This window comes from Bos mutus, chromosome 3 (assembly GCF_027580195.1).
Source record: "Bos mutus isolate GX-2022 chromosome 3, NWIPB_WYAK_1.1, whole genome shotgun sequence".
Taxonomy (NCBI): domain Eukaryota; kingdom Metazoa; phylum Chordata; class Mammalia; order Artiodactyla; family Bovidae; genus Bos; species Bos mutus.
Genome location: NC_091619.1, coordinates 30,311,841 through 30,366,890, shown reverse-complemented (window position 1 = coordinate 30,366,890; position 55,050 = coordinate 30,311,841). Strand labels below are relative to the sequence as shown.

The 55,050-nt window shown below is 41.2% G+C and overlaps 3 protein-coding genes across 4 annotated transcripts; 2 read left to right on the top strand and 1 right to left on the bottom strand.

Annotated features, from left to right (window-relative positions):
* Positions 1-13,927: 13,927 nt before the first annotated feature.
* On the bottom strand, positions 13,928-23,552 carry WDR77 (WD repeat domain 77). Its single transcript, XM_005905668.3, has 10 exons — positions 23,281-23,552; positions 22,845-23,030; positions 20,650-20,791; positions 20,083-20,132; positions 17,808-17,878; positions 17,625-17,679; positions 17,096-17,167; positions 16,415-16,523; positions 15,803-15,871; positions 13,928-15,251 (listed from the first exon to the last, which is right to left on the bottom strand). Exons 1-10 carry the CDS (start codon positions 23,393-23,395, stop codon positions 15,092-15,094), a joined length of 1,029 nt encoding a protein of 342 aa, XP_005905730.1. The 5' UTR covers positions 23,396-23,552; the 3' UTR covers positions 13,928-15,091.
* Positions 23,553-23,658: 106 nt separating this feature from the next.
* On the top strand, positions 23,659-40,629 carry ATP5PB (ATP synthase peripheral stalk-membrane subunit b). Its single transcript, XM_070367510.1, has 7 exons — positions 23,659-23,786; positions 23,966-24,002; positions 30,566-30,711; positions 33,539-33,702; positions 34,047-34,172; positions 37,595-37,774; positions 40,207-40,629. Exons 1-7 carry the CDS (start codon positions 23,747-23,749, stop codon positions 40,282-40,284), a joined length of 771 nt encoding a protein of 256 aa, XP_070223611.1. The 5' UTR covers positions 23,659-23,746; the 3' UTR covers positions 40,285-40,629.
* A 146-nt stretch (positions 40,630-40,775) lies between these two features.
* Positions 40,776-53,869, top strand: C3H1orf162 (chromosome 3 C1orf162 homolog). 2 transcript variants are annotated; one of them, XM_014481420.2, is made up of 6 exons: positions 40,776-48,413; positions 50,504-50,551; positions 51,646-51,715; positions 52,170-52,264; positions 52,500-52,596; positions 52,792-53,869. In XM_014481420.2, the coding sequence occupies exons 2-6, from the start codon at positions 50,515-50,517 to the stop codon at positions 52,829-52,831; spliced, it is 339 nt and encodes a 112-aa protein (XP_014336906.1). In that variant the 5' UTR covers positions 40,776-48,413; positions 50,504-50,514; the 3' UTR covers positions 52,832-53,869. The 2 variants fall into 2 exon arrangements, with proteins under 2 accessions (XP_014336906.1, XP_014336905.1); XM_014481419.2 differs by having other exon boundaries at positions 45,869-48,413; positions 52,544-52,596.
* The last annotated feature ends 1,181 nt before the right edge of the window (positions 53,870-55,050 follow it).

Here is a 55,050-nt window from a genome sequence, read left to right as displayed (position 1 = left end):
CCAATGAATATTCAATCCTTTAGGATTGACTGGTTTGATCTGTCACTGCTTCCAGCTTCCCCCCTCTATTTGCCATGAAGTAATGGGGCCAGAAATACATCTATTTCTGCTTTATTGACTATGGCAAAGCCTTTGACTATGTGGATCACAATAAACTGTGGAAAATTCTTCAAGAGATGGGAATACCAGATCACTTGACCTGCCTCTTCAGAAATCTGTATGCAGGTCAGGAAGCAACAGTTAGATCTGGACATGGAACAACAAGCTAGTTCCAAATAGGAAAAGGAGTACATCAAGGCTGTATATTGTCACCCTGCTTATTTAACTTATATGCAGAGTACATCATGAGAAGCACTGGGCTGGAGGGAGCACAAGCTGGAATCAAGATTGCCCGGAATAACATCAATAACCTCAGATATGCAGATGACACCACCCTTATGGCAGAAAGTGAAGAAGAACTAAAGAGCCTCTTGATGAAAGTGAAACAGGAGAGTGAAAAAGTTGGCTTAAAATTCAACATTCAGAAAACTAAGATCACAGCATCCAGTCCCATCACTTCATGGCAAATAGATGGGGAAACAGTGGCTGATTTTATTTTGGGGGGCTCAAAAATCACTGCAGATGGTGATTGCAGCCATGAAATTAAAAGATGATTACTTCTTGGAAGGAAAGTTATGACCAACCTAGATAGCATATTAAAAAGCAAAGACATTACTTTTCTAACAAAGGTCCATCTAGCCAATGCTATGGTTTTTCCAGGAGTCATGTATGGATGTGAGAGTTGGACTATAAAGAAAGATGGGTGCTGAAGAATTGATGCTTTTGAACTGTGGTGTTGGAGAAGACTCTTGAGAGTCCCTTGGACTGCAAGGAGATCCAACCAGTCCATCCTAAAGGAGCTCAGTCCTGGGTGTTCATTGGAAGGACTGATATTGAAGCTGAAACTCCAATACTTTGGCCACCTCACGCGAAGAGCGGACTCATTTGAAAAGACCCTGCTGCTGGGAAAGATTGAAGGCAGGAGGAGAAGGGGATGTCAGAGGATGAGATGGTTGGATGGCATCACCGACTCAATGGACATGAGTTTGGGTAAACTCCGGGAGTTGGTGATGGACAGGGAGGCCTGGCGTACTGTGGTCCACGGGGTCACAAAGAGTCGGACACGACTGAGTGACTGAACTGAACTGAATAGGGCCAGATGTTATGATCTTAGTTTTTATTAATATTTAGTTTTAAGCTGGCTCTTTCACTCTCCTCCTTTACCCTCATCAAGAGGCTCTTCAGTTCCTCTTTGCTTTCTGCCATTAGAGTGGCATTATCCACACATTTGAGGTTATTGATGTTTGTCCCACCTATCTTGATTCCAGCTTGTAACTCATCCAGCCTGGCATTTCTCATGATGTGCTCAGTGTATAGATTAAACAAACACAGTGACAACAGACAGCTCTGTTGTGCTCCTTTCTCAATCTTGAACCAATCAGTTTTTCCGTACAGGGTTCTGACTGTTGCTTCTTGACCTGCATACAGGTTTCTCAGGAGACAGGTAAGATGGTCTGGTATTCCCATGTCTTTAAGAGCTTTCCACAGTTTATTATGATCCACACAAAGACTTTGGCTTTGAAACAGAGATAGATGTTTTTCTGGAATTTCCTAGCTTTCTCTGTGATCCAACAGATGTTGGCAATTTGATCTCTGGTTCCTCTTTCCTTTTCTAAATCCAGTTTGGACATCTAGAAGTTCTTGGTTCGCATAAGGCTAAAGCCTAGCATGAAGGATTTTAATCATGACCTTACTAGCATGGCAGATGAGTACAACTGTCCGATGGTTAGCACATTCTTTAGTATTACCTTTCCTGGGAACTGGGATGAGGCTTGACCTTTTTCAATCCTGTGGCCACAGCTAGGTCTTCCAGATTTGCTGACATATTGAATGCAACACCTTAATGACATCATCCTTTAGGACTGTGAATAGTTCTAGTGGAATTCCATCACATCCACCAGCTTTATTAACAGCAGCGCTTCCTAAGGCCCACTTGACTTTGTTGTCTCAAATATTTGGCTCTGGGTGGCTGACCACACCATCGTAGCAATCCAGTTCATTTGGATCTTTTTTGTACAGTTCTTTTGTGTATCGGTCCCATCTCTTCTTGATCTCTTCAGCATCCTAGGTCTCTACTGTTTATGTCCTTTATTGTACTCATCTTTGGACAAAATGTTCCCTTGATAGCTCCAATTTTCCTGAAGAGATCTCTAGTCTTTCCCCTTCTGTTGTTTTCTTCTAGTTTTATACACTGTTCACTGAAGAAGGCCTTCTTGTCTCTCTGTGCTGTTCTTTGGAAATCTGTGTTTAGCTGAATATACTTTTCCCTTTCTCCCTCACTTTTTGCTTCTCTTCTTTTTTAAGCTATTTGTAAGGCCTCCTAAGATAACCACTTTTCCTTCTTGCTTTTCTTTTTCTTTGTGATGGTTTTGTTTGCCACCTCCTTTGTATTGCCACAATATTATGGACTTCCATCCATAGTTCAGTGACTCTGTCTACCAGATATAATCCATTGAATCTATTTATTACCTCCACTGCATACTAATAGGGGATTTGATTTAAGTTGTATCTGGCTGGCCTAGCAGTTTTCCCTGTTTTCTTTAGTTTAAGCCTGAATTTTGCTATGAGAAGCTGATGATCTGAGCTACAGTCAGCTCCAGGTCTTGTTTTTGCTGACAATATACAGCTTATCCACCTTTGGTTAAAAAATATAATCAACTTGATTTCAATATTAATTGTTTGGTGATGTCCATGTGTAAAGGTTGCTTGGTATCATGGAATAAAAACAGTAAGTGGTGTAGAATGTTTAGGGTGAGGATATTTCACTGAAACTTGGGAAAGCCTGAGGGAATATTCCACCCAACAGAAGCTGTGTCTCCATTTTTTCATCCCTCTTTGCCTGCCTTTATGTATTCAATCAATATTTGTTGAGAAGAGGCCAGGTCCTGATAGACACCCTAGGTACATGCTGATCAAGACAGTTTCTGATCAAGAAGCTTCCAGTCTAGTAACTACATGGATCACCTCTCCCAGAGCCTGTGTTTTCTCTCTTGTATCTCTTGGAAAAGTGCAATGGGAGACATACAAGTTTTGCTTCAAAACAACCTTGCAATCAGGTTCCTGCTCACAGTATTGTTAGGTCCCCCCTGCATGTTCAATGCTGAACTCCAAACCTCGATCTCATATTAACCTGAATCAGGAGATAATTAAGCCTCCTGAATGCAATACTGGATCAGGTAGAGCAACAGCCTTCACGATTGGTTGGATTACCCCTGATGTAGCTCCTAACTCTAGTGACCAAGCTACTGTTTCCTAATTCCTAGCCCTTGTACCCTAAATCTTATTTCTAGGTCTCCCCTTGGGTTTTTCTTCCTGGTTTATAAACTGCAGGCACCACAGTTGGTTTCTAGGGCCTGGATCCTGACTCACTCTTGCCAGGCTCCTGGGGCCTTACTGCTGGCCTTTAAGACCTCCCTGATGTGAATGTTTGCCTCTTTCTGCTTCTGAGCCTCCTCTCAACCTACCTCCTGCCACCCAGATTCTACATCACTGAGATTTCCCATGAGGTTTGTGCTCTTCCACCCAGACTCCTGCCAGGGGGGCTGGCTGTTAATCCTGCCCACCATGAAGCCGAATCTGCCTGCCAGCTGAAGCTCCTTCATCTGTACCTGGGCCAGTATTCTGGGAGCCTGTTCTGCTGCAGTGGGCAAGACTGTATCCCAGACCTGCCTGTCCCATATCCTCAAAAGTGACTGATGATGCTGAGAAGAATGGCAAGATATAACAATGGACACCCAGGAGTGACCCTTGCTTCATTCAGGGGTGACTGTGCCAAAGAGTGGGCAGCTAAAGCTCTGTGTGTAGCAGATGATGAACAGTGAAATGCTGGGCTGTGTTGAAAACCAGTGTGCCATGTCGCTCCGGTCACTCCCGATCCTCCTCCTTGAGTTCTTGCTGTCAAAAGACAACCACTGCTTTGTATTTTTACACACCCACCCAGATACTTAGAAAACACTCCTTCCCAATGCTTAGCCTGTTCTCATGAAATGAGAAAAGACACGTACAAATGTCTTTTAGTTGACCTGCTGAAGAAATTCAACAGTAAACAGCCCCTCCCATATTCTTCAGCACTCTACTAGATGAGGGCAAGATCACAGATGCGAAGGGCTTTGGGTTTAACAAAGCATTTGGCAACATTTTTCATGATTCTCATGTGGAAGAATTAGAGAAATATGACTTAAACAAAAGCAACTGGTTGAATAATATAAGAACACAAAGAGTGTTGACTACAGGTCAGTGTAAACTTGAAAGAGCTTTACCACATCTCTAAAATGAAGGAGATGAACTAGAGCATTGTTTCCCAATAATTTATATAAAAGATTTTTGGTTGTGCATTGGGATTTTTTAGTTTAATATTTATGTATTTATTTTAATGTCTACTAGAAAATGTTTACTATCCCAAAGTCCCATGATTTCATAGATATTGTTTAAGTGTAAAAATTGAAGCAATTCAAAAAGGAATATTTTAATAAAGTAGTAAAGGTAAAACCTATTCAATCTCCTTAGAAGTCATTTTGAGAACACCATAATTCGAAACACATCCTATAGCCCAGCAACTTCATTTCTAGAAATTTGCCATATACATATATCTGCCCCCAAGTAGACAAAGAAAGTATGTTCACTGCAGGTTTATTAATAACAACAAAGAAAAAACAAAACAAAATGACCATTATTTGGAGCACATCCATGTTTCTACACATCCATGCAATAGCCTCTTTCTTTGCCTTTTAAGCCAGTGTTCTCAACTGGGCAATAATTTGGTCCCCATAGGACATATGGCAATGTCTGGAGACAATTTTTGGTTGTCACAGTGGAGGCAGGAGTACTACCAGGACCAGGTGGGTAAAGCCAGGGATGCAGCTAGTCATCCTACAATGCACAAGACAGACCCCCACAGCAAAGAATTATCCAATATTGATAATTAATAATCACAAGGATGAAACATCCTGGTTAAAGTACAATGCTTTCATTCCTGTTCCTGTTCTTATTCTTTTAATTCCATTACAAACCAGAGATTAGGTACCTACTAATCCCTTATTCAGAGAAGGCAATGGCACCCCACTCCAATACTCTTGCCTGGAAAATCCCATGGATGGAGGAGCCTGGTAGGCTGCAGTCCATGGGGCTGCGAAGCATCAGACACGACTGAGAGACTTCACTTTCACTTTTCACTTTCATGCATTGGAGAAGGAAATGGCAACTCACTCCAGTGTTCTTGCCTGGAGAATCCCAGGGACGGGGGAGCCTGGTGGGCTGCCGTCTATGGAGTCGCACAGAGTCAGACACGATTGAAGCGACTTAGCAGCAGCAGCAGCAGCATCCCTTATTACCTTATATTTAAACAACAGTTTCATCTGTTGCAAAGTGAGCTCTTTTAGTGAGGATACATGGTCAATTTAACTTTGTAGCCCCAGAACCAACAATGAAGTGGTCTGCCTTTGGAATGAATGAACTAAGAAAAGGCACAGCCAAGGAGCCAAGGAGCATACTCTGGCTTAGAAAGAGGTAACTGGCATTGTTACAGAAGCAGGGGTTGTAACAGGTATATTTTACATTACTTGTTTTTATCTCCCCATTTCCCTCCGGCTACTTTATCTGAGGACACTAATGACGGCTTTAGGTTTAAAGTGAAAGTATGGACAAATGAACACTGTCCCATGATGATAAATAGTTGAGGGAACTTCGGGCATCTCCTGTGTTGAGGACATGAAATTTTACCTGCATCTCAGACAAGAAAGGACACTAGGGGCAAACAGGGTGGAACGTAAGGTATTTCCCGATCATCCCTCTACCCCCCCATCCCTCTCCACCTTGCTCTCCGACCCTGGAAGTCAGTCTCTTTGGACTACATCCGATTAGCTCAGTAGGCTCTACTTGACTGGGGGGTAGAGTGAGGAGGAGAGTGAGGTCAGGGTGTTTACTCCCTGATCTTTCCCTGTAAAGTCCCATCAAGGTGACTATATCCCTCCATCGAGGGTCACTGCTCCTCTCGAGGAAGACCGCTCTATCTGACTCTCTCTTCTTCCAGCGTCAGATAACCTCTTCCTGGAACAGCTCCACTGTTCTAGCCCTGGCTTCCTACACTAGCTCTGTGGTTCCCCTATGTGTGTGCGTGCAAGTTCAGTCTTAGTCGTGACCGACTCTTTGCGACCCCATGGACTGTAGCCAGCCAGGCTCCTCTGTTCGTGTAATTTCCCAGATAAGAATATTGGAGTGGGTTGCCACGCCCTGCTCCAGGGGATCTTTTCAACTCAGGAATCGAACCCATGTCTCCTGCGTCCTCTACATTGGCAGGCAGGTTCTTTACCACTGTGCCACTTGGGAAGCCTGTGGCTCCCCTACACCACTCCCAAAACTCTGTAATTAGTCTCTTTGTAAATAAACCCTCCTCAAATTACCTTAATTTGAATGTACATCTGTTTTCCTTAGGATACCACCTGATATACCATATAACTTTGATCATGTTGCTTATTATTTATGAGCCTGTTTTTTCTATAACATTAAAATAATAACTATCTTTCAGAGTATTGAGATTATTAAAATTCTTACTTTAAATAGAGTGTTTAAAGGACACATACACAAAAATATGGAGCTTCCCCAGAGCTCAGTAGTAAAGAATCTGCCTGAAATGCAAGAGACACAGGAGACACGGGTTTGATCCTTAGGTCAGGAAGATCCTCTCGAGAAGGAAATGGCAACCCACTCCAGTATTCTTGCCTGGAAAATCCCATAGACAGAGAGGCCTGGTGGGCTACAGTCCACAGGGTCGTAAAGAGTCAGACACAAGTGAAGTGACTGAGCGTGCACACACATACTCAAAAATATAATGCAACATTCACTATTTACATTTGTTAGGTGCAACAAAAACTTTACTAGATGCATTCAAACAAAATGAAAACTTATTAACTCACGTTAACAGAAACCCAGAAGAGGTGGATTAATCAGCACTGCTTAATTCAGTTGTTCAGCAGCATCATCCAAGACCCAAATTCTTCTCTAATGTGTTTCTTCTCTATAGGACAGGGCCACCTGCGTCTGGACAAGATCAAAGTTCTGTTAGTAAAGATGGAAGGAGGGAAAATAGATGTTAGACAGCCAAATGCACCTGCTACACTATTAGTAAAGTCCACGGTAATAAGCAGCCTCTCTGACAGCACACAAGAATGGAAGGGGACCAGAACGACTCTTGGGGAAGGGGAGGTGGAATCAGCAGAGCACAATCAGAACGAGAAAAAAAATACCCTTCACAGAAACCAACAAAGAGAGGCTGTTATTCCTGATGACAGTGATGAGCTCGCAGAACAACTCCATAACTCTTGACAACAGCTACTTCACTTCCAACCTCACAGAAAATGCACAAGCTGTTCTTCATGTGGGCCAGTTGTTCCCCACTGACCAAGACAGTAGTTGTCACGGGGCGGTGGAGTTGCAAACAACAGACAGCAACTCTGGCTAAATCATTGCAAACAGGAATTCAGAGGGAAGCCTGTTGGAATCAATGGGCATGTTGTACAACCAGTCTTTTTTTTTTTTTTTTTTAAGATATAGCTGATTTATAATATTAGTTTCAGTGGTTCAGTATTTTTACAGGTTAAAGTCCATCTAAAGTTATTACAAAAGAATGGCTCTATGTCCCTGTGCTAATATGTCCCTGTTGATTATTGATTTTATACATAGTATTTTGTGTCTGTTAATCCCATACCCCTATCTTGCCCCTCCCTCTTCCTCCTCTCCATGTAGCCACCAGTTTGTTCTTTATATCTGCAAGTCTGTCTGTTTTGATATTCATGTTTTATTTTTTAGATTACACCTGTAAGTGATAACAAAAGAGTATTTGTTTTTATCCATCTAACATTTCACCAATCACTATTCTCTCTAGGTCCATCACATTGTTGTAAATGACAGAATTTCATTTTATGACTGAGTAAAATTCCATTGTATGTAAATATATCACAGTTTCTTTATCTATTCGGGTTTTTCTGATAGCTCAGACTATAAAGAATCTGCATGCATTGCAGGAGACAAGAGTTCAATCCCTGGATCAGGAAGATCCTGTGGAGAAGGAAACAGCAACTCACTCCAGTATTCTTGCCTGGGAAATTCCATGGACAGATTTACTTGTTGATGGACATTTAGATTGTTTCCATACTTTGGCTATTGTAAATAATGCTACTATGATCATTAAGGTGCAAGATTCTTTTCAAATTAGTGCTTTTGTTTTCTTTGGATACATACCCAGGAGTGGAATTCCTGGATCCTATTGTAGTTCTATTTTTAGTTTTTTGAGAAACTTGCATACTATCTTCCATAACAGCTACATCAATTCACAATCCCACCAACACTGTACCAAGATTTCCTTTCTTCCATATCCTCACCAACATTTGTTATTTGTAGACTTTTGGGGATAACCATTCTGACAGGAGTGAGGTGGCATCTCATTGTGGTTTTTATTTGCATTTCTCTGATAATTAGTGATGTTGAGCTGTTTTTCATGTGCCTGTTGGCCATCTAAATGTTAGGTAGGTAGAATAGGGAAAAGGAGTCCAAAATGGCGGTGGCTAAAAGACAAGGAAGGGAAAACCCCGCGAAAATAGAACAAAAGAAGGTCCGAGGACCGGAGTGAGGACCTCAGGTAAAACAAAAAACACTCCTGGCTGGCCCAATTTACATAGGACAGGCCCAGGGAGAGAGAAACATATAAATAGAAGAGCCAAAGCTAGCGCTCTCTCTCTATCTCCCGCGCGCTGGGGTGCTCTTCTCCTCGTGTCTTTGGATTGATGTACCCTCATGCCTCAAAGATGGATTTTCCTGCTATCTTCTAAATAAAATAGAGCTGTAACACTGATTTGTCTAAGAGCTATAACATGGTCCATTAGAGACCTGAGAGCTATAACACGGTCTATCCAAGACCTGAGAGTTGCGACACGCCGAGGGGGCTTTAATGTCCGTCACTCCAAATCTGTGTTGTGACGAGACAAAGAACCGAGGAACATACACTCGCGTGACATAAGTATCTTTATGTAAAAATGCCTTTTCAGGTCTTCTGCCCACTTTTAATTGGGGTCTTTGTTTGTAATAATGAAAATTATCAAAGTAAAGAAAAATTAAGGAGAAACAATTCCATTTACAATCACATCAAAAATAATTAAGTATTAATAACTAGGAATAAACTTAACCAGGGACGTGAAAGACATATATTCTGAAAACTATAAAACACTGATGAAGGAATCTGAAAACAACACAAAGAAATGGAAAGATACCCCATGTTCTTGGACTAGAAGAATTAATATATTAAGACGTCCATATTACCGAAGGGAATCTAAAGAAGTAATGCAATACCTATCAAAATACCAATGACATTTTTCACAGAACTAAGAACAAGTAACCACAAATGACCCAAGTTGCCAAAGCAATCTTGAGAAAAAATAACTAGGCTGGAGGTATCATACTCCATGACGTCAGACCATACTACAAAGCTACATTAATCAAAGTAGTATAGTTCTGGCACAAACATAGACACATAGATCAATGCAACAGGATAGACAGCCCAGAAATAAATGCACACACTTTGTCAATCTACAACAAAGGAGTCAAGAATATACAATGGAGAAAAGATAGTCACTTTAATAAATGGTGCTGAGAAAACTGGACAGCTACATGTAAAAGAATGAAATTAGAACTTTCTCAAACACAATATACAAACATAACTTCAAAGTGGATTAAAGACCTAAATGTGAGACCTGAGACCACAGAACTCCTAGAAGAGAAATAGACAGAATACTCTTTGACATAAATGGCAATATTTTTTTAGATCTGTCTCTTAAGGCAAAAGAAATAAAAGCAAAAATAAATAGGACCTAATCAAAAGCTTTTGCACAACAAAGGAAATCAACAAAATGAAACAAAAACCTACTGAAGGAGAGAAAATATTTGCAAATGAATATGGAGTTAATTTCCAAAATTTATAAAAAGTTCATACGGCTCAATATCAAGAATCCATCTTAAAACATAGTCAGGATCCAAGAAAGAATATTTATTAAAAACAACAACAACAATTTGGCAGAAAACAACAAAATTCTGTAAAGCAATTATCCTTCAACTTAAAAACACACACACACACACAAACATTGCCAGAGTCCTGCCATGGGAAGTCTGGTTAGGAATTCTACTGCTGGCTTTGATGCTGCTGCTACTGAGCTGTCCTCGTCATTGTCAGATAACCATTCTTTAAATCTTTGCAGCTCTGCCTCCAGATTTAAGTCCCAGATGGGAATAGCCAAATGGCCAAGTCTAGTTCAGCTGCCTACACCCTAGTGGCTGAGATCAGAGGAAAAAAATACATAAAAACCTCGTCACCTTTAAGGTTCCATAGTCTCCCCTCCACAAAGCACAGCAATGGAATCCATTTCAAAAGCACTTCCACCGTGTTACTGCTTTGAGATCCTCAGCATGGCTCACAGCACCCACCATCCAGTGGCAACTAGCCTCATCTTTTATCCTGCACCCTCCACCTCCATTTAACCCTAGTTGCAATACCTCCTTCTCTAGGGAACTCCAAGCTCCTTCCACAGCAAGACTCACATATCCGGAACTCTTCCCCAGCCCCAAGCAACAGCAACTCCACATTCAACCTTTAGGACTCAATCCAAATGTCACTTCATCTGGGAAGATTTACCACTTCTTCATGACTGGCTACAATCTCTGTTTTCCGGCAGTCTTTTTTTTTTTTCTTTTGGCTAACACTAAAACACTAATTCCATCATGTCTCTTTCTCTCTAGACTTAGCTGCTGGAGGCTGGGCTGACCATGTCTGTCTTGCTCACTATCACACATCACAATGCCCAAAAGCTTGACACACCAAACTGTTCTCTCATGTATCGCTGGTGACTTCCCTGCCTGGTTCCTGACCATCTAAAATTCTCAGTGGATCATAATCAAAGTTGGTCCTTCTCCAACTTTAACATGCAGGAGTCACTGGGGAAGTTGTGAAAATATAAATTCTGATTTCGGTGGTCTGAATGTTTGGTCCTTCTAACAAGTTTCTGATGATGCCAACAGAAACTTGATCCACGGACATTTTGAGGAGCAAGGCAACACCTTAGCAAATCAAATGATAAGACACATAGGAAAAACACTGTATAATTCCACTTATATGAAGTACCTAGAACAGTCAAATTCATGGACAGGAAAGTAGAAGCGTGGTTGCCAAGGTCTGGGAGAAGAGTTGTTTAATGGATACAAAGTTTTAATTTGGGATGAGGGATGGTGGTTGCACAACATAAATGAACTTAATGCCAATGAATTATATACTTAGTTTAAAAAACTGAGAGAAAACAAAAAGGCACACATTTATCTTGCCAAGTGGAGTCTGAAACAGGGGCCCAGGGTTGGCACTGGGCACAAGAGATTGGTCTCTAGATGCCAAAGTCAAGGGTGGCATTAATGCAAACTCTGCCAAGCAACTGACATTGGATAATGGTCAGGGGACTAAACATCAAGCAGTTTCTGACCTAATCAGAGGGCTTCTGAGAGACACAAGTTGCTTGTTAAAAATCTGCAGAGCTTAAAGCAGATTTAGCTTGTACACGTAAAGCACGTTTTCTGATTCTAACAAGCTTCACTCCTTTCACCTAAGATCCCAAATAAGGGTTACTATTGGAATGGAAAATTTTACCTTGAAACTGAAGCTCTTAATGCAGATAATGTGTGGTTCATCCCAAAGTGAAGCATACCAGCATCTGATACCCAACATTACAGTGATAATGATACGTCTACATTCACTGAAGGAACTCTCACCCAGCAGTGCCAGCTGAGCTCGCACCAGAAAGTTAAAAGGATGTTTGGAGGTGAAGCCCTTTATTACTGACCTTTCAAATTTTGATGATCTATTATATACTGAAGCAGCAGAACATCATTTACAAGACAAGCAGAGTTTTCAGAATACGTTGAGGACTACAGTAAACCTTACTCCAGATGATACAGATTTTAGGATCAGCAATTGTACCTTAAATGCCTCTGTAACTTAAAATGAGTTAACATTACCTGTCCTTATCTTTGCACCTCCTTCACTCTCTGGATAGTACAAGTCCTATAACCACATAATGAAGATGAAAAATTCCGCAGCTATGTGATAGAGAACTCAGTAAGGAAACGTTGGGCTTCAAAACTGGTCTGCTTACTCTTCGAAAATCAAACTATATAGACTGCTGATGCTCGTCAGAAACTTTACTCACCTCAAAAATCAGATTAGAGCTTCCTTACCCTTTTGGGGAACAAAATCAGTTCCCTGCACAAGTGGTTCTAAAGTTCAGTGTGACCCAGATGTATAAACAGCAATTTGATGTGAATTCTTTCAGCTTTTCACACTATGTTGGCTCTCCTTAGATGCCCTAAAACTTCCCTAGACTGAGTACAAATATTTGGTGTATATCTTACTGAAAGAAATGCTTACATAAGAGTTTGGAATGAGCTTTTCTTTTTCTTTTCCTATTCTTTTAGTTTGTAGATGCAAGTCAAGCAACCACAGAAATACTGTTTATGCTGTCCAAATGCCACAAATCTGCCTTTTAAAAACTCAGAACCCATTTTTAGGCCTAGATGTGGCAAGGAAGTTTTGAAGCCCTCTGTAACTGAGTGAGTGGAAAATAACTATATACACCTTCCCACTCTCACTCTCCCAATCTTGTGCCCTACCACACTGTCCAGAGGACATATGACTGGAAGCCCAGTCAGAGCCTGGGTGATTCTGCTGCCTCAGTGAGACTGTGAACCAGCAGGTAATGCCTACAGAGCTAATAATTAAAGACAAGCCTCCCACTGTCTTGTGGGGCAGGACAGATCCTGGAGAATGAACCTGATGTCTGGAGCTACCTGAAACAGTACTTGAACTAACCTGTGTCTGTTGTTCTGAGCACTAGAAATCAGCAGTGGTATACGGTCAGCCAGGTTAGTGGACTTGAGTGAGGACAATGAAAACGGAGACAGATTTACTGCAGGTGTTCAGACATGTGAACCAGTGAAATTAAACACAAAATAGATGCTTGTATGGTTTTACACAAAACAAAATGAGCCTATTTCCACCTGTTATCAGCAAACCTGTGCTCCTGCTACTGAAACTATTCTCAAGTAAAAGACTAGTGAATAACCCCACATGTGATAGTACATTTCTGATTATTCTGAGGTCACCTTCTATCTTGAACAATCTTTTTTCTCACCATAGTAGACACAGTCAACCAAAACTGTGATGATCATTTCTAACATGACTTTGATTACATTTGCAAATGTCTTGGTGATGATCGTGGATGGAATTATTCTCATCAGCACAGGTTTATCTGAATCCTAATATTTTTTACATGAAGTAAAGTGGTTCTTCAAACTCTAGGTTTTCTCCTTTGGTGTCATTTTAACCATCTTGACACAATACATTCATTTCCCTGGATTATCTCTTTCACTGAGTTTTCTCTCCACTATTTGAAGTCCATGAGGAACAGGCCTATGCAAATTTAATTCCTACCTACCTCATTCTCTCTAAGAGATAACAAATTTTAAGCTTTTATCTCCAGGAAGAACTTAAAGAGTTTCTATCAACACACCCTATTACCTCTCTAAAGTCACACGGAAGAACAGTGAAGGCTTCATTCTCACCTCTCCCCAAACCCAATAGGTAGACCATCTAATAACAAAGTCCCATGTTTTTACTTGAGGGTAATTGTGAGACCAGAGCTCACGCTTAGCAAGGGTGAAACACAGCAGCTTTACTTACAAATACTTCGCCCATGAAACTACCCCAGTTTCATGAGATTTTAGCTAAACAAAACTTGCAAAGCACAAAAGTACATAATTGATTTAATTTAGTTTCAATACAATCAGTAATTGATCCATAACTTTTAAGTGGCAGCAGCCATCAATCCAGTAAACAAATATTTACCTTAAGTTTCAACTAGCTACTCTGGGGGGCTGGGGAAGCACACGAAAAAGTAACAGGCTCTAAGATAGATACCTTGATGACTCACGTAAGTGACATGTCTAACTGCACATAACACACATGCTTCAAAAGACAAGCCAACGATGAATCAACTTTTTATTTCACTGACCGGTACTTCTCTCTCTGATGCTGTATTTAAACTCTTCAGAGTCCCCCAAAATAGCATCAGGTTTCCTATGTCCAGAGATAGGGACCCAGAGGCAAAAGAGGTCAGGGCCCAGGCTGTTTTCAGGTGGGAAGGCGGCAAACATTCCTATGTAGGTCTATGTCAGTTTTTAACTGAAATGTTTTTAAGCTCTCCATCCTGAACCTCTTCTATGGCATCTATGACAGAAATACATCCATCCTCATCAACACAACTCCACAGGGGTGGCGGTAGTGAGGGGCCATTACATAGGTACCAGCCAAACTTCTCATTCAGCCAGAAACTGGACTTCTGGCTCGGTTTAATAACAAGGAGATGCATAAAACTGCAGTGAGTGTCCTGGCTCTTCCTTAAAGTGGGCTGGACTGGATGTAAATGGAAGTACTGCTCATGATAAAGCTGAATTAAGCTCTATAAAAAAATAAAGTTGCTCCTATCTCTATGAGCAGTTTCCAAGAATCCAGGAATGCCCACATCCCGTACCTCAGACATGGCCAATTCCTAATGCACAGCTACAGTGGGAAGCATAAAAATTCCTTGCTAATTTTTAGGGCATGGGGAGGATTGGGCTCTGGGAAAGACACAGGATGGATATTTTTCTCCCTCCCCCCACCTACAAAGACTACGTATCTACACACACACTCAGACACACACACACATCCATGTTCAAGGGAATTTTTCTTCCCTGACTACAGGACCCCAGGATCCAGCCTCCCCCAGGCTGAGACACAGCGCCTTTTAACTGCACAGATGTCGTGTACCAACATACTGCATAAGGCTCCTCTGTTGTCTCATAAATTGAGAGGGCAGGGGCAAAGGGCGTGGATACTCATAGGGGATTCACTTCTTGTCTGAAATCCAATCTACTCGGCAGCACTCTTAGGTCCAGGCTCTGGGAGAGGTTCTGTGGGCAGGATATGGTGGATGACCTGATGGTCCCAGCCCACTGTGGTAAGAAGGGAGTGATTGAGTGGAGACCAAGTAGCATCTCTCACAAAGTCTCTGTGGGCTCGGCTTCTAAACCTACAAGAGAACAAAGAAAAGTGGGGGCTTGGTAAGAGACAGAAGAAAAAAAAACGGAAAGACACTCCACTTCACCATATATGACCTAGTCATCAGGCTAGCAGTGTAGCCACACAAAGAAGACTCCATCATCCAATCCAATCCTATTTTCATAGAAGAAATGACAGCTAGAGCAAGGGTATGATGTGAGTCAGGGTCAGACAGCATCTTGTGGCAAAGAAGGCAGTACCCTCAGATCTTGGGTCTGGGGTCATTTATCCTATAGCAGGCTGCATTCCTACACGTGGTACTTTGTGCAAAAAGCACACAGTGTTCCTTTCTGAGAGATCACTGGAATGCCAGGCTCAGGAATCCCACCTAACACCACATTCCTCTACCAGGCACAGAGCTTGGGAGTCAGTCCCTGGAACAGGGAGACAGTCAACAGCTAGCCTGCTTCCATCACCAAGTCTCCCTGAAAAGAGACAACGTGCTTTTCCAAAGGGTAAAAAGACCCAGCCATCTGCTGGTCCCTCCATGACTCCTGATCATAGGGTCCGTGTCACACTTACACCTCGGAAAGGCCTGAGTCCAGCACAGCAAGTGAGCAGTCCTCACTGACAGAGGCCAGGAAGGGAGCACTAGGAGAGAAGGAGAAGGTTGCGAAAGATCAGTCCATAAGTATCAGGACAAAATTTGACTGGGCAGTCCCCAAACCCCTCTCTAAAGTGACCAGAGAAGGTAGCTTGATCCCCACTTTGGTTTAAAGCCTGACTACCACTCAAGTCTACAGTACAAGTTCCAAGGGAAGATGAGGAAAATGGAGCAAAGCTAGGGCAGAGAGCCATCCCTGCAACTAACCATCCCATCTGGTCCCTCCCTGTAGCTTCAGCAATAACCCAGAAACACAGGCTTTCCAACCACACAGCCCAAGAAGCCCATAGTATAAGTCATTTGGGGTGTTGAGCAGGAACAAGACCATGTTTTAGCCATTTGCAGTCAGAGATCATACAACCCAAAAAACGGACTACAGTCTTAAGAGATCTTTTACTAATTAAGGTCTTTAGCTAAAACAGTGTCTGTTTTAAGGAACCACCCAATCAGCTAATGCTATGCCAACACAAGTATTCTCCCGCACTCTTCCCTTTCCTATCTCCCAGGCCCTTGATGAAAAAGAGCAGTACCTGTGTGGGGAGAACACCAGCCCAGTGACACACTGGGAGTGCACAACAGAGCTGAGGGCACAGCCTGCACTCTTGGTGTCCACAAGGGAGACAGTCCCATTCTCATCACCTGAAGGAAGAAGAGGGAGTATGTCAAGGGGGTTAAGAGAATGGGCTTTGGACTCAGCCAGATCTATATTTGAATGCTGGTTCTTCAATCTTGAAAAAGTTCACTGTTCTGAGCATTCATTTCCTCCTTGGTAAAGTAGGAATAATTAGTCATTTGAGGGTTGTGGAAATTAAAACTATTGGATGAGATAACTGTTGTGTTAACCACAAACTACATCACAGTATACACAGCCAGATCACCAAGTTAGCACAACTATTGCCTACTATGCAATAGGATTCCCTATGTAACAATCTTCCTGCTTTGTGGCCCACTGACTTCTAGCCATGAATATAAGAGCCACACCAAACAATCAGGAATCAAATCTTCTAGAATAAAAATTATCGTGTTCTTTAAAGCTAAACTAAAACTAGTTTTGGATCATCCTACCTTCGCACACCCCCATTAGCATAATTCACTGAGTGCTCAAGTGTGCTGACAGACTGAGCAGCCAGAGCCTCGTGTACTATGGAGTGAGCTTTCTTGCTTATTCTCCCCTTCCCAGAGTCAACACACAGTTGGACATGCTGCCTTACCAAAGACAAAGACTTCACTCTGCTGAGGATGCCAAGTCAGGGAGGTAGGAAGGTAGCCAGAGGCACTGCAGCCTGTGAAGGAGAGAAGAAGGGTCTGGAACAAAACTCTGACCTCAGCTTTGAGAAGAAGCTTCGGTGGCGAAGTCACTCTAAATCCCAGGAGCACCTTTATTCAGTTTCCCAAGTTCTGCTAAGGCAGTCCCATCCTCACTCTTGATCCTCACAACCTATCAGCCTCCTGATCTTTCCAGACCTGAGTCACAGGCAAGTTTCAACATAAAGCATGAAGTTGAAAACTCTGGCCCCTTTATTTGCCCATCCAGGAAATATCAATTACCCCCACCCTCAGGAATTAGCCCCTCCTCTTGGGACCCACTGCACAACATGAACCTCAGTGGGAAAGAAAGCAATTAGATCATTCATGTCAGTGACTGGACATCTGGTAGCTTTGCCTTTGACTCTGGCCAAGGAAAGTCTCTTCCAGATGGGTTCCTAGTACCATCATCCCACCACCAGCTCTCAGACTCACCCATCTGTGATGCTGGCTTTGGACAGCGGGTATCCCACAGTAAAATTCTATTGTCCTAGAAGAAGGAATAGAAAAAGGGCTTCACAATCCAAAAACAGCTGCTGGCCAGAAGCCGTCCGTGCTAGACTTAGGACTAAAGGGTTTGGGTGTGGTCAAGGGTGGGGAAAAGCAGCTATATCTTACCTCACCGCATGAAAGAAACACAGAATCCTTGTGGGGAGAGGCAGCAACACAGGTGACCTGCCCAGAGTGAGCTGTAGAGGAGAGGGAACAAGAAGTATGACAGAGGAAATGAAAGCAATCTTATCACGAAGCCCAGATACTATGAAGGGGTAGGAGGGAGGCTGTAAGAACTAGTCCTAGCTAGTCTTATGACACAAATGAACAAATTCCGTGAGAGTCTGGATGAGACAAAACCTAAGAGGAAATGTTGATAGCATTATAAAACCTCAGTAGACTTGCAGGAAAATGAACGGCTACAGACACGAGTTTGAGTAAGCTCCAGGAGTTCATGATAGACAGGGGAGCCTGACTATCATGGGGTCATAGCGTCGGACATGACTGAGCGACTGAATGGAACGGAACTGAAAGACATGAATGATAAAGGCTGAGTCTGATCGGTGGAGGGATTTACAATAAAGACAGCCTAAACAGCACAAGCACACATGCCTCCAGGTAGCATACAAAGACTTCCAAGGGAGTCCTGGACACTCGGGAGTTTTAAGGGCATTTCTCCAGTGTTTTCTCTCCACACCAAACTAAGAAGCTGCCTGTGGTCTGCCAGCACTGCAGACCTCTACTCTCACAGTCATCCTTCTCCCATGTGTAGAAGAAACACACACCTCTCCTCCACCCCAAACTTTACCATGGTGTGATGTTCAGAGCATAAAAACCTACATAAAACAAAAGAGGGTTTTTGTAAGAGCCAAAGAACAAAAGAAAGAGCATCTGGGTAAAATTCTGTGAAGGAGGCTGACCTTTCTTGGCCACACCACGAACACAAGTATTTAGGTACTAATTTAAAAACATGTGAAAGGGTACAGTTTTTCACAATTCTTTTAGGGCTGCACGCTAAAAATGTTAAAGGTCACTCTAAATGTTAATTACAGGCTGTGGAAACCACCTTCTCCAAAGTGATTCAACCATACTCTAAGATAGATGTGGCTCTGCCTTGAGATAGAAAGGTGGGTTCAAGCCACCTTCCATAGAATCCACGGAAAGCCAACATTATGAACAAGAACATACTGCTCACTTGAAAGAAAGCTTTGGGGCAGCACCATGGTGGAGGATGAAAGATGAAAAACTACGTGAGGCCTCTGCCTTTAGGGAATTTGAAATCAGTGGGGGGAATACGAATAAACACAAAGAACTGTCACAACACTGTAAACCAACTATACTTCAATTTTTTTTAATTTAAATTAAAAAAAAAAAAAAAAAGAACTAATGAAAAAGGCTGAAAGGGGCAAGTGTTTATTTAGCATTAGCCAGAAAAACATATCATATGTCTAGGAAACAAAAGGCTAATATAGTAGACTTTGAACACTGGCATTTTAACATTATTGTCTAACTATCTGAAACTCCAGGAGACGTGTGAGTCTGTGGTTTTGCTTTGCACATATCTGAATCATACACTTTGCAGTTAGAATTGGCAGAGATAGGCAGTGAGGGAACCAGTTATCACCTATATCTACGTCTTTCAGTCACACATACATTAATGCCCTATACGTTATCTTCATTAAGATCTGGTATCTTCATGAAGAATGGCTCCCCAAACAAAGTTAACTGCTAGTGCTGTTAATGAAAGTGAGCAAAAAGGGGAAAGTTAATAGAAAATGATGGCTCTCATCTTCTAAAAATGAGATTTTTATGGAGGGGAATAATCAAAAAGTTCAAGATTCATGAGTATCAGAGTTTATACTTGAAGAATGCCTGAGATGTACTGTTTAGATAGCACGATATGCTTGAAGGAGGAATGACAGTAAAAAGGCTTGAATGCCATGACGTGAACCTGAGGTATTAACCTGCAAGCCACAAGAAACCAATGAAAGACCAAAGATGATGGGTCAAGAGATGAAATGAGTGCCACGGTCTAGGTGAGCTAAAGACTGAATGTAAATGGGAGCATAAGAAATGAAAAGGAAGGTCACTGACCAAACGGAAAAAAATCCAAAGAACTTGGGGACCAACTGATAGATGGAAAAAGGAGGAGTGGAAGAGGACTGGGAGTTTGAGCCTCAGGTGATCAAGAAGGTGATGAGCCTGTCAATTAAAAAGATATAGGGAGATTAAGAGCTAGAGTCAACACTGGGACTTGACCATAGTTTTGGAAGAAAACTACCAGGCAGGAGAGCAAAGAATTGGTGTCACTGACATCCAAGGAAAGCTCAAAGAGCACAAAGGAGAGAATAAAAACAAAATAGCTACAACAGGAACTAAAAAGGAAAGAAGATGCACTCACCTCGGTATGAATTCAGAACCATCTGCTGAGCAAGGTCCCAAACCTTGATGCTAAGAAGCAAAGGAAACAGAGACTTAATTTGACCTACACTATATATATAAAAACATGTATTCAAATGTATATTCCTACATCTTTGTCATCTACTGGACTTCTGGTACAGTCTACTTTTACAATGGACTGCAAAATCTCTAAGAAAACCTTATAAGAAACCTTATGAAAGTGAAAGTGAAGTTGCTCAGTCATGTCCGACTCTTTGAGACCCCATGGACTGTAGCCCACCACACTCCTCCGTCCATGGGATTTTCCAGGCAAGAGTACTGGAGTGGGGTGTCATTTCCTTCTCCAGAGGATCTTCCTGACCCAGGGATTGAACCCAGGTCTCCCGCATTGTAAACAAGATGCTTTACCATCTGAGCCACCAGGGAAGTCCAAGAAACCTTATCGGTATGCCGTAATTAGTCACTGGGTTCTTATAATGAGCCCAAAACATTACTTAATGAGGCTAATGTGACATCTAAGACACCCAAAGAAGGCCCAGAAACAGGAGCAATGAGAGCGGGGACCCACCAGAAGTCTTTGCTACCACTGACAGCATGTGTGCCAGAGCTCAGGACACTGACTGTAGACACGATGTCATCATGCTCATACTTGCAGAACTTGCTGACGATAAGCGTCTCATTCTCATCCAGCTCCCACAATTCAACAGCACCTATTGAGGGTGGGGAAGACGGTGAAGGAAACAAGCTGGGGTTACATCAAGACAGCATTTCACTTCTAGGATGCTAAGTTCTCGAAAGACAAGGATGACATCTCCATAATGATATGGATAGCAGACAGTTTAGTATGATTAAATAGTCCCAGTTATTTGGACATTAATTGTCCCACCTTTATCCTTCCATGCAATACCTGCCAACACCTCTATTCTTTTTTTTTAAAACATGAAACCCTCCACTGGTTTGTCCACTAAGTCTGACATTCAAAACAAAGAAAGCAGAATAAAGACATGTAAGAAACTGGGAAGAGATGGAAAGAGCATAGATTGGTTTCAGCATCATCTTTAAGATCAACATCATTCTTGATCTTGGGTGGATACAGAGAAAAACAGTTTCATTCATGTCTTAATTTTGTTATGAATTTTGCTAAAATTTCCACCAATTTAGAATCTTGGGACAGGTATATCCTACCCACACAGTTATTCTCCTTTGGGACCAAAACCTTCAAGCTCCCCCAAGCACAAAGTATGTTGTTGCTACCGTTCAGTCTCTAAGTCACATCGAACTCTCTGTGACCCCAAGGGCTACAGCATACCAGGCTTCCCTGTCCTTCACTAACTCCTTGAGTTTGTTCAAACTCATGTCCATTGATGAGTAAGTGATGCCATCCAACCATCTAATCTTCTGTTGTCCCCTTTTCCTCCTGCCTTCAGTTTTTCCCAGCATCTGGGTCTTTTCCAATGAGTTGGCTCTTTGCATCAGTTGGCCAATGTACTGGAGCTTCAGCTTCAGCATTAGCACTTCCAAAGAATATTCAGGGTTGATTTCCTTTTGCATTAACTGGTTTGATCTCTCAAAAGTCTTCTCCAGCACTGCAGTTACTAAAGATTAATTCTTTGGTGCTCAGCCTGCTTTACGGTTCAACCCTCACATCCATACATGACTAGAAAAAAACGTCGTTTTGACTATATTGGACCTTTGTGGGCAAAGTGATATCTCTGCTTTTTAATACTCTGTCTAGGTTTATTGTAGCTTTTCTTCCAAGGAGCAAGCGTCTTTTAATTTCATGGCTGCAGGCACCATCCACAGTGATTTTGGAGCCCAAGAAAATAAAGTCTGCCACTGTTTTCACTGTTTCCCCATCTATTTGCCATGAAGTGATGGGACCGGATGCCATGATCTTCGTTTTCTGAATGTTGAATTTTAAGCCAGCTTTTTTACTCTCCTCTTTCACCTTCATCAAGAGGCTCTTTAGTTACTCTTCACTTTCTGCCATAAGAGTGGTGTCATCTGTGTATCTGAGGTTATTGATATCTCTCCTGGCAATCCTGATTCCAGTTTGTGCTTCATCCAGCCTGGTATTTCCCATGATGTACTCTGCATATAAGTTAAATAAGCAGGGTAACAATAAACAGCCTTGACATACTCCTTTCCCAATTTGGAACCTGTCCAGTTCTAATTTTCCACATCCAGTTCTAACTGTCGCTTCTTGATCTGTATACAGGTTTATTAGGTAAAATGGTCTGGTATTCCCATCTCTTTAGAATTTTCCAGTTTACTGTGATCCACATAGTCAAAGGCATTAGCATAGTCAATGAAGCAGTAGATGTTCTTCTGAAATTCTCTAGCTTTTTCTATGATCCAGCAGATGTTGACAATTTGATCTCTGGTTCCTCTGTCTTTTCTAGATCCAGCTTGAACGTCTGGAAGTTCTCAGTTCACATACTGTTGAAGCCTAGCTTGAAGGATTTTGAGCATTACCTTGCCAGCATGTGAAATGAGTGCAATCGTGTGAATCTGAACATTCTTTGGCATTGCCCTTCTTTGGGACTGGAATGAAAATTGACCTTTTCAGTCCTGTGGCCACTGCTGAGTTTTCCAAATTTGCCAGCATATTGAGTGCAGCACTTCAACTACATCATCTTTTAGGATCTGAAGCAGCTCATCTGGAATTCCTCCACCGAGTATGGGACATTAAAAGTTGAGCCCAGCCCGACCTATACCCCAAGCCTCCATTCCACCTGTACAGCTGAGGAGCAAGTGACTCACCTGAATCAGAAGCCACTAGGATACCTCGGTCCCCTACCCAAGTGAGGTCAGCCACTCCGGCCTCCGTCTGGACTCCAGCAGAGCAGAAACCTTCGTTGGGGGCGGCACAAGGGTCCTTGAAAAGCCAGAGAGAGCCAGCCCAGCAGCGGCCACTCAGGCTAGAAGCCCCGAGCAGGAGCGCCCCATCTAAAGGAGATACCAGATGTCAGCATGAGGAGTGGAGAGGCTCGTTTCCCTGGTAACAGCCCAGCAGCCCGCTAACTGGATCTGGACCCGAGCCCGGGAACGCGGGGCACGGTTGGGGTGAGCTCAGCGAAGTGAAGCAGGGGTCAGGTTGGCAAGCGGGGAATCGAGATGCGGGCTGGAAGGTTTATTCCCGGGAAGGGGCACTTCGGGGCGGGGTAAGGAAACTCCCCGGCCTAGGACCCAGGCTCACCAGACCGGTACCGCGCAGCCTCCAATTGCCGCTCCATACAGGCGGGAGCATTAGGGGGAAGGTTCCACTCCCGGGCTGCCGGGGGCACTAGGGGAGGCGGTGTTTCCTTCCGCATCTCCACGGTCCCAACTTCAATCTAGACCCAAATTGGATGCCCGCCTGAGATTCAGCTCCAGGAGTCCCCACGTGGTTCCTCTCGGGCCTCCGCCCCTCTAGACAAGCTACAGCCTCCCTACATCTCGCGAGATCTGCTTCTAAGAGCCCAGCCGGCTTTCCCGCCAGCACCCTCCCGCAACCGGCTCTCTGCTTCTTATCGCGAGGGGTAGAAAAGACCGGAAGTTGACGGAAAGGGCACGAAGTTCTCTTCTCGCGAGACTTCTGAGCGTCCATCTTGCTTCTGTCCCTGACAGATTCTTCTGTCGGGGTCACTGGGGCGGGAAGATTGCTGTGTGAACGCTACCTGACAATGCTGTCCCGGGTGGTACTTTCTGCCGCCGCCGCAGCAGGTGAGAGGTACACACCCTGGTCCTGGATAGCAGAGTGACCGTAAAACGAGGCGTCTGTGGTTGCTTGGAGCGGGTGGGAGGAAAGGGCGTGAAGAAAAGCGCAGTGAGACTTGGGGCCGAGGAAGAGACAAACCAAATTTCATCGTGACCTTGCTAACCTACGCTTTGTAATTTTGTAGCCCCTTCTCTGAAGAACGCAGCCCTCCTCGGTCCAGGGTAAGTGTGAGGGATGTAATATCTCCTTTGGTCCTTGCTTTATCACCTCATTTCACTTCTGGGTTAATCTGCCTTTAGCTTTAGGCCAGTAATTACCTTTGTTTTGGTTATATTGGAACGCTTAACGTCTCGTTTACGTGTGATCCTGTAACTGCCTGAAACACCATTGTATCATCTAATAGTAGAGGTTAAGAGAAAAAGTAATGTGTTCTAACTAAACTGTTTAGAAACTGCTTTTGGTGTCTCCTAAGCCCCGCCCCTCTCCCTTGTGACCTTCAGCTAGACAGAGCTGCCGCAGCCTGTATCGGGGTTACTAGATTGCATACCCAAGGGCAAGTTTTGTTAAATAAAAAAATGAAACGTGTAGTTTTTAATCTGTCTCCCAGATTCCAAATTTTACTGTCATATCAGAGAAATTATTCAGTGTTTCAGCAAATATTTATCTTGCACCTCCATAACCAAAGATAAATAAATGAGTATGGATAAGTACCTACCTTCACATAGCAGAGGAGATAGCTATGGAGTAGTTTACAATGAGGACTCCGAAGCTGAGAGTAAACTTGGCTCCTCTACTTAACAAGCTGTGGGACCTTAATTTCTCCATAGGCAAAATAGATATAATAGTACGTTATGGATTATGAGAATTAAGGGACGTTCCTGGGAACTCTAAAAACAGTGCTTGGTACATAATATGTGCTTATTATGTGCTTAATGTTAGAACCTGTTACTAATATTATGTCATAAAACGTGTCAGTTTTCTTTGTAATTTCTTTTTACTTCCGGACTTCATCCTAAATCTTGCAAAATTTGATAACAGTCCTGTGTCTTGAAAAGGTGGTTTAGGTTTATCTGTAGTTAAATAAAGTAAGACTCATTGGTTGCTTCCAACATTTCAAAGAAGAAAGATTCCATACAGACAAACAACTCTTTGTAGCATAGGTAATAAATACATGTATAAGATGTGAGGAACATCCTTTTTTTCTCATTCACATTTCTCTAATGCATTCATAAGGCACTTCTTTCTTCTTATATCCAGACTCTGACCATTCTTTCACTACCACTACTACTGGAGTATGAACCACCATTACATTTCACCTAAGCTATTTCAGTTGTCTCCTATCTAGTCTCCTTGAATTTATATTCTTTTCCCATTGCAGGCCATTCTCACAGGAGTCACAGGGATTATGTCCTTTCCCCACCCTTCCCTTGCAAGACCCTCCAGAGCTGCCTGTCCCACTTGAAATAAAATCCAAACTTAAAATAACCCAGAAGGTTCAACATGAGTTGACCCCATCCTACCTCTTGATTTGTCTTCTTACCTTCTGTTTTTAGCTCATTCTCAGCCATACTGATGTTCTTGCCATTCTTCCAAAAACTGCCAAGCTTATTGTTGCCTCAGGATCTTTATCCTTGCTGATCTCTCTTTTCCCGGTCATTAGCTCAGATGTCACCTAATCTCTCCCAAAAAAGCCTCTCTCCCCACGACCCATTGCTCCTTAGCCCTTTCCCTTCCTAATTTACATGCAATTTACAGTTGTCTGAAATTGTGTGTGTGTGTGTATATACATTCTCACACTCCAAACCCCCACTAGAATGTCTAAGGCTGAGACTTTGCTTATTGTTATACTGTTGGTGCCTAACATAAGTAGAGAGTCTGTAAGTGTTTTGTTGAATGAATAAATGTTGGCCCACAGTTGGAGAAGCCTTTGTAAAGGATATATTTGAGATATTCTAAAGGCTGGTGGGTCTTGGCAATCCTTAAGGGAAAGGCATACCAAGTAGAAGCAGCATCAGGCAGTCTTTTTTATTTTGAAAACTGTGCACGTTAAGTCTCTTCAGTCGTGTCTGACTCTGCAACCCCATGGACTGTAGCACACCAGGCTCTGTCCGTGGGATTGTCCAGGCAAGAATACTGGAGTCGGTTGCTGTTCCCTCCTTCAGGGGACCTTCCTGACCCAGGGATCACACCTAGGTCTCCTGCACTGCAGGCAGATTCATTACCATCTGAGCCACCAAAGAAAGCTGTCAGTTCAGTTCAGTTGCTCAGTCATGTCCGACTCTTTGCCATGGACTGCAGCACGCCAGGACTCCCTGTCCATCACCAACTCCCAGAGTTTACTCAAACTCATGTCTCGAGTCAGTGGTGCCATCCAACCATCTTGTTCTCTGTCATTCCCTTCTGCCCTCAATCTTTCCCAGCATCATGGTCTTTAAATGAGTCAGTTCTTTGCATCAGGTGGCCAAAGTATAGGAGTTTCAGCTTCAACATCAATCCTTCCATTGAATATTCAGGACTGATTTCCTTTAGGATGGAGTGGTTGGATCTCCATGCAGTCCAAGGGACTCTCAAGAGTCTTCTCCAACACCACAGTTTAAAAGCATCAATTCTTTGGCGCTCAGCTTTCTTTATAGTACAACTCTCACATCCCTACATGACCACTGGAAAAACCATAACCTTGACTAGATGGACCTTTGTTGGCAAAGTAATGTCTCTGCTTTTTAATATGCTGTCTAGGTTGATCATAACTTTTCTTCCAAGGAGCAAGCATCTTTTAATTTCATGGCTACAATCACCATCTGCGTGATTTTGGAGCCCAGAAAATAAAGTCAGCCAATGTTTCCCCATCTATTTGCAGTGAAGTGATGGGACCAGATGTCATGATCTCAGCCTTCTGAATGTTGAGCTTTAAGCCAACTTTTTCACTCTCCTCTTTCACTTTCATCAAGAGGCTCTTTAGTTCTTCTTCACTTTCTGCCATAAATGTGGTGTCATCTGCATATCTGAGGTTATTGATATTTCTCCTGGCAATCTTGAGTCCAGCTTGTGCTTTATCCAGCCCAGTGTTTCAAATAATGTACTCTGCATAGAAGTTAAATAAGCAGGGTGACAATATACAGCCTTGACTTACTCCTTTTCCTATTTGGAACCAGTCTGTTGTTCCATGTCCAGTTCTAACTGTTGCTTCCTGACCTGCATACAAATTTCTCAAGAGGCAGATCAGATGATTTGGTATTCCCATCTCCTTCAAAATTTTCCACAGTTTGTGGTGATCCACACAGTCAAAGGCTTTGGCATAGTCAATAAAACAGAAATAGATGTTTTTCTGGAACTCTCTTGCTTTTTCAACGATCCAGCAGATGTTGGCAGTTTGATCTTTGTTCCTTTTCTAAAACCAGGTTGAACATGTGGGAAAGCTGTAAGTAGTTGCATATGGCTGGAAAGTAGGAGAATGAAGGAAGAGGAGGCTATAAAACTTAACAGGTGCTGAATCATGTATACTGTATTAAGTACTTTGTTTACTATGGCCAGAAGAGAGCCTGTTGGAGAGTTTTAAAGTCACATTTGTATTTTAAAAACTTTAAAAGCAACAGTGAGGGACTGGGTTGAAGGGGTATTTGAAGAGAAGCCAAGAGACCAGGTTTTGATTGTTAGCTTTCTTAGGCAAGAGTAGCTGAGGGCTTGAACTAAGGCAGCCAGTTAGGGAGAGGATTTGTGTCCAACTATTGTGAAGTCAAGTGGGCCTTAGGAAGCATCACTATGAACAAAGCTACTGGAGATGATGGAATTCCAGTTGAGCTATTTCCAATCCTGAAAGATGACGCTGTGAAAGTGCTGCACTCAATATGCCAGCAAATTTGGAATACTCAGCAGTGGCCACAGGACTGGAAAAGGTCAGTTTTCATTCCAGTCCCAAAGAAAGGCAATGCCAAAGACACTCAAACTACCACACAATTGCACTCATCTCACATGCTAGTAAAGTAATGCTCAAAATTCTCCAAGCCAGGCTTTAACAATACATGAACCATGAACTTCCAGATGTTCAAGCTGGATTTAGAAAAGGCAGAGGAACCAGAGATCAAATTGCCAACATTGGTGGATCATCAAAAAAGCAAGAGAGTTCCAGAAAAACATCTGTTTCTGCTTTATTGACTAAAGCCTTTGACTGTGTGGATCACAATAAACTGTGGAAAATTCTGAAAGAGATGGGCATACCAGACCACCTGACCTGCCTCTTGAGAAACCTGTATGCAGGTCAGGAAGCAACAGTTAGAACTGGACATGGAACAACAGATTGGTTCCAAATAGGAAAAGGAGTACGTCAAGGTGGTATATTGTCACCCTGCTTATTTAACTTCTATGCAGAGTACATCATGAGAAACGCTGGGCTGGAAGAAGCACAAGCTGGAATCAAGATTGCCAGGAGAAATATCAATAACCTCAGATACGCAGATGACACCACCCTTATGGCAGAAAGTGAAGAAGAACTAAAGAGCCTCTTGATGAAAGTGAAAGAGGACAGTGAAAAACTTGGCTTAAAGCTCAACATTCAGAAAACGAAGATCATGGCATCTGGTCCCATCACTTCATGGGAGATAGATGGGGAAACTGTGGAAACAGTGTCAGACTTTATTTTTGGGGGCTCCAAAATCACTGCAGATGGTGATTGCAGCCATGAAATTAAAAGACGCTTACTCCTTGGAAGAAAAGTTATAACTAACCTAGACAGCATATTAAAAAGCAGAGACATTACTTTGCCAACAAAGGTCCGTCTAGTCAAGGCTATGGTTTTTCCAGTGGTCATGTATGGATGTGAGAGTTGAACTATAAAGAAAGCTGAGCACCGAAGAATTGATGCTTTTGAACTGTGGTGATGGAGAAGACTCTTGAGAGTCCCTTGGACTGCAAGGAGATCCAACCAGTCCATCCTAAAAGAGATCAGTCCTGGGTGTTCAATGGAAGGACTAATGTTGAAGTTGAAGCTCCGGTACTTTGGCCATCTGATGCAAAGAGCTGACTCATTTGAAAAGACCCTGATGCTGGGAATGATTGAGAGCAGGAGGAGAAGGGGACGACAGAGGATGAGATGTTTGGATGGTATCACCGACTCGATGGACATGGGTTTGGATAGACTCCAGGAGCTGGTGATGGACAGGGAGACCTGATGTTTTGTGGTTCATGGGGTCGCAAAGAGTCGGACATGACTGAGCAACTGAACTGAACTGAATTGAAAGCAAGTTCTTTTTTAAAAAAATTATTTATTTTTAAATGAAACAAAAGATGAATATTTTAATGATAAAAGGTAAAATTCACAATAAAGCAAGTTCTTTAGTGCTGTGATTTAAATCTGTACTCAGCCGGGGGCAGTTTTGTTCTCCAGGGGACTTGTGACAGTGTCTAGGGATGTGTTTGGTTGTCAGCACTGGGTAGGAGGAAGGATGCTACTGGCACCTGGCATATAAAGGATGCTGCTAATTACAGTGCACAGAACAGCTCTCCACGCAAAGAATTGTCAGTTGTCCAAATGTTGATAATGCTGAGGTTGAGAAACCCTGATTTTCCTAAGAATCTCGAGCATGACTCTAGGATTCCAAAAGTCAGTATGGTAGCTCATAGTACATTAGGAAGCAGCAATAATATTTGGAAGACAAGCGATGAACCATAGTCAGTGAAATAATATAAACTCTTACATTGCAAGGAGTCAAGAGATAGAATGGGGAGGTGAGGAACAAAATCATACTGATAATCTGAAAGAGACTAAACTTGACAGCAGATATGAAAAGACTGGAGGATATTATTTCATCAGAATCTTAATAAGACACCAGTATGCTATAACTGTTAATCTTAAGTTACTTTAAGACCGGAATAGTTGGCAAATTCATGATAACAGTACAGTAGTTAAAACCCAATAATAGCAATAGCAAGTTCTCAGTATGTGTTTGTAGAATGAATGGATTGGTCAAGCTGTACTTAGAGTATCATGTTCAGTTCTGTATACTTCATTTTTTTAAACAAAATCAGATTGCTGCTTGTAATGGACAATCAGGTTTGTGAAGGAACTGAGATGTTTATTTAACCCAGATACATGGGTGTTATCTTACAAAATAAATGAATAAAATTAGAACTAATCAATAGAAGTTTTAAGGATGTACGTAGCAGTTCAAAGGATGAACATAGAGATATCCAACACTGCAAAAGCCTGTTTCACTTAGTGGTTGTTTAGCACCCCGTCACAGAATATTCAGAATGGTCAAAGTTCTTGCCATCAGGGAGCTCACAACACGGTAGCTATGTAATAACTATCCATTTACATAAAACTTAACATATGCTGAGCACCATTCAATATACTTTACTTTTTTAACTCAGTTAATCCTCGCAACAACCTTCTAAGGTCATATTCTTTGTTTTACTTTACTTAGAGAAATCACAGATTACAAAAGTGTAAATTAGAATTTGAACCCAAATAGCCTGGCTGCAGAGTCTGTGTTCTTACATATTTTAGTGCTGGTAATAGATGTGTAAGGTGCTAGACAGATTATCTATGAGATTTAACAGAGGAATTCTAATATTAGGTAGAAGATTACATAAAGCTTTAAGTAAGTTGTTTCCCCTTGTCACAGCTAATTATTGGACCCTGGCCTTCCTGTTCTTGGTTTGTTCTCTCTCCATCAGGACAGTGGGAAACTACCTTAATCCTCATCCCTATCCATTCTTTCTACAATTGTTCATATGTTGTGTTCTCTTTAAAGAATAAGCTTTAAACTTGTATAATTCCTACCTATAGGGTATTGCAGGCAACGAGGATCTTTCACACAGGGCAGCCAAGTCTTGCCCCTGTACCACCTCTTCCTGAACATGGAGGAAAAGTTCGTTTTGGGCTGATCCCTGAGGAATTCTTCCAGTTCCTTTATCCTAAAACTGGTGTAACAGGTGAGCATTTGCCCAGTGTTTGATAGTATGTTTGGATGCTCTGGTTTATGTTAATCTAGAATTTTAGTGGCTTCTTACCTTTTCCACATACACCAGAAAAATCAAGTCAGCTGTTTTCAAAAGTAGAGTGTGGGAGTGATTCAGTGTAACAATTGATTTGATTGCTTTAACTTGTCTTTGGAGTAATTTTGTTGGGGATTTTAACTTGATTTTATAGCATTGTCTCTATTTGTTGATACACCAAATTTATTGAATGCCTGCCCTATCCTAGGCACTGTTCTAGGCATACAGTGGTGAACTAAAGTGCCTGCCATAATGGAACATTCTTTTGTAGGATAGACAATAAAGAAATGAGAGTAACTGGGGAATTTTTGGCAATCCGGTGGTTAGAACTCGTGCTTTCACAGCAGGGGCCCAGTTTCAATCCCTGATTGGACAACTAAGATCCCTCAAGCCATGTGGAGTGCCCCCCCCCAAAAAAAAGAATAACCATAAAATATACATTTCAGATGGAAAGAACTATGGATAAAAATAAAGCCAGGTAAGGCAATAGAGACTATGTACTGTATGTATAATTGTGTGTGTGATTATGAAAAAAGAACTGGACCGGACTTACCAGTTTTTTCCTTTTAAAAAGGTCTAAACTGTCCTGAAATCTTTCATTTTTGTAACGCCATATGCTTTCACTTTATTTAATCCGTAAAACAGTTCTATGAAGACATTTTTATTACCCAGAAGAACTAGAAGACAACTTGCTGAGGTTTATTCTCTCTTTAGTGACTGAGTAGTACTTAAACATGGGTCCTCCAGTTAAGTTTAGTGTACTTTTATTATACACGCTGCTTCTCTTGCTGTATCCAAATATAGCTATGACTGTGAAACACTGGATATCAAAGATTTTTTTTTTAATCTCTCCAAGGAATGACCTAAAATAGCTTTTCCATAATTAAAATTGTGAGAAACATCAGATCTCCATAGGTGATAAAAATGCTACATGTGATAGGCCTTTTTTTTTTTTTTTAATAAATTCACATTTAAAATGTATACACTGAAGGCAGGTGTTTTTTTTTTAAGTGAACTGTGTAAACTTTGTGTGGGAAACTGGGTAAAACACATTTGAGAATGTAACCCTTTTATTCTTATAGTATGTCCTAACATCCTTTGGTACTTGTATTGCATAGAAACACTGTAAACTGCTTCCCCTAAAGACCTGTCTTAAATCCTGCATAGCATCTTGTGAGTTGCAGAGGAAAATCCTAAAAGGTACATGATGGTTTGTATCCTTTCATAATTCATGACCTGGTTAAAGAAAAAGATGGCCATAATAGAAGCCTTATAATAAGGTACTACAGGAAGTGAAAGTCCTGTTACTTAGGTCTTTTACTTATATGTTGCTTTATAATTGTGTCTCTTTTGTTTTAATTGTTTATTACCAGTGTCAGATTCACATTGAGTAAATCGGCAAGAGTGGATAAATTTTATTCTGACCAGTGTCCCCCACTTAATAAATAGTGTATTTTGCTACACAAATTATTCTCAAAGTAACTTGACATTTTTATAAACTACTTCCCGTTTGTTAAGCAGTTGTACTAGACACTGTATACATTGTTTTTCAGTTACATCAATTCTGTGAAGAAGGTACTATTCCCACTTGACAGTTCAGGAAACTAAGCTCAGAGATCTTCTGTATTGTCCAGCGTTGCTAAATTGCAAAGTCAGATTTCCCTAAGTCCAGATTATCGTCCTTTCAGTTGTACCTTACTGGTTCTCATATAGGCTTTGATCTTTGAATCTGATTATTTAAAATCATTATTAACTTTGCTTAACTGGATACATGTATATATATGGCCTATTCCCTTCTCTGTTCACTTGAAACTATTACACTGTTGTAAATTGACAATCAGTTCAGTTCAGTCTCTCAGTCGTGTCCAACTCTTTGCGACCCCATGAATCGCAGCACGCAAGGCCTCCCTGTCCATCACCAGCTCCTGGAGTTCACTCAAACTCATGTCCATTGAGTCAGTGATGCCATCCAGCCATCTCATCCTCTGTCGTCCCCTTCTCCTCCTGCCCCCAATCCCTCCCAGCATCAGAGTCTTTTCCAGTGAGTCAACTCTTCGCATGAGGTGGCCAAAGTACTGGAGTTTCAGCTTTAGCATCAGGCCTTCCAATGAACACCCAGGACTGATCTCCTTTAGAATGGACTGGTTGGATCTCCTTGCAGTCCAAGGGACTCTCAAGAGTCTTCTCCAGCACCACAGTTCAAAAGCATCAATTCTTCGGCACTCAGTTTTCTTCACAGTCCAACTCTCATCCATACATGACCACTGGAAAAACCATAGCCTTGACTAGATGGACCTTTGTTGGCAAAGTAATATCTCTGCTTTTCAATATGCTATCTAGGTTGGTCATAACTTTTCTTCCAAGGAGTAAGCGTCTTTTAATTTCATGGCTTCAGTCACCATCTGCAGTGATTTTGGAGCCCAAAAAAATAAAGTCTGACACTGTTTCCACTGTTTCCCCATCCATTTCCCATGAAGTGATGGGACCAGATGCCATGATCTTAGTTTTCTGAATGTTGAGCTAAGTTTAAGCCAACTTTTTCACTTTCCTTTCACTTTCATCAAGAGGCTTTTTAGTTCCTCTTCACTTTCTGCCATAAGGATGGTGTTATCTGCATATCTGAGGGTATTGATATTTCTCCCAGCAATCTTGATTCCAGCTTGTTCTTCTTCCTATACCCCAATACAAAATAAAAAGTTTTAAAAAAGAATAGGAAAAAAAATTACAGCATATCTATCATAAAATAACTTTTTCTTCCTTTTAGGACCCTATGTGCTTGGAACTGGGCTTATCTTATATTTACTCTCCAAAGAAATATACGTGATAACTCCAGAGACCTTCTCTGCCATATCAACAATAGGGTTCCTTGTCTATATAGTTAAAAAATATGGTGCTTCTGTTGGGGAATTTGCTGATAAACTCAATGAGGTAAGACCCATAAATCTTATTTCCTGTTTTAGACAGTACTAGAAACATCAAAGATATCAAGTGATAGGAACAAAGGATATAAAAATGAATCTAATTATAATGATTTCAATATAAATGTTAATTACTAATTTGAGATAAATTTTTTAAAACTACCAGACTTTCTCCAGCTTTTCCGTTGTTTTGTTCTTTCAGCAAGATACTGCATAGCTACTGTGAGCAACTCTTGTTAAGTATTTGTGCAGTTCTTGTGTGTGGGTATTTTCACATGTGAAGAAGTATAAAGTGAATCTTTTTATTACCCTAGATACCTTCACTGATCTTTGTTGTAAATATCATAATTGCAGCAAAAAATTGCCCAACTGGAAGAGGTGAAACAGGCGTCCATCAAACAAATCCAGGATGCTATTGATATGGAGAAGTCACAGCAGGCACTGGTTCAAAAGCGCCATTACCTTTTTGATGTTCAAAGGGTAGGTTTCAGAACTTTCTCAGAGGAGTGAAATTACTCATTTGTGTATATTTAAAACAAAAATTTACAATCATATGAAGGTTGTATAGTTTGAGCATATTTTACTTGGAAAAAGGAGTATTTGGGTGGGGATTGACTGTTAAAGCTATTTAGATATCTACGACTCCTCAAGTGGATAAATAATTAGAATTATTACTCTAAAACTAGAGAGAATAAAAAGTATAAAAGAACATATTTTTAAATCCACACAGAAAGCCAGTTTAAAAATGACATTCACTGTAAAATACAGTAGGTAAAATACATGCTATGCATTTCAAACATGCATGTTATAAGAAAGTCTTAAAATAGGATCCCTAAAGATACTTGGCACATTATGTTTGAAATCCTCAGAAATCTCTTCATGCATAGGTTACAGCCGGAGAATTCTTCCTGCATCATAACTAATATGTCACACAAAACCTGGCTTTTGAAGATGTAGCTTTTTGTAAGAATCAAATGATAGTGATTAAAATTTTTATTTATTCATGAAATACTTAATAGATACATTTTAAGTGTGGACACTGGTCAAGGCAGGGTGCTAGGATTACAGCAGAGAACAAAACCAAGTCTGCTTTCTTGGTGCCTATTTAGCCAAGGGTTGAGAGAAGGAAAAGAAAAAAATAATAATAAGCAGATATGAATGTCAACTTGTGTGAAGTACCTGTAGAATAATGAACTTATGTTAAAGGAAAAGAAATTTTAGAAGGAGGGAGTTAACTGTTTTGTTCAGCAGTTTAGAAAAGCTTCTGATGTGATATTTGAACCTGATGTCTGAGGAAATAGTATTGCAGACAGAGGGAAGAACAATCACAAGGGCCCTAACCCTGGAAGCTTACTTGATATAGACAAAGGAAAGTAAGAAGGCCAACGTAGCTGAAGTAGAATGGGTGAGGATGAAGGTAAGAGGAAGCAAGGCAGAGAGTGGCCAAGGGCTGGATCATATGAAGTCTCATAGGCTTCTGTGAGAACTTTGACTTGTACTTAGGATGAGAGAAAGTCATTGAATCTTTTAGGCAGAGGAGTGATATGATCTCACTGATGTTTTAAAGAGTCACTCTGATGGCCTTGTTGTAAATAGCCTTCAGTCTTGCGTGTGTTGGTTTGAAATGCCTGTGAATTAGCCAAATAAGAGTTATTAGATACAAGAGTCTGGAATCACCGGGGAGAACTTGGAAATCATGAGCTTACAAGTGGCACTTAACAGCTGTAAGACCAGAACAAGAAGGAAAATAACTGGTGGAAACAAGGATTAATTTGTAGTTGCCCTGCTTAATGGTCAAGTAATAAAGGGCCTAAGAATTTGGCATCGGATTTAGCAGTATGAAGGTTGGAGACCTTGGTTAAGGGCTGTTTTAGTGAAGTGGTTGGAATAAATTAAAGGAAAAAAATGGAAGAGGAGAATAGGAGTCTGGGTGTAAATCACTGTCAGAATTGTGAAGGAGTTAGAATATTGTTGGGCAAAGAAATTAGTAGCTCGGAGGAGAGGATTTAGTAACCAAAAGATTTTTTAAACGATAGAAAGTATAATTACATGTTAGGACCTGATAGAAATTAGTAGAGAGAAACTTTGATGCAAGAAAGGGGTATGCATAGGGAGGAATTTGCTAGAGCAGTGTCCTTTGGTAGGGCTAGAGGGCTTGGCGTACGCAGGTGGAAGGGTTGGCTTCAGGAGCATCAGCAGTTCCATAGTTAAAGGAAGGCAAAGTATGTATGGGTTGAGGTAGATTAGCTGATAGAGTGGTACAAGCTTGTGAAGTTCTTTGTTTCCTTTTTCTCAGTGAAATAGGAAGTTAGGTCATTTGCTGAACAGGAAAGTAGTCAAGGCAGTATTTGAGATTTGAGGAGAAAGAAGATAGGGCCTACTTGAGCTTAATATCTCAAACCTTTATACTTAACAGGGAGATGTATAAAGATTCTCATTACAGGCTAGAAAATGACAATATCCCTGTCGCTTTATTGATTATTATTCTGGATACAGTAGCTAATATTAGAGAAGAAAAAGAAATAAGAGGTATAAAAACTAGAAATGAAACCTTAAGAAAAAGACAACATGAAAAACAATACAATACCTTTGGAAAGACAAGATGTTTCCAATAAGACAACAAAATCCAGAAACTTGGGTAGTGATGGATGTTAACTAAACTCATTCTGGTGATCCTTTCACAATATATACAAATACCAAATCATTGTGTTTGTGTACCTGAAATTAATATAATATTGTATATCAATTATACCTCAGTTTTCAAAAACCCAGGAAACTATAGGAGGAAAAATTGTTAAGTTAATCTCATTTTTAAAAATTTAAACTCTGCATGTAGAAATTACCATAAACCAAAGTTAGAGATAAAAGGACACTTGCATTCCATGTGATACAAAAGGGTAGTTACCTTAGGATAGACCAACATTCCAGTAGAAAACTAGGCATAGGACATGAACAATTTATAAAGATATAAGTAAATGTAAATGACTTCTAAGTATGTAAATTTTCTCCTTATATAACAACAATTAAAATTGATCATTTTTTTCTGCCTATCAGAATAGCAGAAAGTAAAGGTTTTATAAACACTGTTGATCAGGCTGTTTGTGTTGCTGATGAAAGAATGGAGCAGTACAACTTTTCTGTAGAATTTGACAATGTTAATCACAATTTAAAATGAATCTTTAAGAGCATGGGTTTTGTAGCCTGACCCCTCATATTCAGGCCTTGGCTTCATAATTCAATGACCCTGTAACGTTAGACAGATTCCTTGGTTTCTGCCTCAGTTTTCCTCACTGTAAAATGAATATAGTAACTATCCTATGGTGTGATTTTAAGATTTAATTGAATTGACACAGTGTTTAGAAGATAGTAGATACTCAACAGATGTTAGCTATTATTTAACCCAGCAGATATTCAGACATAAATGCAAAGATGTAAACTGCAATATGTAGTTGAAAGAATTACAAGCAACCTAATCTGTTAATAGAGCTTAGTTAAATAAATTATGTGTTGTGAGACACAAAAATAGTAGAATCCAATATAAGTTTTAAAACTGAGATGGGTCTATATGCCATAACCAGTAAAAGTGATGTTTATGTGTGTACATATATGTATGTTTGTTTATTAAGTATTTCTGGGAGAAAATACAAGAAATATAGGAAGATGATAGCCTATGAGGGGGCTGGAGAGGGCTTAATTTTTTACTGTATATACTTTTAAATATATTTTTACTATATGCTGTTAGATTTTCTTTTAACCCAATAGATGTATTACCTGTTCATATTAAACAAATGAACTTTGCATAAAATACAGTTAAGTGGTAGCTGTTCTAAGAGGCAGAATCCTCAGAATGGAAGTAATCCTTTGTGCAAGCAATTTTTCATCACTTCTTAATTTTGCTTCAGAATAACATTGCTATGGCCTTGGAGGTTACTTACCGGGAACGGCTGCATAGAGTATACAGGGAGGTAAAGAATCGCCTGGACTATCACATCTCTGTGCAGAATATGATGCGTCAGAAGGAACAAGAGCACATGATAAACTGGGTGGAGAAGCGTGTGGTGCAGAGCATCTCTGCACAGCAGGTACATGATGTTTCAAAGCTTCTGGAGTTGTATTGATAACTCTGATAGTATAGGGATAGCTGGCAGGGAGTCTTTAGCCTAGCAATAATGGGATAGCCCTGGTTCGTTTTTCTGGTTAGTGGTAACCTAGAAAGTGCTGCACAACTGCCATGGTAGGTTTCCTCCTTCCTCAGAGTTTGGTTACCAAAGAATTCTCACTCATAGTGGAAAGATCATTGAGAACACTTGTTATGGCCCACTTATGTTCAGGTTCCATCATCTGGGAAACATTAACCAACATCAGTTCAGTTCAATCGCTCAGTCATGTCCGACTCTTTGCGACCCCATGAATCACAGCACGCCAGGCCTCCCTGTCCGTCACCAACTCCCGGAGTTCACTCAGACTCACATCCATCGAGTCGGTGATACCATCCAGCCATCTCATCCTCTGTCGTCCCTTTCTCCTCCTGCCCCCAATCCCTCCCAGCATCAGTCTTTTCCAGTGAGATGGCCAAAGTACTGGAGTTTCAGCTTTAGCATCATTCCTTCCAAAGAAATCCCAGGGCTGATCTCCTTCAGAATGGACTGGTTGGATCTCCTTGCAGTCCACAGGATTCTTCAAGAGTCTTCTCCAACACCACAGTTCAAAAGCATCAATTCTTCGGCGCTCAGCTTTCTTCACAGTCCAACTCTCACATCCATACATGACCACTGGAAAAACCATAGCCTTGACTAGATGGACCTTTGTTGGCAAAGTAATATCTCAGCTTTTCAATATGCTATCTAGGTTGGTCTTAACTTTTCTTCCAAGGAGCAAGCATCTTTTAATTTCATGGCTTCAGTCACCATCTGCAGTGATTTTGGAGCCCAAAAAAATAAAGTCAGCCAATGTTTCCACTGTCTCCCCATCCATTTCCCATGAAGTGATGGGACCAAATGCCATGGTCTTAGTTTTCTGAATGTTGAGCTTTAAGCCAACTTTTTCATTCTCCTCTTTGACTTTCATCAAGAGGCTTTTTAGTTCTTCTTCACTTTCTGCCATAAGGGTGGTGTCATCTGCATATCTGACCAACATACTTCTCTGTGAAACAAAAACTGGGCAAGTCTATTTCTGAGCCTCTTCCATTTTCTAATTCTGTGATGTCCATTCCATTTCCTCTCCTCAGCTGCTAAATTCATTGAACTTTAACAGAATGTTTTCTATTTTCATCTATTTATTTATTTTTATTTACTTGTTTATCACTTGATTTCTTCTTTCCCAAATAAAGAGTATACTTAGGCATTTCTGGTCACTTTCAGCATAACCATGCAGGGCTGGAGAAAAACAGGGTCTATCAATATTTAATGAATTGGTTTTTTAAATTACATGTTTTTATATAGAAGTGATATACTTGTTTAAGAAATTTGGAAAGTACAAAAGAGACAAGAATTATTTTTATTCTTAACATTGTTTATTACTAATGTTTGTTAGGTTGGTCCTTTTCAAGCAACTATTAGCTGTAAAATATAACATCAGTGGCACATGATTACAGGATTATCTAGCTTCAACCTCTAGACAGGTTTCACTCATAAAAGCTATGAGCCAGGGCACTTTAACTACTCCCTGGTTTTGCTTTATTAAATAATTGATTATCCCCTTTGTAAAGCTGGAATCAAGATTGCTGGGCGAAATATCAGTAACTTCAGATATACAGATGACACCACCCTTATGGCAGAAAACAAGGAACTAAAGAGCCTCTTGATGAAAGTGAAAGAGGAGAGTGAAAAAGTTGGCTTAAAACTCAACATTCATAAAACGAAGATCATGGCATCCGGTCCCATCACTTCATGGCAAATAGACAGGGAAGCAATGAAAACAGTGACAGACTTTATTTTCCTGGGCTCCAAAATCACCTCAGATGGTGACTATAGCCATGAAATTAAAAGACGTTTGCTCCTTGAAAGAAAAGCAATGACAAACCTAGACAGCATATTAAAAAACAAAGACATTACTTTGCCAACAAAGGTCCGTATAGTCAAAGCTATTGTTTTTCCAGTAGTTATGTATGGATGTGAGAGTTGGACTATAAAAGAAGCTGAGCGCCGAAGAATTGATGATTTTGAACTGTGATGTTGGAGAATCCAACTCTCGAGAGTCCCTTGGACTGCAGAGAGACCAAACCAGTCAATCCTAAAGGAAATCTGTCCTGATTATTCCTTGTAAGGACTGAAGCTGAAGCCCCAGTATTTTGGCCACCTGATGCAAAGACCTGATTCATTAGAAAAGACCCTGATGTTGGGAAAGATTGAAGGCAGGAGGTGAAGGGGACGACAGAGGATGATCTTTAAGCCAGTAATTCATCTTGAGATTCTTTAGTAACCTTAGTATCTTATAGGAGGTATCTTTTAGAATGACTGTTATTAGACAAGGTGATTAGACAAGGTCTAACCAGCTTTCTCTTTCCTTATCACAGGAGAAGGAAACAATCGCCAAGTGCATTGCAGATCTAAAGCTGCTCGCAAAGAAGGCTCAAGCTCAGCCAGTTATGTAAACACATCTATCCCTATTAAGACAGCTAGAAACAGTTGACTGACTAAATGGAAACCGGTCAATGTGATAAAATCTTTCTGTATTGCTATCTACTGAAGTTACAGTTTACCTTTCCTATAAATGAAAAGTTTTGAGTCTGATACAATGAAAGAATTGAAACAATCTGTTGGCCAGTAAGATCTTTCTCTAATTCATCTTGCTGTACATTTTGAGTTGTCCTGTGACCACTTTTAAATAAGCATTTTCTTTGAATAAAATTTGGTACCTGGCTAAAAATTGTCAAAGTTATAGTTTAAATTTGTAATTAATTCAGCCATCTTAACAATAAAGTGACAATTGAAACAAAGTTTTTCAAGATGCATAATTTTCTGAAATACTATTTCAACATTTATTGGTAAAAATTAAAGATGTCACTGAACTGATAATCTTATTTATATAATTATTAATGGTAAGCTATTTCTTGCTGCTAGGTTATGGGGAATCTAAAGCTTTTCAATATTCTTAAAATGGCTAAAGGAAATCATATATCATTGACTTTATTTTTGCTTTAGTAGTATTTCTGTAGAAAATACTATGGGCTCAAATGTGTCATAAAATTACTCTCAAGAATCCAACAGATAGAAAATTCTGCCTTTCCATAGCTTTGTCTGCATTTAATTCTCATACTTTTATAAGGATTTACTTGTGAACAAATGGATAAAACAATCATTTAGGTCAGTATTGATGACTAATATATTCATCTTCTATAGAAATCAGATTGACATCATTATTAAGATGTTGCATAAAGGAGAGTTTACTAGGGTCAGTAGGTATTCCAAATTATTCATTAAACGAAAAATTGCTAAGCACTATCCTACAATGGTCACACAGAGATAAAAAGTTCCTACTACAAGGTATTAATCTGCTGGACAGGCAGAATATATGATACGGTACAGATTTTAGTATAAGATGTTTTGAGCGTCCCATTTCAGGTAGTCTAAATAGCCTCATCGCTTCACTTGTGTATAACTATCAGTCAGAAGCACAGCTACTAGGACATGTGTTTATATTTAAGAGATTTGACTTTATGCTCTCGTGGGAGCTGGTTAAGCAGTCTCTGTAAGCTCTTAATCTTTGTTTCTAATGAAGGAGCTTGACATGCATGGAGCGGGCATTTAAGAAGGGAAGATAGATGTGAAGTGGGAGAGGGTAGGAACAAGTGGAAACTACAAGCACAGACTGAAACCCTTGTCCATTTTTATTACCTCTGATCTTCATGGTATGATGGTCCTGCAAAACCCGAGGCCCTTCCTAATCCTGGTTCAAAGGTTAGAGAAGCTTAAGGATGACCCAAGGAGAGAAGTTGGGAAGTTAGAGCCCTGCCTGCTAATACTGCTGGATCAACAGGTCAGCAGCAACGTGGATAAGCCACAAAGTAGTTCCTGCTTGGCACCTGCAAAGGCAGCCAGGCATGTGGCAGTCAGCCCTCAAGCCAGTCACTTCAGACAAAAGAGCTTCACCTGGGACTCCTTAGAAGGCCACTGGATTCGAGTAGAGACTGACAGTGTGCCCCATAGTTTCCAGAACCAGGCAGTGACATCCTGTATTCACACAGCACTGCAACATGCTGTGGGTAAGCAACACGATGTTCTGCCACCTGGACATTATTATAGTGGCCAGCTGTAGAGCACATGCTGCTCCTTTTGGACAAGAATGTGCTAGAAGAGTTTGTTTATCTATGTGCAAGGACTGGGGTGTCACAACCCAAAGTGAAGCCAGTCAGGAGTGAGATGGAGGTAATAAGCTGAGCAGGGATTTTAGAGGCAAAACTCCAAAGTATAGTACCAAATCTCTACCTTCTGAATATCAGTTTATATATACACTGTGCATAGCTCAGTCAGTAAAGAATCTGCCTGCAATGCAGGAGACCCAAGTTCGATTCCTGGGTCGGGAAGATCCCCTGGAGAAGGAAATGGCAACCCACTCCAGTACTCTTGCCTAGAGAATCCCATGGCCGGAGGAGCCTGGCAGGCTACAGTCCCATGGGGTCGCAAGAGTCAAACACAACTTAGCGACTACACCACCACCACCATGTGTATAATGGGAAGTTGCTGTATAACAGGGAGCTCAGGCCAGTGCTCAGTGACAACATAGAAGGGGGGTGGGGAGGGGTCAGGAGGGTAGTTCCAGAGACGGGGGTATATGTATACTTACAGCTGATTCATGTTGTACGGCAGAAACCAACACAATATTGTAAAGCACTTATCCTCCAGTTAATTTTTTTTTTATTTCTTTGTGATGGTTGTGGTTTAGTACATACAAATTGGTTGTGTGGTAATTGGTTGTGTAACCTCAAATTAAACATTGGAAAACCAATTATTTTTTAAATATTTGATATGAAAAGGTCAAATTGATTTGAAGTATGTTTGTGTTAGCAAAAGATTGCATGTCAGTGAAAAAAGGGAAATGTTAGATTCTTTTGTTGTAAGTTTTATAATGACCATAAGAATAATTTATAATCAATGATAATACAAATCAAGATCTTTCTAATCAAGTGGCCAGTGACCTAGTTCACTGGTTATTCTTAGTATCACTCTGGTGGGATAACCAGATAAGTTTCCTGATTTGCTGAAATATGAAGTAGACAATATCACTTGTGGTATAATCTATCCAGAAATATTTCACCCGAGTCTATCAAGACTTAAGATGTAAATTCTAGTTTCCAGGAAATGCAGGAGGTAGAGGAACAAGATGAACAAGAGTCCCTTGGACTGCAAGGAGATCAAACCAATCAATCCTAAAGAAAATCAATCCTGAATGTTCACTGGAAGGGCTGATGCTAAAACTGAAGCTCCAATATTTTGGCCACCCGATGCAAAAATCCAGCTCATTGGAAAAGACCCTGATGCTGGAAAAGATTGAAGGCAGGAGAAGAAGGGGACAACAGAGGATAAGATGGTTGGATGGCATCACTGACTCAATGGACATGAGTTTGAGCAAACTCCGGGAGATGGTGAAGGACAGGGAAGCCTGGTGTGCTGCAATCCATCTGGTCACAAAGAGTCAGACATGACTGAGCGACTGAACCACAGCAGCCTCTAACCCACAGAAACTGAAGGAAGAAATGTGTATTGTTTTAAGCTTCTATATTTGTGATATTTGTTATACTGCAATAGAAAACTGATAGATTAAGGATCCCTACCACTTCAATCTGGTTTGCTTTTTTCTGATTCACTCACTGTGAGTTCCCTTTCAGGGGGCCTGATCCAATTTCCTACCTTGATGCAGGCTTTAGGTTTCCTGACCTCATACAAGGCCTGTAGACCCAATCTTCAGGTCACCAAAAGTTGGCTCTTCCTATAAACAGCAGCTCCAGGTCTCAACTCTCTGATTTTTGAGGATTTCCAACATCTAGTTCAGCCATGCATTTAAAAATATATATATATATTTTTAATTGGAGGATAACTGCTTTATAATATTGTACTGGTTTCTGCCATATGTCAACATGAATCAGCCACATGTATACATAAGTTCCTTCCTTCTTGAACCTCACTACCATGTTCCACCCCTTCCCACCCCTCTAGATTGTCACAGAGCACTGGATTGAGCTCCCTGTGTCACACAGTAAATTCCCACTGGCTATCTATTTTACTTATCAGTCATGCATTTTTAAATTGTGTGCTTTAAGTCACTTCAATATTGTGCAACCTTCTGGACTGTAGCCTGCCAGCTTCCTATGTCTATGAGATTCTCCAGGCAAGAATACTTGGGTGGGTTGTCATGCCCTCCTCCAGAGCATCTTCCCAACCCAGAGATTGAACCCATGTCTCTTATGTCTCCTGTATTGGCAGGTGGGTTCTTTACCAGCTGAGCTACCAGGGAGCCCTTTTTATCACTAGCACCACCTTAAACTATGGTGTTTCAAATGTTTTATCCAGCCTTTGTTGGTGTTCTTTAACAAGAGGATCTCTTTAAAGATCTAATCTGCTGTACTTCTAGGGATTTCCATTTACTCTTTAACTCACTGAAGTCTTACTCTCCACCACTGTCATACCCCAAGCTGCTTTAGCAAAGAGATCAGGATCTCTTCATTTCTAAATCCGATCAACTCTTTCCAGTCCTCATCTTAATCAACCTCTCTCTCTGCAGCATCTGGCACTCTTCAGTTGAGTTCAGTCTCATTCGTGTCCGACTCTTTGCAACCCCATGGACTGTAGCACGCCAGGCCTCCCTGTCCATCACCAACTCCAGGAGCTTACTGAAACTCATATCAATAGAGTCGGTGATGCCATACAACCATCTCATCCTCTGTCGTTCCCTTCTGCCTTCAGTCATTCCCAGCATCAAGGTCTTTTTAAATGAGTCAGTTCTTAGCATTAGGTGGCCAAAGTATTGGAGTTTCAGCGTCAGTCCTTCCAGTGAATATTCAGTACTGATATCCTTTAGATGGACTGGTTGGATCTCCTTGCAGTCCAAGGGACTCTCAAGGGTCTCCTCCAACACCACAGTTCAAAAGCATCAATTCTTCGGTGCTCACAGCTTTTCCTTCTTTTCCTCCCTGGTCCCTACATTTGCTATTACTGCTGTCACTGTGTCCTCTCAATTTCCGTAACTGACTCCAGGTTTTTTTTTCTTAAAAGATTTTTTTTGTTAATTTACTTTTACATTTTTGGCTATGCTGGGTCTTTGTTGCTGTGCTGGCTTTTCTCTAGTTTCAGGGAGTGGGGGCTACTCTCTAGTTGTGCTCGGGTTTCTCATTTCGGTGGCTTCTGTTGTGGAGCAGGGGCGCTCGCGAGTGTGGGCTTCAGCAGTTGCAGCACGTGGGCTCTAGTGCACAGACTTAATAGTAGTGGCATACGGGCTTAGTTGCTCTACAGCACGTGGGATCCTCCCAAATCAGGGATTGAACCTGTGTCTCCTGCATTGGCAGGTAGACTCTTTACCAGCAAGTCACTAAGGAAGCCCCTCCACTTTTTCTGACTCCCTCTTAAGTGGTGGTGTTCCTCAGAGTTCTTGGAATGTTTTATTCTCATTCTACAAACTGTTCCTGGATAATCTTATCCACCCCCGTGGCTTCTACTGTCACGTGTATGCTGATGGCTTCCTAATCTATATCCCAAGTTGTATTAGCCAGGATAAGTCAACTGAGGTAAGAAACTGCCCCAAAATCTCAGTAGTGTAATGTGGAAAAGTTTACTTCTTGCTCACACAGAATCCACTCTAGGTCCAGGTGACCCACCGGAGAAACTATCCTCCTTATAGTGACTCGGTGATCCACTTTAGAGCTTTCAACCTTATCTTCTCATCACAAAATCTCTGTGATCACCCTGAAGGGGAAGGGATCAGAGGAGGTCTTCCTTCAGTAATTAAACGCTTCAACTAAAAGGGAACTACGTCACTTTCATCGGTCCATTGCAATTGCAATTGCATTGCAGTTTCATTCGTCCAAATGCAAGTGCAATACTTGCATTTCGCTGAACATCACAAACATGATAAAGCATGTCTTTGCTCACATGGTCCCTCTGCCTGGAATACACTTCTTTCCTCTGTCTGCCTAGAAAATGTGATTCATCTTCCAAGAAGCAACTCAAACATCATCTCCTCTATGATGCTTTTCTTGACACCCACTTCCCCTCCTTATTGTGTGACCAGAGCTTATCACATGGTACTACTAAACCTAAGAGGGTCTGTGCCAGGAGAGATCTAGTTTGGGGTGAGAACTAACACTCTCTACCACACAGCTCTGGATCTTTTGTGAGCCCCTGACCTGTGCATCCAACTACCCTCTTGACATGGCTCAGTAGTATAATCCACAAGCACCCTAGCTCAATGTGTTCAAAGGTAAGCTCATTGTATATGTCCAGTCCTACACTCACCTTCTATATTCTCACCATTAATTGGTGATTCAAGACAGAAACCTGGAAGTTATCTTGAGCTCTCTCCCCCTTACCTTTCTCTCACAACTAGAAAAAGATTAGATTCATCACCTTTCTGCCCTGCCTCCTCTTCCCCAAGGCCAGTGTCTCCGATTAGATCATCCTTGTTTCTCACCTGGAACTCTGCCATACTAAAGGACTCCCTGCCCCCTGTCTGGCCCGCACAAGTCCCTCCTACACTCTATTGCCCAAACCAGAATGTGATCATGTTTCATCCTTCAGCAGTCTCTCCATTGTCTCCAAGGAAAATCTGTTTAAGACCCTCTATCATGGGGCCTTGCGCTTCCTCTACAGTCTTTCTTTTAACATTCCCCCACTGGAAAAAGATTCCACCCACTCTCAATCTCTGTAACATCAGCAATGATGAAATACTTGCATTTTGCAGAACATCACAAACATGATAAAGCATGTCTTTGCTCACATGTTCCCTCTGCCTGGAATACGCTTCCTTCCTCTGTCTGCCTAGAAAATGTGATTCATCTTTCAAGAAGCAACTCAAACATCATCTCTATGATGCTTTTCTTGACACCCACTTCCCCTCCTTATTGTGTGACCTGAGCCTTTTCTCTTGAGTCCCACTCCATCCTGTATGTCTGACACAGCTTATTTCCTTGTCTCTTTCTTTACCCACAGTTTATTTTATTTAATGTGATACAATCTTCCTTATAGGTCATGTTTGGAATTCACACAAGAATTCCAAAATCTTTAGTTATTCTTTATTAATACTTAAAATATACTTTTTGCTTGGATTTAAAGACCTCCACAGTATATCTCAAGTCTATCTACACAACTATTTTCTGTCTCTCCTCTCTCTTAAACCTTGCTGATGGCCCAGAAATTCATCACTCAAAGCCCAGCAAGCAGTCCTTGGGTTGGGAACTTCCTCACACCGTCCATTTCTTCTCCCCCAATCATGTTCCAGGTCTCCCTGCTCGCAGCCTTGCCTGATCCCGCCTGCCCTGCCAGCTCTTCCCTTCTCCCACGCCTGCGAGTTACTCAGCCCTCTCCTGGAACTGTCTTCCCCAGGCTCTCTGCCCAACCAGCTCGTTCCCATCCTCTGGTTCTCAGGGTAAATATCACTCCTTGGACAGGAATTCCTGGGTCATCCATTTTATCCAAAGACATCCTCCCATCACTGACTCCCCAGCATGGCACTCTGTTTGTTTCCCTCATGTCCCTGAACACAATCCGTAATCAATCTGTTATTTCCTTTTCTATTGTTACTCTTCTCAGTTAGACAGTAGGCCTCATGAGCTTTCCTGCCTTCTCTCTAAAACACCCAGAGCACATGGCCCATTGTGTCTATTTAATGTTTATACTTATTATTTTATGGGTAAATGTTTACAAGTAAATGATCCACCTTCCCTTTGAAGCAATCTCCATGCCATATAAATAAATACATAAATTTTACTTATTTATTTATTTTGGCCTGTACTGGATTTTCACTGTTGCACACAGTTGTGTTGAGCAGGGGCTACACTTCCTTGTGGTGTGTGTACTTCTCATTGTGGTGGCTTCTCTTGTTACAGAGCGTGAGGCTCTAGTTTGTGTGAGCTTCAGTAGTTGTAGCACCTGGGCTCAGTAGTTGCAGTTCCCAGGCTCTAGAGTGCAGGCTCAGGAGTTGCGATCCACAAGCTTAGTTGCCACGCAGCATGTGGGATTTTCCCAACCCAAGGATTGAACCCATGTCTCCTGTTTTGGCTGGCAGATTCTTTGTCACTAAGCCACTGGGGAAGCTGGCGATTTCCATGGTTTCAGAACACTTAAAAATCTGTCTAGTCTGCACTTAACACCATTTGCTTTTCATTTTTCTCTATCAACCTTACTTCCTTGGCTGGAATAAACGAGATTATGACATGCTTGATGACAATTGTAATGTCACACCACTGTGATCCCCACAACATCTGACGTGGTGGTTCCATATTCAATTAATACTTAATTAGAAATAAACTTGTCTTATCCCCCCAATGCTCTGGCATTCATGTGTCAAAAGATATAAAATTCTCTGCTTGTGGAATGAAAAAAAATACAGTTTGCCACAAACAGGAAGTTGGCCCTTGAGTATAGACAAGATCTTTGCGACACACAGCTTGATGGTGGCAGTGGCAGTAATCACTGTTTCATCATTCTGAGAAACAGGAATGATAACAGAAGCAGCAAGTGAAAAGCTCTGTCTTAGACAATGACATCTTACAACTGGACTTTGTCTTAAAAGGTAAACGCATTTACCCCATCTTTTAATATAGATGAAATAATCACCAAAACAAAATGTTAATCTAATTTTTACTGGTTTCAGTTACTTTTTTTAACCTTATCTGGTCGGGGAAATGTTGTACGTGAATGGCTGCATTTAGTTGGTGGATTTTATGGTAATCAGTAAGATTCTCCAATGCTGGACAAAACGTGAAAAAGTATGTATATAGAGTACTGTTTCTATTTTAATTTATGTTTCTGTCAAATGTTTGGAGTGTTGTTTTCAAAGGGTATATGCTTCCTGTTTTTTTCAGCATGGATTCATAACTAGCGTGGATTCATTAACTATTTCCCTGTGGCAACGTGTGAAGCTTTGTCTTTCAGGATGGGGGGACCCAGCTTTTGTTTTAGGTGACTGTGCTAACATTTCTTTGGGGTGGTTGTAAATTCAGAACCAGTCGTGGGAAGGTTAAGATTTTATGGAAACCTATGATCCTCCCCAGTTATACGGTCTAGTACAAATTCATAGGATAAATTCATACTATGATTAGTGCAAACACATATTTCAATATTTAAAAAACACTACATAAATTTTACAGTACTCTACAAAGAATACTGTTGACTTTTTGTTTATTTTCATTATGTTTAATTATGTTGCCTTTTATTTTTTATTGGAATATAATTGCTTTACAATATTGTGATGGTTTCTGCTGTACAACATGGTGAATCGGCAATATGTACACATACATCCCCTCCTTCTTGGTAACTGACTTTTAAATTAGAAAAGGAGCAAAAAGTGCTGGAAAATTTGTTACCCCTATGGATTCTGCTATGGATGATGGTCTTTCTATCCCTATGGCTCAGAATTCTCACCAAATTTCCCTATGGCATCTTTCTTGTTATCCTAGATTACATGATCTTTAAAAGTTTGTTTGATTGTAAGGCATTTGATTATTTTGCTGTTGTAACTGGTACATAGCAATGAGGTGTCCTTCTCCCAGTCTTTCCCTATATCCAAGGACTCAGAAATTAATTTACTTTTGACAGCTGAATAATTAAGTACAAATAATTGATGTCATTTATTATCTAAATAAATAACCTTAAAATACAGTAGTTATAGCAGAATTAAAAATCCTTCTCATGGGTTTGTCTAAGTATGTAGTAAAATTGTGGCCTCCTAAAATTGTTTGTTATTTTATTTTGTTTAAAGTAGAAATAATTTTTATCAACAGGCAGGAAACTAGAAAAGCAAGCTATAGTACATAGTTACAACAGAAAGACCTATCACCACTCAGAGGCTTATAGAAATTTTCCGTGAAATAGGAAAATGTTTATGATGAAACACTTAGTTAGAAAAGAAAAAGAGATATGAAGAAGTATCTCAACTAGCTTTTAAAAGATGCATGGAAGTACAACAAAAAGGAAATACACTAAAATATTAACAATGGATAGTGGAAGTTTGAGTGATTTTACTTTTCTGCTTTTAGGTACTCTATACTTTTTTGTACAAATAAATAAAAGAGGGGAAATACAGAAAGTTTAACATGAAAGAACCATAGCTTATATAAAGACGTTGTCACGCTTGAAAAGATAATATATGAACAAAATAGAAGCGTCTGATGCAGGACCTCCAAGAGCAAGTTAGTTTGCCCAGCACTGCTAGGGAAGACCGAAGCCAATGCATCAGACCTACGTGACAGTCAAAATCATCGATTCTGCTTCTTTCATACTTCAATTTGATGTTTATCAATAAAAATTATGGTTTTAATAGGCTTTCTCATACATTTTGATGAAATGCACTAGCTATACAAACATGTTTCTTATGTTATTCTAGTTCATACATTAGTCTCCTATGAGCTGGTTGGTATGAGTCTGTTCTGGAACATTCAGTCAATTCTTGATGCCCTGATGAGATCAAATGTATGGACCTACAGAGCTGAGGCCTGCCTGCTGAACTGCTGTCCTCACACTGTGAAGTTTGGGATCACTGACCTCACAAGAACACCCTCCGACCATTTGCCTCTTTGATTAAGATCACAATCTCAGAATTGGCCCCTCTGCCTCCTCTCTTTTCCAAGCTTTCTAAGACCTACCTTTTTTTTTAATTCTCAGGGGAAGGCAACATGGGAACTCAAATGTCCAAACCTGAACCAAACGATAGTAAGTCTGCAACAGAACCCATTACTTGCCTCGATGCTGAGTTCAGATGGACTGGAATCACGGACACTGTGCTGAAGGGTTGTCAGGGGATGGTATTTCTGAAGTTGGAAGAATCAGATGCAGGCTCTAATGCCAAGAAGAGTGGAAATGGGAAACAGGGAGAACTATCTGATCCTCCAAATATGAGTAAAGGGAGTCTCTGTGCTCAACATTAGACCATCTTGGTAGTTTGAGAGCCTGGCTCACTTTCCTTGAGTGTGAGCATGCTCAGTCATTCAGTAATGTCTGACTCTTTGCAACCCCATGGACTGTAGCCCGCCAGGCTCCTCTGTCCATGGGATTCTCCAGGCAAGAATTCTGGAGTGGGGTGCCATTTCTTCCTCCAGGGGAATCTTCCTGACCTAGGGACTGAAGCAGTGTCTCCTGCTTTGGCAGTAAAATTCTTTAGCATTGAGCCACCAGAAAAGTTCCTTCACCAAGGCTGCCTTTGGCTGCTGCTGCAGCTGCTGCTGCTAAGTCGCTTCAGTCATGTCCGACTCTATGCGACCCCATAGACGGCAGCCCACCAGGCTCCCCCATCCCTGGGATTCTCCAGGCAAGAACACTGGAGTGGGTTGCCATTTCCTTCCCCTAGTCACTGTTAATAGCTGCCCTAAAAAACAAATGAACCAAAAAAAGGCAGCGATTTCTAAGGTCATATGCCCTAGGACTTCAGGAAATGCTAGTTCTAGGTATCACTTTTGGTCTTTAACCCCTGGCCTTGAGATTCTCTGCTTAAGTCCCAGGGAGCATATGTCTCTAGGTCTCATTAAAATCTTTGAGAGAGAGCCCTGAAATGTTATTACAGGGACATATGGGAACTGCAGAAACACTAGGCTCTCCTTTCACTTGTGTATCTGATTATTGTTTAAGCTCCTGATCTAGTTTTCATGTTAAAAAATACAGGCTCTAAGAAACAATGTTCCCTTCTCTTACAGAGCTGTAGCCCCCATGGTTAAACTCCACTGGTTGCTTGGATAAGGGGGAGCACGTGGGGACCCTTGGGCTGGAGAAGATGTGGCCGATGCAGTAATCCCCTTTGTATTCTTTCACAGAGGGACCAGGCACCCACCCCAGCACAGCCTCGGCAGTGACCTCCGCACCTTGCCTCTCTGGCCACCCCAGGTAAGCAAGAAATGCCTCCCATTTCCTCTCATACCACATGGCATTTGATTCTGAGTTGACCACTTTGCCTTATGGACTTGGAGAGGGAGGTCTGGGGAGCAGGGGCCAGAAACAGCAGTAGTAGTAAATCAGTATTTTACCTTCAGAGTGCGGCTCTTAATCTAGGGTCCCCCATGCCTCAAGAGACTCATGAAGCCCCTAAACTTATAAAATTTGCTATGTGCAGTCCTATGAACATTTTTAAGGGGGAACAGAGCCCGCAGCTTTTACTGACACCTCAAATGGATCTAGAACCTGAAAGCCAAAAGTTGAAAACTGGGGGTGGAGATTGCAAGATGACTAACCAGTGTGAAAGCTATTCCAGAGGTTTACCCCTAGGTGGAAAGGGTTACCCTCTTGTCGTAAGGCCTTCAAAAAGTCCCTCGGGTCATGTTCCCTTTCTTCTCCACAACAGCAAAGAACATTTGGTCTTAGCCTTTTTTGCTGGGGTTATACTGACACTGCTGCTGATGGCCTTTGTCTTCCTCATCATAAAGAGCTGCAGAAAATGTAAGTCTCCAAGAGCTGAGACAGCCCTTCTTTCTCTGCCATCGAGAACAGTAATAGAGAATAGCTTTGAGGGGAGTAAATCAGACAGAGCCCATGCTATCCACAGATCAAGGACTTGAACCCCTTCACTTCTCTCCCGGCCCTCTTCATCCTCCACCCTTCCCACCTCCAGCACCTCCCCCTCTACCCTGTCCCTTCACCCAAGATTAAAGAAAGAAGCTTCTAATTCCTCCAGGCCCCATGGGTGAGACTTGTTCCTCTTCTTCCTGGCACTTGCAGCAGGTCATTCCAGTCCCCAGACCCTGGATCCTCCTTCAGATCATCCAGCCAAGGTAAGACAGCCACTCTGTTTCCTGGATATGGAGGCCTGATGCCACTGGGCACCTGATTCTTTGAAGGGTCTTCTGATTTCTTTGGGTCTTCTCTCACCCAAGCTTTCAAGTTGCTTTTAAATGTCACTTGCTAATAAGAGACACCTTCCTCCAAATCGAACTGACTCATTCCTCCTCTTCCTTCCTCCTCTGCAGCTTTCATCCTCAGAGGAGGTACTTACCTATGCCAGCATGATTTTCAAAGCCCCCGAAGAAAACAGCGATCACCTGACCAAGAGTGTACAGAATGCTGTACACTTGGATCCTGTTGTCTATGCTCAGGTTAAAGTGACAAACTCACCTTGCCTCTCCAGTGAGGCTTGAGTCCAGTTCCTTTTGTCTCACCTCCATCTTCATCCATCACTTTCCATTTTAACAAATTTTGGACTACGACCAGAAGAAACCACAGCTGGAGCTGTCTGGGTGTGCTCGGACAATGCTAGTCACCAGTTTAAAGACCAAGGGTTAATCTTTTCCTGACCTGAGAAAAGATCTATGGCCCTCCCACTTGGACCAACAGCCTGTTAGACTGTTGAGAGCTGAGCCTACCTCCCCTGTCACCTTCTGAAAAGTGTGATACAGAGCTCACAGCACCAAGAGTGTTCCCTTGGCATCATTGATCTACTTGGGAAGAGTCAACCAAATGAACAATCCAGGTTGGATTACAAATAAAAGCAAACTCTGCAACGCTGACTCCTTCTCCATCATTGCTGTGTCTTTCCCCATCTCCTCTAGAGGTGCAGAGCTCATCCACAGCCAGAAAAGCCGAATGAAAGTGGTGGTACTCGGAACTCAGGATCGATTGGGGTCCAAATCGCAAACTCTACCACTAACTAACGTCCTTCAGTCATTGGGGCAAGTATGCTAAACTTTTGAAGCTTCAATTTCCTCATCTTGAAAACAGAACTAATAACACATCTCCTAGTGTAAAAATCAATGAGATATCGTTAAGAACTCTGTACATCCCAGAGCACTACACAAAATAAGGTCCCTGTTGGATAAAGCACTATTCAAATGAGGATGTCCATCTCCTTGCTATAGCATAAGAGATATGCCTAACAACAGTATAGGGGAACTAAAAATTGATCTAAATGTTAGCCCTCTCCCCTGCCAAATTCCAATGGATAACCCCATAGGTGGTCCTAGTAAAAATATCAATAAGATTACTTTTTACTAGGTAAGATTATTCTAAATTTCCTTTGTAAGCCATAAACAAGAAAGATCATTCATAAAAGTAAGCAAATAAAAGATGGGAAGGCTGACCTGAACAGCTGAGAGTACTGTTTTATTAAGAATGGCTAATTAAAACATGTTAATGGTTTATGAGTGAAAAAATAAAGGGATAAAATATAAAGACCAGAAATAGACCAAAAATTCCACAAGAGGAAATTTAGAGTATGATGAAGTTGGTGTATCAAATCATTTGGGGAAAATTATTCATAAATGGTGTTGAGAAAATTAGGTAGTCATGAAGGTGAAAATAAGATCAGATCTGTATCTTACTCCTTTTTTTCAAAATTCCAGATATGTCAAAAATTTTACTAAAAAAATCATAAAAGTACTAGAAGTAAATATGGGAGAACTTTGGAAAACAACAAAGTGAAGTATGCCTCTGAATACATGACACATGGTCAATAAAACAGAAAGGACTGGTTAACCTGACTTACAAAGTACCGTTCAAAAGACAAATGGCAAGCTGGAAAAATACTTGCAGAGCATCTCATAGACAAAGGGCTGATTTTCTCAACAAATATAAGTTCCTATAAATCAATAAGGAAAAAAATCAACAGCTCAATAGAAAAGTAAAAGAATGGATAAGGTTAGGCTATTAGCAGAAAAGGAAATATAAATGACTTCAAACATACGAAGAGATACTCAACTTTACTCTTTAAGATAAATCATAATTAGAACTATAATTAGATAATAAGTTCCATCAGTAAGATCTGCAAAATTCAAAAAGTTTGCTAACAAACTGGACAAGATTGTGGGGAACTAAAACACATACATACTACTGGTGGGAGAGTGAGTTGATACAACTACTACGAAAGGCGTTTTGGCAACAGCTACCATTTTAAATTCTATTTCAAAGAATGTGTTCTACTTAAACATGTGGAAGTCACCTATGTCATTTGAATTGCACCATTCATCAAATAGACTAAAACTAAATTGAGGCTTGTTACTCTAAACACTATTCTGAGTGCTTGGCATGTGTTCATGGAACCCCCACAAACCACCAGGAGGTTGCAGCAGTTATTATTCTCACTTTTGGTGCAGAAATGGAGGCACAAGAAGGTCAAACAACTTGCCTGAGCTCACAGTCACACACGAATACTGAATTCATACCTGTATCTACATACGTTTAGTCTCTCTCTGGAAGAAACATCATTAATGGTTTTAGTAATTGCTATTTTCTGG

Excerpts from the sequence above, each read along its gene's own strand:
- WDR77 (XM_005905668.3), bottom strand. The coding sequence starts at position 23,395 with ATGCGGAAGGAAACACCGCCTCCCCTAGTGCCCCCGGCAGCCCGGGAG. Across the intron at positions 16,524-17,095 it reads GAGTGAAGTCTTTGTCTTTG|GTGATGAGAATGGGACTGTC; the intron begins GTAAGGCAGCAT and ends TTCTTCCTTCAG. Across the intron at positions 15,872-16,414 it reads CTGGTGTTCTCCCCACACAG|TGCTCCCTTCCTGGCCTCTG; the intron begins GTACTGCTCTTT and ends CTTCTCTCCTAG.
- ATP5PB (XM_070367510.1), top strand. The coding sequence starts at position 23,747 with ATGCTGTCCCGGGTGGTACTTTCTGCCGCCGCCGCAGCAG. Across the intron at positions 23,787-23,965 it reads TTCTGCCGCCGCCGCAGCAG|CCCCTTCTCTGAAGAACGCA; the intron begins GTGAGAGGTACA and ends GTAATTTTGTAG. Across the intron at positions 37,775-40,206 it reads AGAGCATCTCTGCACAGCAG|GAGAAGGAAACAATCGCCAA; the intron begins GTACATGATGTT and ends TCCTTATCACAG.
- C3H1orf162 (XM_014481419.2), top strand. The coding sequence starts at position 50,515 with ATGGGAACTCAAATGTCCAAACCTGAACCAAACGATA. Across the intron at positions 50,552-51,645 it reads CAAACCTGAACCAAACGATA|AGGGACCAGGCACCCACCCC; the intron begins GTAAGTCTGCAA and ends ATTCTTTCACAG. Across the intron at positions 52,597-52,791 it reads CTTCAGATCATCCAGCCAAG|CTTTCATCCTCAGAGGAGGT; the intron begins GTAAGACAGCCA and ends CCTCCTCTGCAG.